The following is a 72089-nucleotide window of genomic DNA, read 5'->3' on the forward strand; positions in this document are numbered from 1 at the left end:
CTTGCATGCCAAGATAAGACAGTGCAGGCATCTCTGGTAGTGAATGGGCTAAACTGGATTCTCCCACTAATTCTTCAAGAGCCATTGTTCTAACCACTTCACTGCTAGTCACTCTTGAACCTCATGGATCCACAGAAGTGCGCTACATTTTTTGCGGAACGTTATCACCATTTTACGTATCATTATCCGTAATGCGTATCCCAAAAGGTCCATGGCGTTACGATGTCCTCGTATTTACCTGAAAAATAACCGATCGATACATCTTAATGGACGTTTGGCTTGCTCATATGGTAATGAGAAGTTTACCCAACAATGGACATCCTCAAACCTCAGTTCAGGATAGCGCATGGGAATAACGCTACAATATTTAAGACCTTCCAAAAGCTGCCGGGTAGGAGATAAGTGTAGAATTGTAACCAGCGAGACGTATTTAAGGGAAAATAAACGTTGGCTTTTATTTAGCCCACGGTTTAAAAGAACAGCTTTATGTCAGCATGTAAAACAAACGAACAAGGGCTAACTCATACTTCCCAGTCCCTATGTGCAGGGCTGGGAGGATAGGCTTCTGACACAAAGTCTAAAGAAGTACCTGTACGCAGGGGCTCTTTACATCAGTGTCTGGGTTGGTGTCCGTGGGGTGCACCTTCTAGCAGGTTCCAGTGACCGCTGTGTCCTGGAGTAGAGGTCCCTGGGATCCCTCTCTGATCAGCACACACCTCCCATGTGCTAGAGAGATCCCCTGCAGTGTAAGCAGGAGGCCTTTCTACCTGGCTGATGAGCCAGTGGAGACTGGTTAATTGTCTGGAGCTGCAATTACCCAGCTCCCTGCTGGACTCATCAGCCAGATACAGGTTTTCTATTGGGAGCCCTTTTAGACGTTGGTGACGTCCGTGGCGTCATTTGATGCTGGGATTCTAATGGAGAAGGAGGGCGGCAGCAAGGAGGTGATCACCACATGTAAGTGCCTTCCCCTCAGGCCCGAGCACGCAAATGTATATGGGGTGGACATTTTTGCCGCCCCAAAATTTTTTAACACGCTGGCCCGGGCCTCATGTGCCTAAGGCTGCGATTATAGTGGGCACAACGGCACGAACAACAGACCTTTTCCATAGTGCGCGCCACCGCGTGAGTGACGCAGAGCAACCGCGCGGCGGATCAGATTTTTTAAAAATTCATTATTTTGTCTTTTCGTGCGATGGCCGCGTCACGTGAGCGGTTCGGCCAATGAGGGCGAATCAGCATACTAATGCGTCCTGCCCCACGCCTCCACATGCCTCCCCAATCGCTGGAAGCTCAGTTCACCCATCACTCGGGCGAGAGGCGCGCAATGCCATGCGCTCTGTCACGCAGCCCAATGGGAAATTCGCCACTCCTGATAGAACATAAGGTCTGAAACATATCAACAGATGCAACTGAAATTTTTTATTTTCATGCAATAAACTATACTATGCTTTTTAATGATTAAAGGGAACGTAGGATGTGTTTGTGTGGTCTTCTATTGTATCTAATATTGCGTGTATTAAGTATGAGTGTACAATAATGATTCCACATATGAGAAAAAGAATGACCAAGAGACAGAAGTTGGCAAAATAAAATGAATTCACACACAGTTACTGTACTTCACTGTGTGTGGGAAAGAAAGGAATTAGTTAACAACACAGTGGCAGAGGAAACCCCTGCTCTCTAGAAAGAACATTGCTGCCCGTCTGAAGTTCGCCAAAGACCACATAGATGATCCACAAGACTTCTGGAACAATGTTCTCTGGACAGACGAATCAAAGGTATAACTTTTGGCCTCAATGAAAAAGAAATGGGGTGATCGTTAAAAGAAGGAACAGTAACAAGATTCTTCAGTGAGCTTTAAGACCACAAGCAGGTTGCCGATGGTGCATCCTAGGAGATAAGTGCTGGTTATAGTGGGTGTTTAGATAACGTTTAAGATGATTAGATGATCAGGTTTTACAGGAACTCTTTCAGATACTGAGACTCTTTAAGTGTTGATTAAACTGTTCTTGTGATTAGTGAGCAGTTATATGGACCTCAAATAGGTAAAGGATCACTTTATACAGATTGATACCTTACAGCAATGTGCAAGGCGTTGCCTATAGAGGTTTCTAATCTTATGAGGGCACACATGTAAGCATGTCACATATGTTATTTAGTTAAGTACTCCTCACCTGTATGTGTTCGTGTACTGCAAATAAGACAGTAATCTTGTTTTGATGTTCAAGGTTGTGTATAAAGTGACATGTTTACACGAGATTGATATATAGTATATTTTATATGTACTGTATTTTCACTTACCAGGTCTCTCTATATCCTCCGTGTCCACCAGTCCAGGAAGTCCCACTACCTGTTAGGTGGCAATCACATTTCTGGATATCCTTGAACCCACTACGGCTGGAGGCGCTGAACACCAAAGAGAAAGAACCAGAGAAAGAACCTAAGCCTGTCCTGATCTCCACTACCATCGAAGATCAGCTCAGCCCTCCTGCTCCAAACAGGTATCACACCCACACACTAGGTATCATAGGCTGTGTAATCTCCCACTGGAGGGGGGGTGGGGGGGGTAACAGTGCTACATATATTATTGTATAGTTATTGTTTTTACTGAGGTTTATTGTGGACATGAGATTAATATATACTGTACCAACCTAACTAACGAAAAGGACGCTATGCAATTTTGTTGAGATTTGGATATGTGTGGCCTCAAATAACTGGAATCAGTTAAAAGTTATTCCTCTTATTAAAGATACGCAGTGGAGATGCCAGCACACTTTATTGTTCTACATCATTTATAATGGCCTGAAATATTTCTTTTATAGCTAGGTTATGTCGAGATGTTCCCACATGTTAATGTGAGTTTGTTTGTGCACCCATTGTTCCTAGAGACAAAAGAACGACAGGATCAAACAAATATACTGAATTATTACATCTTTAAACTGTTCAACACTTCCCATTTTACAGAGTTTTTCAACATTCATTGGCCTAGAGAGTCATCAAACTTCGATAATGAAAACATGCGATATTACAGGCAAAAAAAAGCCTTATTTTCATAGTGCAAGACATCAACTGTAAAAATCTCAGGATCGGCACTAGGGACCGGTGAATGTTTCGGGGTGGATTTGGATCTGCGGCGGATTGGCCGGTTCTTTTGGTCCGCGAATTTTAGCGGAATAATCTGAAAAAGGGCGAGTTCGCGTTTTGCGGATTTTGTATTATTATTATTACCAATCTATTCTGTGGATTGCGCAGCACGTGGAGGGATTCTACAAATCCACCCACGGATTGTATCCAATGACGGTTTTGGACGAATCCGCGCAGATTGAAACCGCCTGAATCCGTTTTTGGGGTGTTACATTAGCGAAACTCCGGGAAACAGATTAGGGCAGATTAAGTGGCATCAAAATGACTAAATACTGAGAATGTTATAATTTTGATGCAAGTTATTAAGTCCCAGTAGATATCGGAACTGGCCTAATGCCCAAAAATACAGCCTTTTTTATCACCTACTGTACTCCAAATTGGTGTTAGCCCTAATTTGTGTATGTATGCAATACCCATTAGGCTGCGCTTATAGTGTCGACGACGAAAACCGTCACTTCAAAACAAATGCATTGTCACCATTGTCGGCGCTTATAGTGCACGCGACGGCGACAAAGCGACGGAGCGACGCTGCTACCAAAAATCTGGTAGTCACTGATATTTGATTTTTTCAGCGATGGTCTCCCCTTGCGGCCAATCAGGAGCTTCTCCGTGCCTCTGCCCTCCCCTTTTGTGACGTCACTGGCCTTGTAGCTAGCGATGGCGTCTAATCTTAAAATATAACTTTTGTGATGGGTGACGTCATCGGTCGCCTCGCCGGCACTATAAGCGCGGCCTTATAATACTCCAATATAGTAAGCCATTACACACATAGGCAAGATAAGCTTAACCAACATGGGATAGGTGGTACAAAATGAACTATAACACATTTAACTACAAATTAACCCCTTGGTAGCACAAGTGGTCAGCTAGTCATGGGTTTCCACTAATAAAATGATGCAACCTCAGTGGCTAGTAATTGCATGCCACACAATGCCTTACTAACCGCTAAGGCAAATAAGGGGTTCACCCCTACCAACACCCCCGGAAAGGGGGGAGGGGGGTCTAATCACCCTGCCTGGGGCAAATGAGCTCTACCAGGTTGGCAAAATCTGTGCTGTCAGAATAAATGGAAGGAATCACATGGTACATCAGCCAATCTGATTGGTTGATGTACATGTGTCCCTATAACATATCTGCTCAGGTGGCACTAGCCACTATAAAAGGCCTGGGCCCTCTCAGAAGACCTGAAGTCGTCAAAGGAGCTACATCCATTGGGGAAGATTAAAGAAGAAGATAGAAGAAAAGAATACTTTTAAGAAGAAAAGAAGACAAGAAATACTTACATGATGAAGATTCTTGAATCAACAGAGGATCGTGTCAAATTGAAGATCCCTTGCACCAGCCGTGAATGGGTATGGATTACAAAGAGGCCACTGGGCCAGGTTTGTTTTTTCATGGAATATCTTTTTTGGAAAAAATAAAAGTAGAATTTGCACTCACCAATATTTTCCTCTCTTGGGTTTCATAGGCACTCTGATCCCGTGCATCCACCGCTAGGCATAAATTAATTAGCAAAAATTAATTAGCAAAAATTAATTAGCACAAAAAACACATGGCTATGCAATATCTTAAGTGTCACATATGAAGAGTCTGTGGAGTTAAATTGAAGTTGAATTGGAGGTGAAGAATACAAGAGGAACTGGAACTGCACTTTGTCAGCAACTCTTCAACTGTGAGAACTTGGCTTTCTAAATACTCAAACAATTTTTACACCTCTATAGAGTAACTTTGTAAGCTGCTGTTTAACCTTCAGCGCTGCACTGCCCTCCCTGGCCTGATTTATACACCCGCTCATTCAACTCCTACTCCTCATCTCCTCCAATACCTGGGAACGCTCTCCTCCTACCTCTCTTCCCCTGCATCTCATTATGCCCTCCCTAATGCTTCTTCTGTTGGCTGTTTCCTCACTCCTTTGTAAACTTTTCTGTTCTCTCCAACATCCCCACCCTCCTTCTATCCACATTTCTTCATCTCTCCTCCCCTCTCCTCCTATCCGCATTTCTTCATCTCTCCTCTCCTCCACCTATGCTTTTGCAACAGACACAGCGCCACTATTTACACACCTCTTTCCCAACAACTTCTACACCCCTCAATAAAAAGCAACTCCACAAATCTCTCTCTCACTCTACTTCTCCTTCTTACTGCTGAGGATATCTCTCCTAATCCTGGATCCAGCCATATACACACCTGCTGTCTCTGTTAGTCTCCCAACATACCACTTAGATTGTAAGCTCTCCGGTGCAGGGATTTATAGAAATGCACATATTCAAAGAATGACTTACCGATTCTTTGACATTTCATGTTAAGCAGTGTTTCTGCTCGTATCTCACAAATTCCTCTCGGGGCAGGCAGAAGCTTATAGGGGGTGCTGATTTGTAACCCACTACCCAGAATCCCTGGCGGCAGTGGGAGCATTGTATGCTTAGAGATATTGGCAAAAGGTCGGTTTGCAGACCGGTCTGAGACATGTGAATGTGCTCACAAGTGGTGTTTCTATTTGCTATACAGAGTATAGTGAGGGATTTCTGTCACTTTTTATCCACCATAACTTATTTAGTGTCTGGTTATAGCCACTTCCAGCTTCACAGTGCAAAGCCAGGAACCATCCACATGCTGATGAGAACCGAAAAGGTTGAAACAGCTGTCATCACTTCTCAGCCTTTTGGCTAAGATCAAGTATCTTGTCTGTTCTCCGTGGCAGGTTATGAAATGGACAGTGGCACTCACTTGGTCCTCTGGTCAGGAGGTTAAAGAAGCTTATGGAGCCCAAGTCCATTTGGTCACCGCAACCAGGTCCACTCTCCCTCGGTTAGAGCCTGTACAGACGCACCAAAGTGGAGTGAGTCGGGGCACCTTCACAAAGCATGCATTGAACCGGCACCAAGCACATTGGGACACAGACTTTGTAAAGCTTTTTTTTTTTTTTAACAGCACAGAGCACCAATCACATCTCCACGGGGAGTGGCGGCATGAGATGGTCAAATGTCCTGGAATGCCAGGGTGCTGAAGACCTCTGAAAGACTGAGACTGACAACGCAGGAGCATTTGGCTGGTCACTGCACGGGAGCACGGTTGTTTTGGCACCGAGCACTGTTCACAGGAGAACTTTGGCAGGCCTTTTGGCCAGGAAGGACTTTAAGAAGGACCTCCGTAAGAAGACCTTCAAGTATGCACAGATGTCAAACACAGTTCACAAGAGCACATACTGTACACTTGGGCCCCAGAAAAAAACAAACTGTCTGCGAGTTGGGCTACTGGCTATGCACTTCTTTAGCCCAGGCTGTGCTTAAAAGTTGGGCAATATGGCAACCATACGCATATGGAGGTCCATGTTAAAGTGTATTCGAAGTAAAAGGTGACACTGTGTGCTCATTTGCATGTCATTATGTCTGGGATACGTGAATGTGCCACAAGTGATCATTTTATTTGCGGCTCTCAGGGTATACAAAAAGTGAAAAAGGGAATATTAGTCAGACAAATAGTTTAGACACATACTTGCATAGCAACGATTTCAGGGCCTGAAGAAAGGGCCATGGGCCTTGAAACGTTGCTATGCAAAAACGTGTGTAAACTATTTGTCTGAGTAATATTCCCTTTTTGTATACCCCGAGAGGAATTTGCATTCAATTAGCACAAACATTGCTTAACATGAAATGTCAAAGACTCAGTAAGTCTTTTTTTGAATATATTTAAGACTATGTGCATTTCTGTAAATGTTTTGTATGCCAATCTAACCTTGTTTTTGTGTTCTTTCTTGTTTGGGCCATCGGGCCTCAGATTGTTTTCGATGGTTTTGGAATTTTTTGTTTTCGGCGCTCATCGGACATTGGATTATTTCTTATGTTTATTATTTTTATGATTGGGCATCGGGCCCTTTTTGGGATTGTTCCTGGTGGGCTAAGAACAGCCTTCATTCAGTTTGTAAGTTACTCAATTTTCTTACAGCTTCACATTGATAACCATATTGGCAATATAGACTCCCATTGAGAGGGCCTAGGTAGCCACAGTGACAATCAATGCGTTTACAGTATGTTTAAAATTCCTTTTCAATGTGTTAAATGTAACTTTTGAACTGGTATTTAAAAAAAAGTACATTCATGTTTTTATTTTTAGTGAGCAGCAGCCCTATTATAAGGACTTGGCTAATAGAACTATTGACCATTACTCAACATGGAGGGGGTGTTGGAAATAGTTGCACCAGGGAGGGTGGTTGGCCACCCTGGGCTGGTGGAAGGGGGTTAACCCCTTGTTTGTATTAGCAATTGGTAAATCTTTACATGACAATGCTTTACTAGCCACATAGATAGCCGAGAGGGCTAGGAAGGTGTAGTTTTAGTATTATTAACCCCTCTCTGCCTGTGGTGTACATTGCTAGCTACAGGCATCAAATGGGTTGATGTAATTTCTACTATAGGGTTGTGTAATTATTTTATATTATATAACCCTACGGTAGAAATATTACCTTACCCTCCGCCATGACCGTGATGCGCTAATTAATGCATAATTATTGGTTGTATTAATTACTGCATTGGGACTAGTCTAAAAATATCACACCCTGGGAAAATATTACCGCAGTATTGATGATTTCGCTCATAAAATTGCAGTAATAGGACACAGTATTTTTTTTCCCCCAGGTGCAAGATTAAGTCCGTTTGATGACTCCTGGCCATTATATACAAGAGAGTTAGATAAGTAGAATGGGATGTGTGCTGATCCGACAACATGAATGATACAAAGCAGCTTGCAATAATTGGTATATACAGTATATTCGCAACATCCTATACAGTACCACTAATGTGTAAGAAAAAAAGAATATTGAAGTCTTCCATCTCCTTTATTATCATCTTTATTGGTAGAAGATTTGGCGCAATGTTTGGAATCAAGTTTATTAATGTTTAAGAGAAACTTTTAATAATTAAAATTAAAAATGACGAAAACTAATACGGTAACTTCAAACATTTCTGAACTTGCCTCACGGCTCATAAAGAACATTTACATTTTTTTCCCAATAGGATTGAAGCAGGGTGTCTCCGGAGCGGAAACCCATTAATTTCAGCTTCGGGGACCCCCTGCTTCTGAAGATACTTACCTCTATAGGAGGTACCAGTAGCCGCTCAGGCTCACTATCTGGGGTTCACATAATGTCCTCTTTTCAAAGGTCCCTTGTCCTCGGGCCAATAGAAAGCTGTGATGTCATCCGGTGCGGCTTCCTATTGGCCCACGTGACGAAGGAGCTTTAAACTTGCAGGAGATATCGGCACCGCCTCCGGATGTATGTATCTCTAGAAGCAGGTGGTCCCCGAAGCTGAAATTAATGGGGTTCAGCTCAAAAGACCCCCTGGTTTAATCCTATGTAAAAAAAAAAAATGACTGCATGATGATGTCCTTATTACAATCATAATCACTCACTGGTCCGGTGACTGTCTAATGACATGAATGCTTGTTATGAAGCATAAGGCGGTAGAACACGTGGATACAGTGATGATATTTTAGGCAGCTGTATGGATGCCTCATTTAGGGTTAAGTGGGCTGTATAGAAATATTGTAAAGAATAGATTCCTAACTGAACATACACCTGCAGCGGCCGTTATTCGAACAAATCACGGCACCAAATTCGTGTGCTCTGCTGTACTCCACGCGGCATGAACGCGGCCAATCGCCCCAGGCCCCCGCGCTTATCGCGATTGCTTTGTTTGAATTTCATGGATTCTGTTTCTTTGGTGGCAATGAAATGAATGAATTGCAATGTGTACAGTGCTGTGCGACTGTGTCAATTTAAGGTGTTTAAAAACCAGAACTCTAGAATGCCATATTCTGCACTCGCCGCACTCGCGTCTTAAGGCGGTAAGGTTGGAAGACATCCCGCGTCATGACATCGGTATTCCGATGTACACAACGCGTGAAGCGGCCGCTGCAGCTGTACAGTAGTACTTTCTCTACCTTTTTTAATATGTATTCATTAGGGTGAAAAAACAATAGGTACACATATTTTGTATCAATTCAATTCAAGTCAGTGGTGTAATGTCATCTTTAGGCATTTCTAAACAAAACTATACTTAATATCTGTGTGACACACGGTATGCTTATAATAACAAACAGAGGGCAACACATATAATATATTAAGGAAATTCAGGGCCATCCCAAGTACACACGTTTTTCTTGGCAAAATCACCATTTTGGTGCACAAACCGGATCTTCTTCAGGATGATTTGATTAGAGGGTCAGCCCTAGGACCAAAGTCTAGTAATCCCAGTGACATGTTTCAGCGGTTATATCTCAGTGATTGATCCTTATTTATTTATTTATTTATTTACCCAAAACTGACGCCTAAAAGTATTGTATTTAAAAAATAAATATTTTTTAAAGCAGCAAGTCCGTCTGCCCCCCCCCCCCCCCCCCCCGTCCTTTTTAAAAAAAAATGTACCTACAACTAGGGGGTTCCCAGAGCGCAACTGTGGTCCCCCAATGTCTGGGGACATGTTTTGGGATCAACTGGCGACCGGCTGTCTAGCGGGTATGCTGGGAGATTCAAAATGGCAGCGGCTTCAGGGCTTGCTCCAGCAGCGACATCATTGGGAGATTGTGACTGGAGAGAATTGGTTGGTCATAAACAGGAGCCGGGGTTCAGGTGAGGAACTGCAAGATAAAGCACAACAAATCAAGGCGAAACAGTGTGCCTGCGACCAGCACGACGTCACAAGTGAAATATTATTATGCTCAGCTGATTTGCAGAGGCAATCGCTGAGCCTAAAATAGGAGGAACAGCCAATCGCGGAAGAGCTGCACAGCAGAAGCCGATACCAGAATCAGTCTCCTGATTCGTTGCTGGGCGGGGGTCTGCACAGCAGGCACTGATGAGAAAGCAGCAGCAAGGTCTGTATCAAACTCTGGATCAGAGCCCGCGCCCGATCCTCACAGAGATGAGCTTTCTCCCCACGGTGCAAATGGCTTTTTTTGGTGCAAAATAACTAGTGTCAGATGCAATTTCATTGGCGCTTGTGTGCGTCTGCTGTACGTACAAAGCTCAAATTTCTCCATCTACTAAAAAAACAATATTTTTGTGTGCTACAAAATCAATTAAAAGTGCGTCATAACTGATGGAATATTTCATTTCCCCCTTTATTTTGTGTTCCCCTCCAAAACGTTCAATAAAATGTGAGTTAAAAAAAAGTGCGTAAAACTGGTCCGCCGAGTTTCACTTGGCATATACCCTAAAAAGACTCTTAATAGTATTAGCTCAGAATCAAGTTACCATGTATTAACCCAAAATGTATTTGACGCAGCACGGATATTTAATTATGTAGGTTAATAAAAGAATCATTTTTACAGTATGGCTTTTATAAACAATATCATACTAATAATTGCTATTTACTAATACTAGTTATAAGAACATAAAACACCCTTCTGTTTTAATTTAAATTGTATCAATTTAGTATTCAACATGGGAGATGCGTCAGAAGTCATTTCAAGCAACAAATTATGCGTCACATGTATGCAGTCTTTATACAACGGACATTCAGTTTTTTGAAAGTTTGTATCACTTTTAGCATGACATTTAAAAAAATAAAATCTTAGTAAGCCCCTTTGTTCTGTAAACTCTTTGAATGTCTTCATACTGCCCTATTTATATAAGGAGGTATGCAAGAGTCTACACACAAAAAGTGTTTCCCAAAGCGAACAGAACAAGTTTTTCTACAGAAGTTCAGCAGGATGAGAAGACAGCTCATTCTAAACCCCGCTCATACGTTGCCTGCATTACGTTTGAGCAATCGCTTCTGCATTGAGTAATATTGGATACATGCCGACGTTAGACTGGAAATGACCTTTGATATGAAGATACAAAAGCCAGAGGAAGTTGAAGCTGTGTCAGAGCTTGTAATGAGAAGAGCTCTATCTGGATTTGAATTACTATAATTATTAGGAATTTTACTGCTATGTAACACAAACGCACAATTACAGTGTTAATCAGAGGAGTACGCAGACTGCATTAATACCGTATCATCATTTCTTTATTCCCAGGAAAAAGACCATTGCAGAGCAATGTGTTGCCTGCCGCACTGGCAGCAAAGTGGTTAATCATTTAGATCAGGGGAGCGCAAAATTTCCCCGCTGTGCCCCCCTGCCTGCCCTCCCTCCTTACCTTGTCTAAGGCGTCAAATGACGCCACAAGGATAACGTGACGTCATGACACCATGACATCACGTGACCCTGCTGCGTCATTTGATGCTGCGTTGCCGAAGACAAGGTAAGGGACGTGGCAGAGGCACCACGCGATCCCCCGGCATTAATTTCAATTACTTGGGGGAAGAGCGCGTTACCTCAGCAACCGCCACGCCCCCCCCACCCTGAAAAATCATGTGCCACCCCAGTTTCAGCACCCCTGATTTAGACTAATTAGTACACTAAATTATAGCTTCGACTCCCAGTCAGGTTGGTCGCCCCTGAAATAGACATACACTTATAGATTTTCAGTATTAGAATCAGATAACACACCCAGTTCCTCCAGGAAAAGATGTTTCTCCGTTACAACAAGATTTGTTTTTTGTTTTTTTTTAATCGTGAGCAAAACCAAATCAGACCCTCTATAGCACACCAGGATATAATGATTGTTTAGAGAAAGACGGTGGGAAAATCAATTAGCAAGAGGGAGATTAAATCCCCCCCATGGGAGAGGAATCTCTATAACTCTTGAGTTAATTTGTGTGCATCTGTCCACCCGACAGCTACACCAGGGTTTAGTAACTTATTACCAACTCATGTGGCCACAAGTTTTCCAAATTCACCTTAACGATAAAGGATTGTGCTAATACGTGCACATTTATGCGTTTTCAAACTGTTGATTATCACTATGACCCTGGTATCAATAGTCTGAATTTTGCTTGATTTTCACGGACGCGTGAAGGTACTATACCCAAACAGGGCGGGGTTACGTGTGTACCATTCATTTATTCAAAAACGGACAATTTAGTCAACGCTCAACCAAGGAGAGGAATACAGTACCACTCCACCAGCAAATCATATCCAGGTGACACCATTAACTTGGCATTTAGATTGGCCTTATGTGAGTTAGTATTTTGTCCTTTTTGTACACTTTACTTTAACTAAGAATTCATTAAAAATTCATTTTTCTCAGCACAGCACCAGAACCAATCACCACGTTTTATCCTATATGGCAATCAGCTGAGCAGAGTTACTAGTCTTCCTTACCCTCCCATCCTCCCCTCCCCCTTTTTCCCACCAGGTGTATCTACATGGGAAAGGGGTCAGCGCAAACTTCCACTTAGCCATGCGAATGTGACCCCAGCCCAAACAGATTGGTAACGCATGCTGTATAGCTTGGGGGTAAAAGCAGTGTGTGCGTTAGTGGCGAGTTGGAGGAGATATATCAGAGTGGTACAAAATCTGACTGTCTGCCACCTAGCAGACAGTGCAGCTGTATAATCATTATAGACCTATAGTCCTAGTTGTGTAGCCGCTATATATGTTGGCTATGATGTGGTGCAGCGTATGACTCATAGATAAATGTCAGCCGAGTTGTGCGGTTCGCAGATTGACGGTATATCTTTGCGTAGTAAGCTGTGCAGTCTCTGGGAGAGTGTCAAGGACCGACCAGTAATGACATAAACTAGCCCTACATACATAGCCCTACAGTAGGAGGACGGTAGAGACAGGGGATAGGTAAAGGTAGCCCTATCAACCATGGCTAATCTTGCCCTAGGTACGGTCGTGACAGAACATGAGTATCAGCTGCTTTTTGTGGGTAGCGGCAACGGGAGCCGGGGGTCTTGCAGTGAGACCTCTAATCAGCTTTACTATCCGTGCAGTCGCGGTATGAGAAGTGCACATCACTAATGCGTGACGTTATTGACGTCTGCTTTCCCCGACATACGTTTCGCATGTGGCTCTCAAAGGGTAAAGTCTCGCCCCTCCTGGCTACGTATCATTTATACAGTCCTCCCTGGCGGTGGAGAGATTATAATTAACTGTTGCTGTGCTGGTCCTTGTATGCTGCCAAAGGGAATAAGATTAATGGAACTGGAAATAGCTACAGTGCCTTAATGTAAGCTGCTATACCATGCCTGCTAGCAGAGCTAAGCACTGCACAGCTTACATTCTATTTAAATGTTTCATTGACATGATGAAAGATGACTATTAGTGACATTTTCATCATAATTATCCTGTTGCAGGCTGTTGGTCCCTTTGGACTCATCCACTGTAGTAAGTTATGCGATATGGCTGGGTAGCTGAAATGGCACTGCAGCTTGTAAAAAATGACTACATGCATAAGTAGATGAGTGCTGTGAATGAGTCCTTAGGTCCACTGGAAGTATAAAGTGTATTCCATGCAACTAGTTGGAGTCACTTGTATATGTGTGCGTGATCGAAGGATAATATCCCACGTGTAAGGGGGAGGGGATTGTGCACCACCACTATTTTCTTCTCGGCTTGATAAAAGCTTTGACCCGAGAAGTCAGTGTTCTGTTTTGTGAAAACATGCTAAGAATAATGCACAGGTGTGAGTACAACTTTACCTTTGTTCACAAGCACTTTGTGATCAAATAAATAGCCCCAATAGTAGGAGAACGGAACAAGAGGCAACATAATCGCGGGTCTCGAAAGCTTCTGTAGCCTAGTGCCCCTGGCTATGGGTTTCCCAGCACATAAGTCCTGGTAAGTGCAGGCAGTGTCAGTGTTAAATTCCTCCTCATGAGCCAGCATGGGAGTCCTGCAGCACACTACTAATTGATATATTATATTGTAGCCCTAACCAGGTTGGAAGCATCATGTCTGGGGGGGTGGTTACAGGTGTCAGCACCGTGGGGTGAAGCCAGGTTCGCCCTCAGACCTGCCCAGTTTTGGGGCAGGGTCACTAACCTCTCCCACCGGGTATATAAGATGATTCCTTCCCTAAATTAGAGATTGTGATTCCAGGATGTAGCCTGCTCCAGAGGTTGTGAGGCGGTTCTGCCTGATCCCATCAGGGGATAAGGGGGGGCGACTAGCCCCATGGGCCTCAAGCCTGTGGGGGGCCTAGTCAGGGACAAAAACTAGCAAGATGAGAGGGAAGGTGGATACCAGAGTGTGACATAGAGTACCTCTCTTGCATGAGAGATGGAATTAACTGGCCTGCCAATAAAAGCTATAAAGTTCCTAGTCTCTGTCTACCTTGCTGAGAAAGGCTTCCTGTGGGGTTATTTTCTGCCAGATCCCCATAGGATGGAGGCGGTGGACCAGCGAGACCAGAAGCCTGTTTCTTGCCAATGCCCATACCAATGCAGAGACTCAGGTCTCCTGAACACAACAGGTGAGCACGCACAGAACTCAGACACACCTGTAGCAGGAGAATCTCCCATAAGGGGGTGGGGAGGTTTACACTTCTATACAACAAGATCTATTAACAACTCTCATTAAAAGATATCACAACCTGATACAAACACGCTTCACTTGCACCAACAAAAATAATATAATATTCTGCATTAGAGAGAAGCTTTTATATATAATCAAATAGCTCCATCTGGTGGCAAAGACTGATGATTGCAACTGAGAAATTCTTTGTAGCGTCTACAGCAGGGGTGAGCAAACTTTTTATGCCGAGCCCCCCTTTTCATCCATGAAATTTCTCGGGCCCCCCCTGCCTGATGTAATCAAAATCACATGACGTCAGCGCACGTGAGCTGGTTCAGCCAATGAGGGCGAACCAGCTTTGTGACGCCCCCGCCACGCGTCTACAATCTCCTGCAGCCAAGTTCACAAATCGCTTGGGCTGCAGGCGTGCGCGCAGGCAGTATACTGGTATTGGATCACTGTTTATTTTATTGTTTGCTGGCATCTGGTAATATGTTTTTTTCTGGTGCACAAAGGCAGTCCATTTGAGGGGGCATTCATCCACCTCTTTGCTACATCCCTTCCCTCTCCCATTTGCTTTCCCCAGTGTCATCCACTCCTACCTACCAGATTTATGTATTATTTATTTATTCCTGTTTTAAACGTTGCCCAGGGATCAGGGAACCCCATAACCAAACTCAAGGGGGGTACTGATGAATCTCCCCTGCTGATCAATACTCCGAAGTGACCCCTCTGACCCAAAGAAGAACCCTCAGCCCCCCAAAACTCATCCTCCCAAGCCCCTCAATTCTGCCATCTCTGCCTGACCTTCATCCCACTGTTTAGCCATTGAGTCTCTCCCTCCCCCCAGTGTCTCTCCCTCACCTTCCCCAGTGTCTCTCTCTCACCTTCCCCCCAGTGTCTCTCTCCCACCTCTCCATCCCCCTCCCCCCAATGTCTCCCACCTCCCCATGTCTCTCTCCCCCTCCCCCAACATGTCTCCCACCTCTCCATATCTCTCCCCCCAATATTTCTCCCACCTCTCCATGTCTCTCTCCCCCTCCCCCCAATATGTCTCCCACCTCTCCATGTCTCTCTCCACCTCCCCCCAATATGTCTCCCATCTCTCCATGACTCTCTCCCCCTCCCCCCAATATGTCTCCCACCTCTCCATGGCTTTCTTTATCCCCCCCCCCAATATGTCTCCCACCTCTCCATGGCTTTCTTTATCTCCCCCCAATATGTCTCCCACCTCTCCATGGCTCTCTTTCTCTCCCCCCAATATGTCTCCCACCTCTCCATGGCTCTCTTTCTCTCTCCCTCCCCCCAATATGTCTCCCACCTCTCCATGGCTTTCTTTATCTCCCCCCAATATGTCTCCCACCTCTCCATTGCTCTCTTTCTCTCTCCCTCCCCCCAATATGTCTCCCACCTCTCCATGGCTTTCTTTATCTCCCCCCAATATTTCTCCCGCTCTCTTTCTCTCTCCCTCCCCCCAATATGTCTCCCACCTCTACACACACACAACACACAACACACAAATACTTACTTTCACTTTTAAGCCTGCTTCAGTCCCCCATGTACGCTGAAAACTGGGACAGGAGGAGGAGGGGCTGTCTGTGTGCAGTGAGAAGCCCCGCCCCCACAGCAAGGCAGACATCACACAGAAGCAGCCTCAGCACGGAGCTTCTGAACGCCCGTGCACAGCTCTGCCTGCCCCCAGGTTTCTCCGCACGCAGCCCGCGCCCCCCCTACATAATCGTGCGCCCCCCCAAGGGGGCGCGCCCCACAGTTTGCGCACCGCTGGTCTACAGCAATACCAACATTGTACTGCTTCCTAACATCTGCAAACCCTAACAATGTCTAACCATACATGTACTAAAACATGTTAAAGGGCACTCTGCTAGACCAGTGATATAAATCAAACTACGTGAGTTGTGATGAGTGAACTAAAATACAAAAACATGATAAACAATATGGTGAGACAGAAACGCAGCTCAAAAACCCTGTATAAAAGTAAAAACAAAAACAGAAAGGCCCAGCGCAACATACAAAGTGGCACAACACATAGTACAATACTTCAGTGCTAATCTGCTCATGTGTTAGGGCCAAAGCGTTATAAGCCTGAAGCCAACATCAAAGCATAACCAATTTGCAGGTCCCAACCCTACCTGGTATAGAAGTGTTCTCCTAGATATAAAGTTGTCTTCGAAGTAGGGGAACGCGAGATCCAAAAACCGGGAAAGTAGACGTAACAAGGAGGGGGATACAGTGGGAAATCTTCCAGATAAAGATGAGGTGCGGTGTAAATGGGATGAATTCCCTCACATTCTTTCCCTAAGGAAACAGCATTTTCACGCCGGTTTGTGGAAGTGAAAGATTTCCTTCTTCCGTTTTGCAGATGACACCTCGGAGATATAGAAGAAATAAAGATCAGCAAATAGTGTAGCGAGTATGGGTTCTTTATCAGTAAAATGCTTAAAAACAATAGAATGTGTACACAGCGTGTATTCAGATAAAACGCACGTAATACCAATGCACCGCGGCCTTCCAAAACGCAGCCCGGAGATCTCGCCACTGCAGGGACCTCGTGAAGTCACGTCCGGTCTGTTGGTGCTTCCGGTACGTGGGTGCCCGAACTGCTGTTCTATGGGACTGCAGGATTTCGTCTGCTCGACACGTTTCACTCTCGGCTTCGTCAGGAGTCCTGATTTTTAACAATTCGGCAACGATTTCTTGATTCTTAAAAATCTGCCCGGATTTGAATGAATCGGCTCTACTTTTTTAGTGCCCAATCAGCAGACGGATTTTGGTGGTGGGGGGCGGATTTGGCCAAAACAATCTGCGGAATTCTGGGAACAGATTTGGATTGTTCCGCCCATCTCTAATTGTGGCTAAATTAGAGAGTTAGATTATGGTACGTGTATGGTTAGTTATCTGCAAAGTAGGGGAGCATGAGATCCAAAAACCGTAAAAATAGCAGAGAGCGAGGAGAGAGATCCTTTCAAATATAGCAGTTTTTCCAGATTATTTATATAGATGTAGCCAGGTACCCTCCGGTCCCCCCGTGTTTCCGGTTTCCCCCCCCCCCCCCCCTCTCCTTACCATCAGAGATGTGCGGCAGGGTGACGGAGTCGCGGGCGGTTCTCTCCGCAGGGCGCCGCCATGTTGGTGTATGCGCGCGCACGTGCAGCGAGGTTGCGCATGAGCAGGGCAACTCCGCAGCGGCCATTTCAGGGGGCGCACGAGTGCAAGATGCAGAGCAGTAGCCATTAGAGGGAGAGCATGAGGCTCCCTATGTAAAGGCTGCAGATAGAACTACAATCCCCATGATGCTCAGGGGCAGTGACACCACCTAACACCAGGGAGCCAGTAGGGCTGCAGGATTCTGCTGAATAGCAGGAAAGACTATTGCATGCTGGAACAGGAAGCAGTCAGTGAAGACCAGGAGCCTGAAGCTGCAGGTTAGATCCAAAGAGCAGTGCTCCAAGGATTAGGCCAGAAATTAATCCCCAGGGCCCAGTTAATTCACTGAGTCACTGTAGAGAAGTAACTGTATTGTGTAGGGAACTGCCTTAAGACAGGGCCTCCTTCACTGTACTACTAGTGAGAAAGAGGTTGCAGGACAGAGCCTGACTGTCAGCACAGTGTGTAGCAGGAAGAGACTCTGATTGCATAACAGAGACTGTTTGCAAAGGGATAATCGGCTGGGAATCCCTCCCCTGTGGAGTCAGCATGTGCCTTCATTTGTGCAGAGAGCAGTGCAGTGCTACGTGGGATCACGTTGCGGTATTGCAGACTCCTCAAGGATTCTCCTGGTTAGGACCATAACCAGGAAGTTATTATATTAAAGTGCACCAACGGGCCCCAACACAGGGAAGCGCTGTCCCTCACACACACACTCCAATCTATCGCTGGTGGACACTAAGAGGTTAAGTGCCCTGGCACATTGGTACACCAAGGACTAGGGTGATATAAAGACTGACACTAAAGTGGTGCAACCATTTACATGTGTGGGGTGATGTGATGATATTCATGCAGGGGAATGTCATGCTGGTTATGTAGGAAACGTTATGCAAAGGTTATTATTATTATGCTAAGTAAATACTGTTTTATCCAACTGCGTGTGGTTACTGTATATGTTGGTTCTGATAAGGGAACACTCCCACCAAGTTGGGATCCCTCATCAGTGGAGGCGCTGCACCCAGTGTAAGTATACCCCAGGCTCCCAGTGGCGGAGGCTCAGGCCTCTTGTTAGCCTCACAGGGGACAGCAGCATCAGTAGTTACCGTACCCCAGGGGCGCAAGGGCTACATATATATATATATACTAGCTGATATACCCGGCGTTGCCCGGGCGTGGAAGGGCAGGGGGCATGGAGTGGAAGGGGGGGGCAAAGGGCAGGGAGGGGGGGGCAAAGGGCAGGGGGGGGCAAAGGGCAGGGGGGGGTGGGGGCAAAGGGCAGGGAGGGGGGGGGCAAAGGGCAGGGAGAGGGGGGGCAAAGGGCAGGGAGGGGGGGGGGCAAAGGGCAGGGAGCAAAAGGCAGGGAGGGGGGGGACTCAATCCCCCCCCCCACACACACACAATCCCACCCCCCACACACAATCCCCCCCCACACACACAATCACACAATCCCCACACTCAATCCCCCCCCCCACACACACACACAAAATCCCCCCCACACACACACACTTCAGTGCACACACACACACACACACACACACACACACACACACACACACACACACACACACACACAATCCCCCCCACCGCCCACACACACACTCAATCCCCCCACACACACACTCAATCACTCCCCCCACCACCACCACCACCAACACACACACACACACTTAATCAGTCCACAATTTCACCTGGGGGGGCGCCATGCTCCGATCCCCCAACCCCCCATGCTGCTGAAAACGGGAAGCAGACAGGAAGAGAAGGAGGGCTTGTCTGTGTGCAGAGAGAAGCCCCGCCCCCTCTGCAAGACACAGACATAGAAGCAGCAGCACGGATCTTCTGGCCCCGCCCCCTCTGCAAGACACAGACATAGAAGCAGCAGCACGGATCTTCTGGCCCCGCCCCCTCTGCAAGACACAGACATAGAAGCAGCAGCAGCACGGATCTTCTGGCCCCGCCCCCTCTGCAAGACACAGACATAGAAGCAGCAGCAGCACGGATCTTCTGGCCCCGCCCCCTCTGCAAGACACAGACATAGAAGCAGCAGCACGGATCTTCTGGCCCCGCCCCCTCTGCAAGACACAGACATAGAAGCAGCAGCACGGAGCGCCCCCAGGTTTCCCTGCAAGGTGCTCGCGCCCCCCCTACATAATCGTGCGCCCCCCCTAGGGGGCGCGCCCCAAGCTAATGTATGTAACACCCCCCCTACCTAGTGTGTGTGTGTGTGTGTGTGGCCCGTCACTCCGCCTCAGGCCAATGAGAGGTGTGCGGGGGCGGGCGGCCCAAGGGACCAATGAGATTTCCCCTAGGGACACCGGACATCCAGACAGGCATACAGTGCTTTCACTAATATAGTATAAGATATAAGATATATCCCCTCAAACGTGTGCAAGCTGGACTTTTTGTGCGGGTGTTTGTGTGCTTTGATGCATTTTTTTTCGTTGCTGAGCTGCTGGGTGCCTTTGTCTCTTTGCCTTTCAGGTATTGTATGATATAGATATAGATATATACACACACACAACAAAACAAAAGAAGACAGTGAGGCTCCCATAGCGTAATATGTAGAGGTAGTTTAATAAAAATACCAAATGACACGTAGATTACGGCCACTCGCTAGATTTAGAACAAAAACAAGCATAAGGGTATGGTACACTCTTGCAAGAAATCACAGTCACTCCATCAGAGACGGACGCCAAAGCAGCATGGAGAGATGCAGGTTCACTTCCACGTGGCGGGTTAGACCTGCATCTGGAGTGCACGTCCACACTAAATCCCTCTGCAGGCACAACTCTCGCGAGACCACTGCTAGACAGTAAAAGTCCTACCGCTATAGATAATACGGCGTACGGCGAAATAATGATAAAGGGGGTAGTTCCAAAGGAGAGATACCACAATCCTTGAGTGCTGAAATGTTGCCCTACGCCTACGCGTTTGGTCGTGGTGTAAATGCGACTTTGTCAGGGGATGGACAACTGGGAATCATATTGTCCTTAAATAGCCGCTCACTTAATGAATTAATTGGACAGAGATTAACCCATGACAAGTAAAAACACTGAGTGTCTGCTAATGGAACTGACAACTAACAACATAGTAAAAACATGATAAAACATAATGAAACATAATAAAACAGTATCACCACTTACTGTAAACATAAACACATGGAGAGAGAACTGATAACTGCAAATGGGTACAATATATAGCTGGCTATTGAAAAATGCAGATAATAAACAAACTCATAAACAAAAAAATATATATAGTTAATAGATAAAATAGATAAAATTGATATCTATTATGACCATAATATTATATAACAACTAATGAAAACCACTAAAACAATATTATGATAGCGTAGAATGTTGAAATATAAAAAATACGTATAATAATACAGCAACATACATATAAATATATATATATATATCGAAATATCCGTTATTTAATAAACTTGGCTGATATAAAAATATTAAAATACAAAAATTGAGATTGATGGGTTCAAAAAGGAGGGAGACAGAGAGAAACAGAGAGACTAAATGAGTGTGCTGGTATCTATGTTTTCATTGAAACCTTTAGGAGCTAATGTGCCTAACGTGTAAATCCAGAAGGTCTCTCGGAGACAGAGCCTTCTGAATCTATCACCTCCTAACACTTGTTCCAATACGTTCCAATCCAAGTATCCTCATTGGGGGCAACAAGAAGAGAATATGAGTTATATAATAAATGTAGGGAGATAATTGATGTTCCCTTTTACCTCATGGACTTTTTTATTGGAAAAAGAGCGAAAGCTATTACTGGCAACCAGATGTTTACATGTGTGACATCGCTAGCGCCCACACGTATGGTTGCCACAGCGTTGATCACATGGAGTAAACTGATCTACAGTGAGATCTCTCAAACGGCTAGGAGCTAAAATATTTTTCATGTTTTTCGCACGTTTATAAGTCACAGGTATCGTAGGTGGCAAAGTGGGTCCAAGAATAGGATCACTTTTATAAATATTCCAATGTTTACCCAGGACACGCTTTATACTAGATGCGGCCTGATTATATTTTGTAATAAACCTTGGGACAGTTGGCTTGTTAAAAAAAAAAAAAAACGTGTGCAAGCTGTGTCCAGAATCAGGCTGTATCTGTGGGGAAACGCCTCTTAGTATTTTGGAAAATAAAACATGACAGTGTACTCCGTCTACTCATTGGCATTTCTATGCCCCACATCTGCAATGTAAACATCTGCAATGCATCTGCAATGTAAAGGTTTTTACTGGGATGTGGGAGTCATGTTGAAAATTGTATCAGTAAAGTATCAGGGAGGGTCCCTGATGAAGAGTTGGCCATAATGAATAAGAGTTTATAAGAAATCTGCTGGAATTACGCTTGAGGAATAGGAAGAAAGCCAGGAAGCTTTCCCCCATTTCAGCGATTCCTATATCTCTAGATCTTGTTATATTGCGGATTTTATGGGGCTTTCTGCAAATGGAGCATTTGAAATGTATGGTACTATAAGCCAGGTTCCCACTTGCATGGCTATGATTTATGCAAATGTAGCCAGGTCCCCCTGCCTGCCAAGCCCCCCCTTCACCTTCCTGGCGATCGCGGGTGCCGCCAAGGCCAATGGCGGTCCCGTCGGCCGATCGGAAGAGTGGGGGCGGTCAGAGTCCTGCTCGGGGGTTGCCGGGGACGCGTGCGGCCGGTTGCCAGGGCCGCGATCGCGTTGTTAGGGCTCCTGGCGCTCCCGAAGCAGGGCGGCGAGGGCGCCGCCATCTTCTAAGTGTTAGCGCATGCGCAGTGCAGATCTTGGTGCGGTGGCCAGCCAGGGACATTGCGCATGCGCAGTGATAGCGCGCGAACCCTAGCCTACCAGGGACAGGCTCTTGGAAGGGACTACAAGTCCCATGAGCCTCAGCCGCGCCCCACGTGATGCCAGGGAGCCAATAGGGCTGAAGTATTGCCCTGCAGGCAAGAAAAGATACATTTCGCGGGCTTGGAGCACGCTAGTGAGTCAGGACCAGGACAAGCTAGGGGAAAGAGGTGAGTGCAGGGGTCAGTGACCCATTGCATTAGGCCAGCAGCCCCTTAGGTCCCAGTTAGGTCCTGAGCCACTGTGTAGCTTGTGGTGCTATAGGGACAGGCCCTAGATAGGGACACTGCCCCATTAGCTATTTGGATAGTCAGGGACACAGCGCTGAAGCTTCAAGTGCACCAACAATCCTACATTATACTCACACGGTACCAGTGGCTGCGCAGTCACACATATCATCTCACCTAAAGAGTGCGGGACATATTGTGTGGGGTTATTGGACACGGGGTGGGATCACCCGGTGTAGGTGGGAGCGTCCTGCGAGACGCAGTAGTTAGTGTCTCCTCCAGAGAGGGACACCTGTTATATATGAATACGTATTGCTACAGTAAAGTCATTGGTTATTTTACATACAGTGTGTGGAGTGATATATATATATATATTTGTCCTGCGAGGAACCACTCCTCCTCTGGCGGGAGCCATCGCAGGTGGAGGCGTTGCACCACGAGATTGTGTTATATGTATGTACCCCAGGCTCCCGGAGCGGAGGCTTAGGCTCCTGAGAGCCACAAAGGTATACACAGCAAGTAGTAGCGTATTACAGGGAATACCCGTTACACAAACATGAATGAGTTTGATACGTACAAATCACACACACAACACCTGCCAACTATCCTTCTCAACGACTTACTGACGCACCATGCATTAAACTATTTACTGTCACAGTCTTGCAATGCATTGTTAATAACTAGTAAACATGCACAAACTCCCACACGGGCACATATCATCACTCAAATCCACATACATGCATGCACATTCTCCTATGCAAACTCACCCAGTGTCCTGAGTGAGGAACAAGCAACAAAATATGCATCGTGGGTGGGACATAACCCATTACATATGGGGTCAGGGATTTCCTCCATGAAGTCCCAGAATTCCCTGCTGTCTGTCTGTTTCTCCTGTGGCTTATCAATCTCTTTTATGGTATCAACTGTGGGTGGGAGTGACATTAACATTGGGGTGGGTTCTCAGGTCCTGGAGAGTTATCCTTAACTGGATATGGAATGGGGAGAGGTTGGGGGGGAGGGGACACTCTTTTCATCTTTGATGGGTTTTGCCTCTACAAATTTCCCACATTCCCTCCGGGGTATAGTATTTTCCTCCATGGGCATTTAAAATGGCTGCTGCATGAGACGGAGCATATGGGAAGGTCCTACTAAGTTGTATACTTTTGAGATAGGTGGACACCACTGAAATAAATGATGATGACGCTGCAGCTTTCTATTGACCCCCGTAACGTGGTAGATTTTACCCGAAATGAATTCAGTTCAGCACCAGGGAGGCCCTGCTATCCATCCATGTAAAATAAAGGGGAGTGGGGAAATCAAGCAGACAGGATAAGTGCTAGAGAAGCTCGCAACGTTTTGCAGAAGAATGTAATACATTCTGACCTAAAACTGCAGGCAGTGTTTCCACTTCCCGGGAAATTTCCCACTTTTCCGGGAAATTCATGCGCTGGTTCCCGGTGATCTTCTTCCGCATAGCGCTGGCGCCAAGCTGCAGAAGTGCACATGGGCACAGCCATTATAGCATCATGTCATCACAACTCGTGATGTAACTTGCGCCGCTGCACGTTGCGTGGCGCCATTTGATAAGGCCTCGTCCAGGGTGATGCTGGGTGGGCGCGCGCGCTTGCGCAGGCCGTGATGAAACATATTGCTGCAATGTGTGTGGCCAGCGTGAGCGAGCGCCTGCGCATGCACGGACAGCGCTTAGCTGCTTGCAGAGGCAAACAAATGTGATTATGCTGCTTGCTGGCGCGTCATGTGCGCTGTTCGCCCAATGATGGCGAACCAGCTCCGTGACGTCGTGGCTGCGCCCCCCGACACGCCCCCATGCTCAACTAGCTGGCCCTAAATCGCCCGGCCCAGCAGAGCATGTGACGTCACCGCGCTCGCTCGCTCGCTCCCTTCCTGGCCACAGCCTAATGCATAGACAGATATTTGTTTGCAAGCAAATGATTGTTGCAGTATGTCTTGTATTGTAATATTTGCAATATACAGTAGCATGTATGTGGGATAGCAAAGCAAGACTTTGCCAGCCTTGGATTTTGTCCCCTCTTCCCAACCGTGAACAAACACATTGACACCATAGTTACCGAATATTAATTATCGCAGCATTTATTAAATACAACATAATAACCAATGTATAACTCAACATTTTATTTCCCCAGGGACCCGTCAGTTTCCCATCAGCAATCACTAAATACTATAAAGACCCCAGGATACACGTGGCTTGGACCCCAAGTCCCTACGACCACTAAGAGCCTGGTGACACTGACCAAAACACATTAGTGGGAGGTCACTCCCATACCAGCCGCATTAGCCTGTGGAGTAGTAACAGTGCAGTGTGGAGTAGTAACAGTGCAGTGTGGAGTAGTAATAGTGCAGTGTAAAGTAGTACGAGTGCTGTGTGGAGTAGTAATAATGTAGTGCAGTATTAAGTAGTAGGGGTGTGGAGTAGTAACAGAGCTGTGCCTTGTTAAGTAGTAGTAGTGCGGTGTGGAATAGTAACAGCACAATCCCATGTGATGTAGTAGTAGCGCAGTGCAGAGTAGTAGCAGTGCAGTACCATGTGGAGTAGTAGTAGTGCAGTTCGGTGTGAAGTAGTAAGAGTGCATTTGCAGAGTAGTAGTAGGGTAGTGCAGTGTAGTAGTGCGGTGCCGTGTGAAGTAGTAGTGCAGTGCGAAGTAATAACAGTGCAGTACAGTGCAGAGTAGTAACAGAGTAGTGCCACGTAGAGCAGTAACAGTACAGTGCAGAGTAGTAGCAGTGCAGAGTAGTAGCAGTACAGTGCAGAGTAGTAGCAGTGCAGTGCCATGTGGAGTAGTACCAGTGAGTGCAGTGTAGTAGTGCTGTGCCGTGTGAAATAGTAACAGTGCAGTGTAGTAGTACAGTGCTGTGTGAAGTAGTAACAGTGAGTGCAGAGTAGTAGTGCAGTGCGGTGTGAAGTAGTAGTAATACAGAGTAGTAGTAGTGCAGTGCAGAGTAGCAGCGCAGTGCTGTGTGAAATAGTAACAGTGCAGTGTAGTAGTACAGTGCAGTGCAGAGTAGTAGTACAGTGCAGTGTAGAGTAGTAGTAGTGCAGAGTAGTAGTGCAGTGCCGTGTGAAGTAGTAACAGTGCAGTGCAGAGTAGCAGTGCAGAGTAGCAGTGCAGAGTAGCAGTGCAGAGTAGCAGTGCAGAGTAGCAGTGCAGAGTAGCAGTGCAGAGTAGCAGTGCAGAGTAGCAGTGCAGAGTAGCAGTGCAGTGCAGTGCAGCAGTGCAGAGCAGCAGTGCAGAGCAGCAGTGCAGAGCAGCAGTGCAGAGTAGCAGTGCAGAGTAGCAGTGCAGAGTAGCAGTGCAGAGTAGCAGTGCAGAGTAGCAGTGTCATGTTCCTAATGGCATTAGTATAATATATTCTAATGAAATATCCTTACACTCCATGCTGAACACGTGAAGCCATGCATGGAGAGGGCCCCCTGCGTGGGTTTTGTGCAACAAGGCTGGGGAATAAACGTGTTGCCGGGATGGGGGTAGATACACGAGCCGTTGGTGCTTTGCTGCTGGTGTATATTTGTGCAATGAAGCGAGATGGAGCTGGCAGTGCAGCTGGTCTCGCGTCCCGAGGGTGAAGGCTGAGCATGCGCACAAGGACCGAAGCACGCAGGCCAATCAGGAGCGAGGTCCATGGGCGGAACCGTTAAGAGTCTTTTTAATCAAATGTATTCTTTAGGTACAAGACACAGACTGGCACACTGACACGCACACACACACACTGACACGCAGGGGCACGCACACTGACACGCAGGGGCACACACACTGACACGCACACACACTGACACACTGGCACACTGACACGCACACACACTGGCACACTGACACACACACACACACTGACACGCACACACACACTGACACACTGACATGCAGGGGCACGCACACTGACACGCACACACACTGACACACTGGCACGCACACACACACTGACATGCACACACACTAACGCACACACACACTGACACGCAGGCGCGTACACACTGACGCACACACACAGACACGCAAGGGCACACACACTGACAAGCACACACACACTGACACGCACACACACTGACATGCAGGGGCACACACACTGACACGCACACACACTGACACACACACACACACACACACATTGACACACAGGGGCACGCACACTGACACGCAGGGGCACACACTGACACACTGGCATGCACACACACACTGACATGCACACACACACTAACGCACACACACACTGACACGCAGGCGATTACACACTGACACGCACACACACTGACACACACACTGACACGCACACACACACTGACACGCAGGGGCACACACCCTGACACGCACACACACTGACACACTGACACGCACACACACTCGCACACTGACACACGCGCACACACTGACACGCACACACACACACTGACACGCAGGGGCACACACACTGACACGCACACACGCACTGACACGCACACACACACTGACACGCACACACACACTGACACTATTCTGAAGCCAGGGTCACGTGTGATGTGTGAATGGCCCCCGATAGCATTAACTCAGCCCCCTTTCCAAATCACTCCAAGTCTTATAATATTTCCTTCACTTTATTGGAAAAGCAGCAGTAAATACAGGCTCTTGTGGATGGTGTGTTGTAGTGATTTGTAGTTAGAAGCAGGGAGAAAGAAATGGCCTTGCCATAGGAGAGTAACAGAGAGGTACTCACTCAGCCAGTGTTGATAGGTGAAAAGGAAGTGCCAGTGTATTCTGGGTAACAAGATAGTCTGGGGACAGACCATCTGTGAGCAAGGCAAAGGAGGAGAGAGCAGACTAGCCCAGCGTTTCCCAAATGGTGGGTCGCGACCCGGCACCGGGCCACGGCACCAAAATTGCCGGGTCGCAGCGAGGCTGACCGCGCGGTGTCTCCTGTCCCCCCTGCTCAATTTTTAAAAAATGGCGGCGATTCCCCCAGCGGTCCCGCGCCCTCTTGCGCAGGGCCCGCTCCCTTCCTTCCCCCCGCTCCCAACGTGGGACGGAGGAGGAAGTACCAGCTCCTCCTGCGGCCCGCTTCCCCCCGCGGCCAGCTTCCCGAGCTCACCTCCCGTGGCACCCCCTCCCGTGCCCCCAAGCCCACCTCCCGTCCCGAGCAGCAGGGGATATCGGGGGCAGCAGGGGAAAGCGTCCGGCGGCAAGGTAAGTTACCCCACCCAGTCACTGCCTCCCACCCAAGTGCCCCTGGGCCCCCTCCCTCCCACCCAAGTGCCCCTGGGCCCCCTCCCAAAGTGCCCCTGGCCCCCTCCCAAAAAGTGCCCCTGGCCCCCTCCCTCCCACCCATGTGCCCTTGGCCCCCTCCCTCCCACCCAAGTGCCCCTGGCCCCCTCCCTCCCACCCAAGTGCCCCTGGCCCCCTCTCTCCCACCCAAGTGCCCCTGGCCCCCTCCCTCCCACCCAAGTGCCCCTGGCCCCCTCCCTCCCTCGTGCCCCTGGCCCCCCCTCTAAAGTGCCCCTGGCCCCTTCTCCAGTCACTCACATCCGTCGTTGCCTGTAATTCACTGTTTGTGTCTGTGTGCGTATAGGGGAGAGCGAGTGTGTGTGTGTGTGTGTGTGTGTATCTGTGTGTATCTGTGTGTATCTGTATCAGTGTGTGTGTGTATCAGTGTGTGTGTGTGTAGCAGTGTCTCTGTGTGGCTGCGTGTGTGTCAGTGGCTGTGTGTGTGTGTATCAGTGGCTGTGTGTGTGTGTGTATCAGTGGCTGTGTGTGTGTCTGTGTGTGTATCAGTGGCTGTGTGTGTCTGTGCAGGCCCTATAGGCCAGTATAGGCGATAAAAATTTTAGTGGGTCAAGAAGGAGAAGTTCAAAAAAAACGGGTCACGGGAAAAAAAGTTTGGGAAACCCTGGACTTGCCCATTCTAAGAAGGATCTCAGAAGTTGCAGTAGCAACTCACTGATTACATGCCCAGAGGCAAGAAATACAACATTGTAACATATCACACAGGCACAGTGTTTGTGTGCAAGCTCCATGCAGCTGAAAATAAGAAACTGACAGGCAGAAGCTGCAAGGAAAGAGGGGGGTGAAACAGAGATGTGGTTCTTGTTCCATGACAGACACGCACACACACACTGACACGCACACACACACTGACGCACACTGACACGCAGGGGCACACACACTGACACGCACACACACACTGACGCACACTGACACGCAGGGGCACACACACTGACACGCACACACACACTGACACGCAGGGGCACACACACTGACACGCACACACACTGACACGCACACACACTGACACTGACATGCACACACACTGACACGCACACACACACACTGACACGCACGCACACACACACTGACACGCACGTGCATACACACTGACATGCACACACACGCGCACACACACTGACACCCACAAACACTGACACGCAGGCGCACACACACTGACACGCACGCCCACACACACTGACACGCAGGCGCACACACACTAACGCACACATTGACACGCAGGCACTGACAAGCACACACACTGACATGCAGGCACACACACTGACATGCAGGCGCACACACACTGACACGCAGGCGCACACACACTGACACGCACACACACTGACATGCACAATGACACGCAGGCGCACACACTGACACGCAGGTGCACACAATGACACGCACGCACACACACTGACACGCGCGCACGCACACACTGACACGCACACACACAAACATACTGACACGCAGGCGCACACACACACACTGACACGCAGGCGCACACACATTGATACGCACACACACTGACACGCACACACACACTGACACGCAGGCGCGCACACACACCGACACGCGCACGCACACAGACACGCACACACACACACACACTGACACGCACACACACACTGACATGCAGGCGCACACACACTGACACGCAGGCGCACACACACTGACATGCACGCGCACATACACACACACATACACACACACTGACACGCAGGCGCACACACTGACATGCACACACAGACATGCACACGCACACACACACACACACTGACAGACACGCAGGCACACACACTGACACACAGGCGCACACACTGACACCGACACGCAGGCGCACACACACTGACACGCAGGTGCACACACACTGACACGTACGCACCCACACTGACAGGCATGCACACGCACACACACAGACACGCACGCACATACATTAACAGGCATGCACACGCACTGACGCTTGCACATACACTGACAGGCATGCACATACACTGACAGACATGCACACGCACTGACAGGCATGCGCATGCACATGCACACACGCACACACTGACATGCACGCACACACTGACACGCACACACACACTGACACGCACACACATACTGACACGCACACACTGACAGGCATGGACATGCACGCACACACAGGCACACACACGCAAACTAACACTCACGCACACACTGACACGCGCACACACACTGACACACAAGCACGCCCACGCACACACTAAAACACACAGGCACGCATGCACACACACACTGACACACACACATACACAGGCAGGCATGCGCACGCAGGCAATTAAACACTGTACTATAGGGTTGGAGGATGAGAACAGTAAAACAGAATAACAAAGGTAAACTTTCATTATTACAGTAGGCCGGGCCGCCAACAGAAATCTTGGAGCCCAGGACAAATGCAAGGAGCAGGCTCCCCCTCTCCCCCCATAGCGCACCCCACATTCCCCCCCTCTCCTCCCCCCCCCCCTCCTCCACAGCACACCTACCATGATTTTTTTTTTAGGGCGCAACTTTTACGTAAATGGCAGTGTTGTGAGCCCTATTTCACACCTCATGAGCCCCCCCCCATTTTACACCTCGTGAGCCCCCTATTTCCCTCCCTTTTCCCCATGTATTTCTCTCCCCTCCATCTCACCTCTCACTCCCCTCCATCAATTACCCCACTCTCTCTCAATACCTGCCCCCCGCCTCACATGTATTTCTCTCCCCTACTCCCTCTTTTCCTCACTCCCTCTCCCCCCTACGCCCTCTCCCTTAATCCCTCTCCTCTCCCCCTTCTGTCAATTACACCACTCTCACTCAATTCCCTCCCCCCTCACATAATTCACCCTACAAAATATATACCAAAAAAACCCACCCCAATGCAAAAAACTTCCCACCCCCAAATACATACAAAACAATCCACAATCCCCAAATATATACAACCCCCCACCTCCCCAAATATATACAAACCCCTCCAAATACATACAAAAAAAACCACCTGCCCAATACATATAAAAAAGACTGCCAATATATATTTTAAAAAAACAATACATAGATAAAAAACTCAATGCATATATAAAAAACCGAATGCATATAAAACCCCTCCAATGCATATATAAAAGCCCCAAGACATATAAAGAAGCCCTCACTCCCTCCCAATACATATAAAAGACCCCCTAATACATATAAAAAAGACCCCCACTCAGCCCAATACATATAAAAAGAGGAGGGGAAAGGATCCTTGCATGGACTGAGGGGTGGGGAAGGATGCAGGGTGGGAGGGCTTGGCTGGGGGAGCCGAGGGGATGCCGGTAGGGGCCTGGGGACGGTGGGGGGGCTGAGGAGCGTAGCTGGGGACTCGGTGGGGGCACGGGTTAGAGCCCGGCCGCCCGGGCCCCTACAGCAGGCAGAGCGGCCATTTTGCCAACCCCGGCAGACCCACCCTGTTGGCGGCCCGACAGTAGGACAAAATGTGTAACACAGACACAGTGAGTGGCACACTGACGGCAGCGGGTTGTGTAACTGCAGAACACACACACAATGTGTAACACACGCACACAATGTGTAACACACACACGCACACAATGTGTAACACACACACACAATATGTAACACACACACAATGTGTAACACAGACACACAATGTGTAACACAGACACACAATGTGTAACACAGACACACAATATGTAACACACACACAATGTGTAACACACACACACAATGTGTAACACACACGCACACAATGTGTAACACACACGCACACAATGTGTAACACACACGCACACAATGTGTAACACACACACACACAATGTGTAACACACACACAGTGAGTGGCACACTGACGGCAGCGGGTTGTGTAACTGCAGAACACACACACAATGTGTAGCACACGCACACAATGTGTAACACACACACGCACACAATGTATAACACACACAATATGTAACACAAGCACACACAATGTGTAGCACACACACAGTGAGTGGCACACTGACTGCGGCTGGTTAATTAACTGCAAAACATCAGACAGAAGGAAATCACACAGAGAAGCGTCTCTTGTCCTCATTGTAGCTGAAACTGTTGTTACATCTACTTACTGTATCTTTTACATTTGTTTTTGGTCAGGCATTTTTGACCAGGAAATCTGATCTCTTAATAAAGAAAAAAAGCAAATGTTGTGTTTGGACCCAAAAAAATAGAATTGTGAAAGTGGAAACTGGTTAGAGGGCTTACATAATCTCCCGTGTAAGACACCTTAATTTGTTATTTTAACCCCAAGTTAAAGATAATTGTACAGACAGGTTTTGACTTTGCCTCTTGTAATAATTCGATGCAGTTTTGCCAATTGGCACCTTTCATCCCAAATCAACATACAGTATATACAGTTATTTTCTTGAAGTCTGTTTTCTGATAATTTATGGGAGCTGCGTGTATTATACTGTGGAGAAGGAACCGAGCCAGGATACAATTACCTCTCATTAACAGATTCCACATCAGCTTCCCTGTCACGATCTCGTCTGATATATTACTTCCTTTATAGAACATACTGTACACACATATAGTGTAAGGTGGGAAAGGAGCGCGTGTTGCTGGGACTCAGGTTTCTACACGCAGACACAAAGACATCCTAAGGTTAAGACATACGCACAAATAATATTGCACAATATTTCATAGCAAGACCAAAACAATTCACCAACATCTTCCAGATGGGCTCATCTGATGGCACTCTCTTGGGTTAGAGCGCCCACCCCTCCGAGACCTCTTAATTACTAAAACGTCTCATTTGTACCGCTGTAGAGCAGCAATTTCCAACCCGGCACAAATGAGATGGTTTTTATTTAGATCTTTGGGAAACCGGAACTTTAATGGTTCCACCAGGACATCTGCTCACCTTGCATTTAACATGTAGTGCTATTAAAAACAATGGTTAATAGCTATAGAAAAAAAATATTACAGAGCACACTCAAATGTCCAACAAATCACTGGTATTTAAAAAAAGTGTGTACAGTTGAATAATACAATAAGTGTGTCTATATGGAACTGACCGTACAGCACATAAATACATTTACAAACCAGATGAATTAGTGCAGCGCTTACAATCTAATTTGATGCCTGAGCCTCAGTATGATAATATCACAAGAGTCCGACAATGGGATCAAAACACAAACTCCCTCTTCAGTGTTTGTGGACTAACTGGGCGTAGACCAAGGTGCTTGTGGGCATACTGTATAAGGCAGGGCAGGTAACATTCCCAAAAGGGAGGGATGACTCCAGGGTAAGGTGACTGGTGCTTAAAATCATTCTCCTTTAGGAAAGGTTACGAGTTGTGTGTTTATTTTTTTTTTGCTAGACCTCAGGCTCACTTGCTTTATCTGCACATCTAGCAGACATGCAATCACAGATCTGGGTTTGAGCATCGCAATTAAAGGCACTGTGTGAAACTATGGGAGAAATAAAACATTCAGGACAGATTGGAAGATATTGGAATGTAGTGATTGAGCATGAAGGTTGATCTAAATTACAGGCGTACTGTTCTGAGACCTCATCTATGTTGGGTGGCAGTTCCAATGAAAAATCTCCTCAAACCATTAGATATCGTGCAGGTTTGTAGTCATTTTACATCTGAATGGCTTTCTAAAGTTGGTGAAAATGTTCACCTTGTTTAGTAGTTATTGAGATCCAAGTGAACCAAAACAAATGTCAAAATTGCATTAGACCGACCATCTTTCGAAATGTTGTGAGCAAAAAGGATTTACCAGGAATTGGCAGCAACACAGACTCTTCCATAAGGTCATCTTAATGTAGAATTCTCTTGCCCCGTTGTACACACACGCAACGAGCTTAATTTTAACCTCCCGGGCACTTAATACTGTATTTCAAACGCTTGGACTGCTGTGTTAATCCTTATCATCCTAATGTATGGGTGGAGAGGAAAATAAAATGTGTTCAAATAAGAATAAAACAATGATCATGTAACATGCAAAAAAAAGAGTTTTAAACTATATTTACTATAAACCATTTAATATAAAATAGGAATGAACCCCCAGAGATAAATAAACTGATAGCAATGACATAGAAAATAATGCATATGCATTTACCCCCTTACCCATATACCCTATAATATTTACACTTCCATGTATTCCGTCTGTCTGTCTGTCTTCCAACACATTGTAATCTAATCAGGGCATGATCTCCTCTCCCCAGCTGTGTCACACACCCATCATTACTTTCCCTGTATTATGTTTTGTGTGTTATTTCAGTAAAGCTGCGTAAGTTGTTAGTGCTAAATACAGTAGAAATAAAACTACAGTACAACACCACACAGGGACAAATAAAATATGCCATGTAGTGATCTTAGTGAGGAAGGGATAAAAGAGCACACATGCATCAAAAAAGGATGCTGTGAGTGTGTACGTATATAATACAGACACATATTACAGGGTATGAGCAAAACGTTCATCCAAGTTCGTACATGTGACAAACTTCCCCATGAACATAACAGGTAACATTCTTGCCTGAAATCAGAACAAGTCACTGGAAAAGAAAGCAAATTTATCATAGGAAATTCTGTTTTCCAAAATTGCCCGTTTTCACTGCAACCTTGGCTAGTTTCACAAAATTCATAGCAAAAACCCTGCATTTCTATCATTTGAAAAACACTTTTTGTTGGTGCATCTGAGGGGAAATAAAAGAATGTTTGGCAATTTTGCACTCAATTAACCACACACACCTTTTTGGATGAATTTATAATAATGAAGCAATAAAATTCAGCACTCATAAAAAATTGAATATAGAATTCTGCAATGTAATTTTCAAGTCATTTTAATAAACCCCACCCAACAAATTTACTGCTCCATTTCTCAGCCATGCACAGACTGCGAATGATATAGTGAGTAGCCTTAGGGCTATGATGTGTAGATAATGCGCTCCCACTATTCATACTGTATCTGTGAGTATTTAAACAGGAGCATTGATCTGTATGTGATACTGGGAAGAAAATCTGAGAACGAACGACTGCTTCTCACCAGTGTTATCGCCTGAAGAATCTTCTCACCCTGTAAGTGCATCAGATAGAAATGTCTTGTTGAATTTGTATTTAAAATAAGAGATTAATGTAACCAAGTATAGTCCTTTTCTCTAGCATCTAGAATATTAGCACCGTGGCCCATTTGGTGGCTGTACTGTGTGTATGTACAGTGTGTGTGTGTGTGTGTGTGTGTGTGTATATATCTACAGAGTGTGTGTGTGTGAGTGTGTGAGTGTGTGAGTGTGTGAGTGTGTGAGTGTGTGAGTGTATATATATATAGTGCAGAATAAATGAGTTCTTCAGTATTAGGTGATACCTTTTTTATTTGGACTAACAATTTATGTCATAGGACAAGCTTTCAAGAGTTTTCCTCTCTTCATTATGTCAGCAATACGATGAAAAAGAGAGGAAAGCTCCCAAAAGCATGAGCGATTTCATGCACATGCAGGCGAGCCAGCGTCCGCGATCGGGGGGAGGTGGGGCAATGACGTCGCTGGGCCAATCGCCCGCGACGCACCAACGTCAACGTCACGGCGACATTGATGCTGCTTCGCGCTGATTGGATGTTTTCAGCCGACAGCGCGCTGAAAAACAATTTTGGCTGTCGGCTGAAAAATCATTCTCCTGAGCACGCCTGCGGACGCTCGCGTGAGCCCCCTTCTAAAGACATCCTCATTGAGGATGCCGGGGCTCAGCGTGGAGCGTCCATGCAGCTCAGAGCTGCTTGTCCTTCTATGGACGCAGCCTTAGGTTGGGTCCTGGGAGGAACTGTAGCCAAAGGGGGAACTGCTGCAAGAGAGACATGCTGAAAACCTGTCCTGTTACGTTGTGTCTGCTTGTGTGCAATAAAAGCAAGCATCCTGTTTAAAAGTTCTTGGCGCCCTGTTCTACTTATTATACATCTACTCCTCACTACAGCCTGGATCCACTGGACAAGCCGTGAGACCAAAGGTAAAACTGACTGAGCTATACTATGCTGGTAGAAATCCTGTCAGCAGAGTAGAAAGAGACTGAATACGTGTACACCCTATCTCCTGCACCCGGGAGGGGGATAGGGGTGTTACACGTGTAGCCAGGTCACCTTTTTCTCCCTGGAGACCCCCCTTCCCTGGCGCAGCTCGATCGCGGGTACTGAAAAACCCGACTGCTGCTTCCAAGGGTGGGGGCTGGAGCAGGGAGCAGAGCGGTTTCTCCTGCCTGCGGCCGGTTGCCGGGGACGCGATTGGGCCGTTGCTAAGGCCGCGATCGCATCTCTAAGGTCCCGGCGGCCGCAGAGCAGGGTGCCGCCATTACTCCACCACTCGCGCATGCGCAGTGATCGCGAGAGTGTAGGAACTAGCCAGGAGAGTCGCGCGAGAGGTAGGGAGAGATTGCGGCGGCCATTAGGAGCTAGTGCAGGCATAGGAAAGGCGCGCACGCGGTCCCTATGTGCTGTTGGGCTCCATGGGACTACAACTCCCATGGGGCATAGCGAGGCAGGCACCAGGTGCCTGATAGGAGCCAATAGGGCTGTAGGACTGCCCTGGAGGGATATAGATACATTTCGCGGGCTTGGAGTACGGCAGTCAGAGTCAGGAGCCCAAGGAAGGAAGGAGGTAGGGTGCAGGAGCCGGAGACTCCCTGCACTAAGGCCCTAGCTAACCCTGTATTACCCCAGGTTAGTGAGTGTTGCCAGGGATAGTCTCAGAGAGGGACCCTGTCACTCATGGTAGTCAGAGCTGGGGAATAGCCAGGGATAAGGGGGCTGAGGTTAGTCTGCAGAGCGTTGCGGCAGGCGTTTAGGTGAATTAGTGGCACGAGACAGCTGGGGGGTTCATAGCGGTAACCAGTCCGGGGAGCCATAGCCCAGGGTCCGTGTTGCGAGTGGCGAGGCCACTGGGGGGGGTTCATAGCGGTAACCAATCCGGGCAGCCATTGCCCAGGGCGGCGTTGCGCATAGTACGAGGCAACTGGGGGGGGGTTCATAGCGGTAACCAGTCCGGGGATCCATGGCCCAGGGCCCGTATTATGAGTAGGGTGGGTACAAGACCTACCTATATAGGATAGGCAACCCCGAATGCCCTAGGAGATTGACCCTTAAGCCACCATAGGTTGCTGTATTTATAGGGACGGCCTATAGTGCAGCACGTGTCCCTTATGTAGGTAGGGACACAGAGAAATATCGTTGTTCCCGTGAAGCTTTGGGGTCCACGTTGGGGTCCACAGAGACTGTTCCGGAGTGGGACCGCTCGAGCGGTCCACGTACAAGGAGTGCAGTGGAGGATCAGAAGGAGGCATCGCTCGACTGATCCTTTTAGAAGCTTGTTGCTGACCCGAGCACCGGAGTGCTCGGCAGGTATTATGTCATCACATGTGCACCAACAGGCCTAGAGGTTTTAGTGACTGCGCAGTCACCCAGTGACTATCTCTGTAGGAGTACGGGACATTGGGTGGGGTTCTTGGGACACTGGGTGGGATCACCTGGTGTCGGGGAATCGTCCTGCGAGACGTCACTGTCAGTGTCCCCTCGTGAGAGGGACACAGGTTATTATTATTCTTTGTAGTAAAGTCATTAGTTATAATATAAATCACTGTGTGTGTGGTTTCTGATTGGGTTCCTATGTAGGGTCATTCTACACTTCCCTAGAATCCTACATAGGTGGAGGCGCTGAACCAAGAAACGTTCCAGAGGATTCACCCCAGGCTCTCATTAGCGGAGGCTCAGACCTCCTGTGAGCCTGCAGGTATACGCACCACACCGGTAACACTACATGTTCTACTCACCCACACTATATATGAGATTGGGTGGGGTGGAATACCCGTTACACACGTATACATATATCAAATGGAAATATTACTGTGTGCTCATTTGCATGTCTTAGACAGGTCTGTAACCCTGCTTTCACCATTATCACCCAGCATACGGTGCTTCCACTGCAGCAAGGGATTCTGGGAAATGACATGCAAATGAGCACACAGTGCCACCTTTTGCTTCAAATCCATTTCAACATGGACCTCTATAAGCTTATGCTTGCTGCATTACACAGCTTTTCAGGACAGCCTGAGTTAAGATGCATAGCCAGTAAACCTACTCACAGACAGCTGTTTCGACCTTTTGGGTCTCATCAGTGTGAGGCTGGTTATATTGGCTTTGCTATTTGAAGCTTGGATAGGATATATATGACTCTGGCCATAAAAAGAATGATCTGAAGGTGGCCATACTCAAAGGTAATCTTAGAACACCGAAAGAGAGACGGTTGCATGAATACAAATGTATTAAACTGTTCGGGACACTGACCAGTGGTCTAAACTGAGACAGCAGTTTCATGAGCCACTACACAATAGAACTCTTCCCATGAGTGCTAAATCCCATGTCTATGAATACTGCGCTATATGAATGTACACACAGCTGTCTCTTACACATACAAATGTACAATTTAATTCTATCCCTATATACCAATAGGGACTACATAGTATCCACACACATTTATAGTAATGCAACACCCTCTTACATTTCAACACCATTGGTATAAACTCCCCCTCCACACACACATTGTAAAGCGCTGTATACACTGTGGGCGCTTTTTAAATTTATATATACACACATACACATACACACACACTCTTACAACACAAACATTCAGGGACAATTTAACACCTAAAGTCATAAATCATACTGCACAGGGGGAGGGATAGTTTCACCCACAGATAACATTCCAGCCTGTTTTAAAGTAAAACTTCTCTTGCTTTATCCATTATAACACCGCCCGAAGAGGAGATCAGTGTATCTCGAAATCTCGCACAAATAAAAGCATTTCGTTAGCCACAGAACGGTATAGAGTATTTATTTTTTATTTTATATATATATATATATATATATATATATATAACACAATGGCGCATACAAATAATCACTTAAATTAAACAAATAATATACTAAACTATCCCTATCTTAATGCAGCCAAAAATCCAAGAGCCCCACACTGCATCCCTGCAGTAGAAATGTTCAAAAAAGGACCCAAGCGAAAAAAGAAAAAGAGAGAAAAATGAAACAACAACGTGTGAGGTTCTTATTGTGCGTTAAATTAGGTGTAATATTAATAAACAAAAGACAGAGAAGCCCAATGCTACATCCAATATGACAAAAATACACAGTGAAATACTTATATATTCTCTTGAAAAGGGTCATTTAGTTAAGCCCTTTGGCCAAAGCATTACAAGCCTGCAAGCCACATCCAGGCATGACCAGTGAGCAGGTCCTAACACTACCTGATGACAATTCTACTTTTTCCTCTATTTGGAGGGAGAATGACCACATTGGGCCTGTCCAAACACTGGAACATGAAAAAGACCTGCTAACTTAGAAAGTGGGGAGGGGCGAGCTTGAACCCTGGGGGGGGGGGGGGGGTCACTAACCTCCAAACAACTGATAACAGCTAAAAAAATAAGGTTAATAAACAAACAAATTCCCAGCAAGCTCAAGAAACCCCAAAACCCACCACATTGTATATAGGTCATGTTTGCATAATGGGTGATTTTAGATATCCAGACACAGACTGGGGCAATTAGATTAGCATTACAGCAAAAGGAAACAGGTTTTTGGGGGTGTTTAAAGATAATTATATGACCCAAATTATTGAGGAACCAACCAGGAGAGGGGCAATACTGGATTTGGTCATATCAAACAATGTAAAAGTAATACCCAAATGTTCCAGGACTTGAATATTTGCTAACAATGATCATAACATGGTCTCATTTGAAATAAATGATCAAAAAACAGATTACTTGGGTTCAACAAAATCCTTAAACTTTTAAAAAGGCAGTTTTTATTAAACTGAGGACTAATCTACAAGTAATACATTGGGATGATGCTTTTGCAGGGAAAATGTAGAAGATAAATGGGCAGTCTTTAAAACATTGTTAGAAAAGCCCACTCATCGGTGTATACCCTTGGAAATCAGTCAAAACCAATGTGGCTAAATAATCAGGTAGGGGAGGAAATGGAAAAGAAGAGGCAGGCGTTTAGATTCTTTAAGTCAGAAGGGACGGAGACATCGTATCAGAATTCTAAGGAATGTAACAAAAATTTCAAAAGGGCAATCAAATTAGCAAAAATGGATAATGAAAAAAGGATTGCAATAGAAAGTAAGAACCACCCTAAAACGTTCTTTAAGTACCTTAACAAAAAAATAAGAAAAGAAAATATAGGACCCTTTCAGTGTGAGATGGGCAGGCAGATTTTTAGAAATAAGGGGAAAGCAGAAATATTAACTAAATTCTTTATCTCTGTGCTTACCAGGGAAGGACCAATTTCAATTGTAGTGCCGCAGGAGGAAGCCACAACCTCCATATTAATGAACAATTGGTTAACTGAGGAAGACGTTCATAGACAGCTTGAAAAAATTAAAGTAAATAAGGCACCTGGCCCCGATGGCATACATCCAAGAGTTCTCAAGGAGTCAAGTTCAGTAATAGCCAAATCATTACATTTAATATTCAAGGACTCGATTTCCACAGGCTCAGAACCACAAGATTGGCGTAAAGCAGATGTGGTGCCTATATTTAAAAAGGGAGCTAGATCACAACCGGAGAATTACAGACCTTTAAGCCTGACTTCAATAGTGGGGAACCAATTGAAGGTTTAATTCGGGATAATATTCAGGAATACCTAATGGAAAACAAAATTATAAGTAACAATCAGCATGGATTTATGAAGTGTATATATAGATCATGCCAAACTAACCTTATTTGTTTCATTGAGGAGGTAAGTAGGAATTTAGACCAGGGTAATGCAGTTGATGTGGTCTACTTAGATTTTGCAAAGGCTTTTAATATGGTTTCACACAAGAGGTTGGTGTACAAAATAAAGCAAATTGGACTCAGTAAAAATATAGGCAAAATACAAAAAAACAGTGCACAACGCTCATAGTATAGTAAATTTTAGTAAAACATATGCAACCAAAAAAAGGGGGGGGGATAAGTAATCTGCATACATCAATTCAAAAGGTAGGACCTTCCAAGTTCTATCCAGCCCATTCTAAAGGCCACTATATTGACACCTTTTTTACTATGGTTAATAATGAGTTCAGTCAATTAGTGAAATCATTTAAGACTGGGGATAGGAAACACAATTTCAGTAAGACAGAAAACCTGGCTTTGAAGTTTCTGAAGGATAATAAAAACCTCATTATAAGACAAGCAGACAAAGGAGGGGGGGTGGTCCTACAAGATCATAGGGACTATGAAAAGGGGGCGCATCGGCTTATGTACGATGAAACCTTTTATAAAAAAAATTGAAATTACCCGACTAATGAGTATAAAATTATTTTGAAAGAACTACTTGACGAGGCACTGGTAAAAACAGTTATCTCAAAACCTGAATTTGCTTTTCTTTTTGTAGTGTTTCCGAAAATTCCGATTTTTTTATTATCTACCGAAAACGCTTAAGTCTGTCTCAAACCTGCCAGGAAGACCAATTATTTCCGGCATCCGGGCCCTTACCTCAAACTTTCATTCTTACAGATTTATGTGGGAGTGCTCCCCTCCTACATAAAGGATTCCACTGCTGATCCAAATTTGTTTTCCAATTTTGAGTGGAAAAAAACATATAGATGGATTACTTGTGATGTCCAGGCCCTATATACCCACATTCCACATGATAAGTGACTGGACTTCCTTTCTGGAAGGAGACCCTAAGCTACATGAATTGAACAGGGAATTCATCCTTGACTCGATAGGATTCATATTGAAGCACAATTATTTCCTCTTTCTCGCTGTTTTTCCTTCAGGTTTGCGGAACTGCTATGGGGACACAATTTGCCCCCAGTTTCACAAACCTGTATATGGGAAAGTGGGAAATGCAGACAATCTGGTCCAATAACCCATTCAGCAGTAATATCATTGCTTGGTGTCGCTATATAGACGATATCTTATGCGTATGGGAAGGTGATCTCGAGTCAGTGAATTAATTCCTTGTTTATCTAATAATTATGATAATAATTTGATCTTCATCCATTTATCTGACTCACAAGTGGTTGATTTTTTGGATCTTAGACTAACTGCATCTGAGGATGGTAAAGTAAGTACAAAAACCTTTTTCAAAGATGTAGATTCAAATAATCTGTTACTAGCAACAAGCAATCGCAAACGTTCCTGGATTAGTAACATCCCGGTGAGCCAGTTCATAAGGATTAGAAGAAATAATAGCAAGGATGAGGATTTTGAGGCACAGGCTAATAAACTATATGAAAGGTTTATTCAAAGAGGTTAGCCAATCATAACATTGAATGAAGATTTGACCAGAGTTAAAGACATGGATAGGAGCTTGATGCTTACACCAAAAGTTAAGAAACCCGACAATATCTCTAATAATAAAGTAGATGTAGCTTTTATTACTTATTTCAACTCTGTAAACAAGAAAATAGAAGCCATTTTGGGAGACATTGGGGCATACTCTGCAAATGACCCTGTCTTGAGCAATTATATTGCAAAGTCTCCCAAGTTTATTTACAGGAAAGCACAGAATTTGAATAACACATTAGCCCCCAGTGATATAGGGATCAATCCAGAATCAGTGGTTAACAATATATGGTTAAATAAGAAACCTTCGGGATTTTTTTCCTGCAGTAGATGTTCTGTCTAAGTTTCTACATCCAGAGAAAAAAATGTTCACCACTAAGTCTACTAATGAGTCTTTTGAGATTAGCGACGTTATTTTCTGCAATTCAACAAATATAGTGTATCTCTTGGAATGCCCTTGTGGCTTCCAATATGTGGGTGGCACGAAAAGACATCTCAAAATTTGTGTGCAAGAACACATTAGGAACATTAAATTTGGCTATGTTAAACATAGCGTGTTGCGGCATTATTTGTCGCATCACAATAAAGATCCTTCATCGTTAACGTTTAAGGGTTTCCAATGTGTCCCCCGTAGCAGAAGGGGGGGAGATAGAGTTAAAGACCTTTCGGCTAAAGAATCCTTTTGGATCCACAAATTGGATACCTTAACCCCTAAAGGATTGAATGAGGAGATAGATGACTGGTCTTTGTACTGATCTCACTATCTCAATGTAATTGGATACATTTAGTACCTATTATCTGTTCTCCCCCGCACTTTGCATTTTTCACCAGTATTCTCTGCTTTGAGTCTCATGTGCTTTGTTTTTCTGTAATATGTTAGACCTCTGTTACATGTAGGATAATTTTTGTCAGTTACATATATCTCTTTTAGTATGCTGTTTTAATGTATGTTTGTTCTTCTATTTCAGCACTTTTTTTGCGTCATTGTGCGTCGTTATATATTTTTATTTATTATTAAACTGTCTATGTTGTTAAATATATGTTTAATATGTGCTACTTCATCGTGGCTGTAATTATAGTTGCAGCTGTGATGTCACCTTCAGCTTCCACCCGATTGGATTGATACATTTTTGTGTCCGTCCAATCTGTGAGGTGGAGTGGGTATTTAACTCACCAGAGCACTCTGCAATAATTTGCCCTGATGTAGTGTTTTTTAACTACGAAACGCGTAGGATTTTATTGTTGCTATTTTTGATTGATCTATTGACATCCAGTTCAGCCGTGCAGTCAGTATCACGGACTTTTGGCTCTCTTTCACAAACGAGTGCCTCTATGCAATCTTTGTCATGTGACGTCATCTCTTGTTGACGAGACTTGCCGGTTGCTTCCGACTGAAGTTTCAGTGTACCTTGACTGTACGCGCCTCACCGGGACCACCACTTCCAGCAGGTTGGACTTATCTGCTCTACATGCGCAAGATCGGGTCACGCTGGTAGTGACACCGTATGGTGAAGTGCTGTTGTATATCCGGTGGCATTACAACGCTTGCAGCCCTTGAGAGGATTGACTCCCTGCATTACGGGGCTGCCTATGTGGATTGGGACACCTTGGAGACACGTGTACTGAGGAGGATTTCTTGTGCCCATTTGTGTGGGGTTACCTACCTCGAAGACAGGAGTTGTCTTATAAAGATCCACATCGGGTGATCGGAAGCTGTGAATTTCCTGACTGAGCGGATTCCTGTGTTGGCAACGCATGTCTTGACACATGAAATGCCTAATACCTTTTGAATTGATGTACGCAAATTACTTAGAAAAGACATTCTTAGAAAAGACACTCCTTAGAAAAGACATTCTGGAACTAGAGAGAGTGCAGAGAAGAGCCACCACATTAATAAAGGGGGTGGACAATCTAATTTACGAGGAGAGGCTAGCTAAATTAGGGTTATTGCTTTAGAAAAGAGGCGTTTAAGATGGGATATGATAACTATATACAAATATATTTGGGGACAGTACAGAGAGCGTTCAAAAGAACTATTCATCCCAAGGGCAGTACAAAGGACTTAGGGGCATCCCTTTAGGTTGGAGGAAAGAAGATTTCACCAGCAACAAAGGAAAGGGTTCTTACAGTAAGGGCAGTTAAAATGTGGAATTCATTACCCATGGAGACTGTGATGGCAGATACAATGGATTTGTTCAAAAAAAGGTGGTACATCTTTTTACAAGGGAAAGTATACACGGATATACCAAATAAGTCAACATGTTGATCCAGGGAGTAATCAGACTGCCAATTCTTGGAGTCAGGAAGGAATTTATTTTTCCCCTTATGAGATATCATTGGATGATATAACACTGGGTTTTTTTGTTTGCCTTCCTCTGGATCAAAAAGTATAGATATTGGATAAAGTATATGTTGTCTAAATTTAGTATAGGTTGAACTTGATGGACGTACGTCTTTTTTTAACCTCATTTACTATGTAGCTGAACTATTGTTAGAAATGTAAGAAAATATTTGAAATATTTTGAAATACTTTGGACACCCCCACCTGGGCAACGCCGGGTGATTCACTAGTATTTACTAAGCGGTGCTGTTGCATAAGGCGCCCTTTGGCAACGAATGTTGAGTAGGTTAAAAAAGGTGTTATCCGGCATTAGACAGCGTCCTTTGTCATAGCACTGCTTAGTGAAGATGATCCAAAATATAATTAAATAGTGGCTAAAGAGTAAAGTACAAGCCTGGTCTCTACAGGGTCCTGTGTAAAATGATTGAGAGCCCCGGTATAGCAAGAGATTGTTAGAACTACATTGTATAAAAATAACTCAATGATTCCGGCATGGACTTACAACGCTGGGGTTCTGGCTAGGCAGTGTGCGCTAGTAAATTCAATCCCTGGCCCCATCTCATTCACCTTTATTTCTAGTCCCCATATTTCTTATCCCAGAACTAAACAATTCAGAACTGTGTTCTCCACCTCCATAACTCCCTTTAATGTATTTGCCCTCCGTTAAAGAAGCCCCATCTCTATCTCAGTACATTTCCTCCAACCCTATCAAATGTGTTTTTTTTCTTTCTTTTCAGCATCACAAACATGGTTGGGATCGTCCCAAAGAAACAAGCCCCTGGGGTGGATTTTTGTGGCGTTGACAAATATTACTACATCATACGATCTGACCTCAACTGCTACATGCGAGCAGCAAACTTCAACACTGGTGAAGACCTGAATGTCTATAGTCTGCATCCCTCCTGTAGAGATGGGGATCATTATCTGGCTTACCAGGATGACCTCTTCTACATCATTAAAGGCAATTCTTACCGCCGCGTGACCAACATGAATACAGATGAAGGTTCTGTAGTGTACTCTCTACATCCCAATTGCCAGGGAGGTGATCACTATCTGTCTGCCTTTGGCAATTTCTACATCATCTTCCAGAACCGTGGTGTCTACCGTCGCACAACAAACATGAACGAGGATGCAGAGAGCAAGGAATTCTCTCTCCATGGAAGCTGCAAAAATGGACTATATTATTTTGGCACAAGAAATTACTACTACTTTGTGAAGCCTCATGATGAGTGGGGGGTTCAGTACTATAGATGCACCAACTTCAACACTAATGAGGATGCCCAAATATACTCTTTCCATCCCAGTGTCCTCAACTTTCTCCCTGGTGGGTTAGCCCTTACTCAAGGGCCATCTTACGGTGCCTGGGAGTGCATAAAGACCATCTCCAATGATTCAGACACACCAGTTGCCTGGACAAAGAAGATTACTAAGAAGGTTGGGTGCGAGAAGGAGAAGATGTCCAGCATAGAGAATAACTGGAAGGTGTCAGCCACAGTATCCGCCGAGACTGGAGCTTTGGCTGCCACCATTGCCAAGACCCAGTTCTCGGTAACCACCGAATTCGGGGGATGCAGTGTCAACACAGAGAGAGAGAATTGGACCCAGGCCACTGAAGTTGAGGAATCCTTTACCCTGACCCTGCAGCCCAACAAGAAGATGCACATCTGGCAGTACCAGCTTGGCATGGGTAAAGAACCAGTGCTGTACTGCCGTGATATGAAATTTGATGATGATCCTAAACCCCCCACCGAAAACCCACTGCCCCCTGCTGGAAAATAGTTTCCAATGTCTCAGCCCTAACACTGCAGACACAATGTATCAGAGTAATGGGATTTGTTTTCAGAGTTATAGTTAGGATTAACTAGAGGCCAAGGGCTACATTTACTTTATAGCAATCATGATAAATTCTATGTGCATATCAGCGCTTGGTTAGATGTATGTATTGTAGGGCAGGGCTCGGCTTATAAGGTCATTTAAGGAAGGGGATGCAATGTACTGCCCTCATCTGGGAGTGGGGTTAACAATATAGTAGATGCGATGTGTTCCCTATATGTAATAGAAAAGGTTCTAGTTTCGGGAAAATCTCTTACAAACCCTGAATGCCGGTGATTAAAACACTGCAATGTATTTGTTTTGCATTTCTGTACGCTAGGTGGAGTATACATAGGTGTCAGAATGAAATAAAATGGTTACTTCTGATTTTAATAAATAATTTTACTTTGAATCTTGTGTTTTCATTGTCCTTCTCACCTCAGCGGCTTTCTTTCTAGTGTTGCCCTCCTTACCTGGTCACATCAGAATAGTTCTGTACAATGGCAATGCTCAGTGTCTCAGGCATTTACAGGGTGCTGGGTAGGTGCAGGCTGAGCGTGGATGAAAGTATGGAGAGAAAGATGTGTGCCGGGAACTTTTATTTGTTACTAAGTTGTGTGTGTGTGTGGTGTGAAGGTGTGTCACTGAGGTCCCCGAGTGGGACACAGAGGTGTTTGGTGAAGGTGTCACTGTGTGTGTGGGGTGTGTGTGTCCCTGAGGTGTGTCTGGTTAAGGTATGTTACTGAGTTGTATGTGTGGTGAAAGTATATGTCACGGAGTTGTGTGTGTATGTGTGATAAAGGTATATGTCACTGAGGTGGGTGTGTATGTGTGGTGATTGTGAAGGTACTGTATATGTCACTGAGATGTGTGTGTATGTGTGATGAAGGTATATGTCACGGAGGTTCCTGTATATAATGCAGTCCCCAGTGAACTGTACATTTATTTATAGAAGCACTCCCTGCCACGGGAGACCAGGTACTTTTAACACCATTTATATATTACCGGGATCATACATAAGGCAAAACAAGGTAGTAAAAACAAATTGCGTTTATTTTGGTAAACCCACGTACAACAAGAAGAATGACACAAGAAACGGTTAGCACACTTACTGGGGATCTGGGGAGAAATCTAGGCTTTCCTAGTTGCAGGGCGCCCGCTTGGATGAGCTTACCCTGACCGCGATATACACCCGGTTCTCCTGGTCCTCGTTTCGGCTTCAGTTCCCAGCCACGACCGCTACGTTCAATTCTCAGGAGGCAGACTTCCCTAGCTTCAAAACAAAGCCGGTTGATCTGTCATTCGCAACAGAGCAACTTTGAAAAGCCCGCCTTAGCTTCATCGAGACAAGACACTGGATGGTCTGGTTCTCTGCCTCGGCCATCTCATTACATACACTCCGCTAAGCTATCCTTAGTATTGAGGTAGGAGGAGCGACCAATCAGTGTGGGAACCCTATCCCACTAGCCAATAGAAACAGAGGCCCATCTCTTGGCTGACGTTGGAGGAGGGGGCATGTCAAGCAGGCTCGGGATGCCCCATGGGTGGGATATATGAATCGACAAATAGGAAACGTGCCGACATTCTGCTGCTTTCCATGGTCAACCCATTGCCACCTACTGGGCAGGCTCCACTAAGTCTGGCAGAGGGTCCTCCCCGCAAGGGATCTTTGTTCTCCAGACTCAGTACTCCACCCTTCCCCACCCACTTAGCACCCCAACATCTCTCAATATCCCGTCTCCTCTTTGAACTATGGACTCTATGCAGACTTGCTGGCACCTTAAGCAGATACCCTGGCTGACTGCATAGAGCCTTATAATAAATGTATAAAGTACACAAAACATATTTTACATGGGGGACCTTGAGGAGACTAATGACTGTAAGTGATATAGGACTGAGATATCGGGGCTCGAAAACCAGGAGTCTGGGGGACACGGGGCAGCCCCGGTGTAATTCCACTCGTGTACCGGCAAATCATGCCTGCTCACCGGGTAGAATTCAAGTACTACTGGTAGCTCCAGTCCCCGAACTCTTGCAAAAATTTTTTTATTGCAATCTCACCCAAATATCCCAATGGAGAAGAATACTGGCGCACAGCAAAAGAGTGGGTCACCAAGAGGCAAGCTGAAAAATATCCTTTATTGATAAATAAAACAAATAGAAAATCTCCAACGCGTTTCGTGTATGAAAATTCACTTTATCAACGCGTAGGAGGTTTTCTATTTGTTTTATGGATCAATAAAGGATATTTTTCAGCTTACCTCTTGGTGACACACTCTTTTGCTGTGCGCCCGTATTCTTCTCCATTTGCATCAGTTATCCCACTGGGCTGCACGCGATTTGGAACATGTGTGATGCGGACACCATATGAACATTATGTGAGTATTTTGGAATTTTCGTTTACTCATCTACATTGTGAGTCCAGGGTCCATCCCTTTGAAGATAAAATAGGGGCTTCATCAATAGCCCCATCTTCAGGAATTTATTGGCCCCCATTGAGGACTTTACATCTTTATTATCTACAAGTCCCAATCCTTCATGTTCATATTATTGTTTATGTCAATGGATCCAGCACTGGAGAGCATTAATCACTTATTATTTACCCAAATATCCCACCTAAAACTTACACACAGGAAGTTTCATGAGTCGGGGGTAAAGTGAACACGGAAAGAGGAATGGCAGGGGTCACTTTAACTTAGCATGTAATGATACCTGGCACCTGGTTTATAGTGCTAGGTAGCTGCCAGGGACCCACGGGACCCAAGAACAACCAGAGGGCTTAACCTTTATTGTATAGCCGGGTTACCCTTGCCCGTCACACTCCCCTCCCTTTACACAACTGCGCACGCATGCGTCTCTGGTGGCGTCTTCTGCGCATGCGCGATCTCGTGCACCAGCCCTACTTCCGCTATGCATTTAAGTAACCATGAACCTTTTTTTTCCCCCATCAACATTTTTCAAAGGTGCCAGCAAAGAAGTTTCACTTCAAAATTCACATGCATTGGCATACTTTGTAACTTGGGAAATAATAACACACGAGACGTCATCCCCTGGTAGTTTCACATCCTATCAAGGGGAGGTGCAAGACTTAGTTACACATTGAAAAGGATGGAGTGAAATCAGCTTGCAGGAAGGCTAGGATGCAATGAGTACCTGTCGGATGGGCCGGTTGAATGTGAATGCAGGATGCCGTATTGGCAACCCTATGAGAACAGTGGCAGCCAGGCTGCGGATGGAGCAACCCTATGTAGCATAGTCTCCGGCCGCAACTTCTTTTCATCGGCCCGACCAGTGTAAGACCTGTTAGGTGCAGGCAGTGGGTGGGATAATTCCTTCTTAAAGGCTCTGTGTGCTTTTGCAGCCTTGGATTCATTATGTGTATCCAAGGGCAGGCCTTAGCAACAGCCAGAAAGTGCCAGCCTGAGGGGTGGGTACTGATTGGACCACATGCTGGATGTGAGGGCCTATCAGTATCCAGATCTGGTTTGATATGAGTCAGAGTTAGTCACACCCCAGGCTATAAATACTGGCACTTTCCTAAAGTGCGGGTCTCTCTCTCTCTCTTTCATCCCCCTGTGGAGTGAGCACCATCTACCTTCCATCTCACTAGGGGATGTGAGGGAGTCCAGAAGGCCTGGTCTGGGCCTCAAGCCTTAACCAGAGTGCCTTCAATAGGGGAAGCTGGGAGAAGAATGCACCTGCTTTGTACATCTGCTCTGATCCAGAGGATCCATGCTGACTGGAGGCGCTGCACCAAAGAACTAAGGTAACCTGTAAACCTGTCGTGTTCTCCCCACAACACCGCGGAGCACTCAGCCCTCCTGTTGCCAAACAGGTACAGCAAATCACCTAAATGGAGCAGCAGAGAAACAGATGACACCAATCTCACTTAGGGGGGTGGGGGGGGGAGTACAAGGGCTACACCTATGAGACCAGGACCACTTGCATCTCTCTCCCACAAACGTACATTTCCTGTTCCTTTAACAGGTGCTAGCTTAGGACATGCTACTACCTGGAAAACAATAAAGGAAGTCAGGACGCATTTTAACACATATTCCTAATCACACAAATCTATGTACAAGAATCACAATGAGAACCCCAGTCAAAACTCTAAAGAACTTGCTTTTAGAACATACAGTATGTGGTGGCTGTATATAATCTTACAATGACATCACACATCACATTACATGATGGGTATGGGATGGGAGTAACATGAGGGAGCGCACTCAGTTAACACCTAAGGCAATATATCCTCTTATAGAAACTAGTAGTCCTCCAGGAGGGGGCTACACACTCCTTATCAAACTTAAATTCTAAGTACACAGAATAATACACACAGCCGCATGCATTTACCTCTTCACATAATACAACTACAATATCGGACATGATATTATGCCAATAACATATTTACATAATCTAAACTTTATGCAGCTTCAATGGTTCACGACCATACAATGACAGTTGATAGAATCTAGGTAAATCTGGTAGGCCTCTTCCTCTTTAGGAGGAGTTAATGGATGGAACCCACCAGCGAACCACCTTACCCCTCACAAACGCAGTCACTCCTGACGAAGCTAGACCGCGACTAGCGAAACGCGTTGAGTGAATAAGGAGGAAGAAGCCGACAGAACTGGAAACTAGTGACGTCAGAGAAGTGGTGAGCAGAGCGTCACTCCCAGCGGCCACTTTCGGGGGGACACAAGGTGAACCCATTCAGCAAAGACTCACACCGGTATTCAGTGCCGGAGAAAGAGAGACTGTCAAGTAAAGATACCTCTATGTGTCTGTAGGGTACAAACAAATGTGAGTGCCCTTCCAAGGGCATTTTTATTATTGTGTGCAATGTGTATTAAAAAAAAACTTTCTAAGCATAATGCACCATCAGTCCTCGATTCCTCTTTCCTGCTAAAGACTCTACTTCACCTACCACTATCAGCAACGTTCCATTCACTAGCATAGTAATCATTGATTACAAAAAGTACTGTTAACCCATAGTGGTTTGCTGTTATCAACCAACTCCCTCATCTGTTTTGTATGTGTAACCTACGAGGATTGTGGCTGTTCCTTTTTAGAGGCTGAGTGATTATAACAGTTCATATTTGGATATTTGATTATATTCTTGATACTTCTTTCTTCTGTTTCACTGTTTTCACTGCGATATATTATCCCACCTCCAGGTGGTGCTACCATACTGATTTATTTATTTTGTGTTTGGGGAGCGCCAATTAGTCCAGTATTTAGCAACAGGTGCAGTTCGCTTGGACTACGGTGGGGGTGGTTCCAGGTCACTTCTGGCAATCGAGATGTGGCATCCACCACACTAGAAATCTCGCTGCCCAACGCAGAAGGTGTATCGGGGATATCCTTCAGCTCTCGAAGTCTCGAGCTATGGAGATAGTGCATGCCGCTCTCATCACATCCTGCATCGCTGGACAAGTCTCCACCTGAGCCCTGGCAGAACACAGCCTGAAAGTATTCCTTGCCTTGGACTGTTATCACATAAAACCACCTTGCATCTCTGTCCCACAAATGTAGTTTTCCTGTTTCTTTAATACGCGCTAGCTTAGAAAGGGCACATTACTAACTGGACAACAATATAAGATGACAGGACACATATTCCTAAACACACAAACCAATGTACAGGACTCACAGTGAGGACCCCAGTGAAAACTCTGAAGAAAAAAACTCTCTGGGTCTACAAATTAAAAAATTTAGATCCAGAGGGACTCAATATTGACATTAATATTATTTTTTTTTTAAAGATTAATTCCCTTATTTCCATCCCTTGATTTTTGTGCCGTACATAACACCTCCAAATTTAAACTGTGACAACGGAGTGCCGTCTACGTGCACCCATAAAGACCCCATCTTTTTATGTCTAACACACAGATACTGCTGAACCGCCCTCACTGGACACTTCAAACTCCTTAAATTAATCCACACCTCCTTTCCCTTCTGATCAGTTTTAGATCTCCATACAAATATCCTCACTAAATCCCTCCGCCCCCCCCCACCACTATATCCCACCATTGCAAACCACCTTCCACATACCCAGCCCTGCTCACCAGTTCACAAACCCGAAATGCATGAAAATAGGCGAAAGAAAGAACCCTGCCTCAAAATCCGAAAAAACACAGCACCCTTGCTGCCCTTATGATGTACCCTAATAATTCCACTGAAACTGGCTGCCTTGTGTCCTTCACAGAACCTTTACTCCAGCCGGTCAACATTATCCTTATTAAAAAAAACTCCCAGTAACATCCTCCCTTGCATTTCATTTCATGAAATTCCCACTAACTTTCTCCCCATGGTTGCCGCTGAGTTCCCCTCATCCTGCTTGTGCAACAGGAAGGATACCAGTGCATCCCTTGCAGATCCCGTAAAAAACCTCAGTGTTTCTCCTTCCGCAAAAAAAGCCCTCCATTCCTCTCATGCCCGTAAATACGCTCTCCACGTACCCAGTGCTAACGAGTTTCTCACAACATCCGCCACTCTTGCAGTGCCAGCCTCCACAAGAACCTTGGACATAACAGGTCTACCAACACTGCTCCCGGAGCCAGTCTGCTGAACGCTGTGAACTTAAAACGAGATCAAGCATTGGCAGCCGTATTCTGAATCCCTGGAACATGCTTAGCCCTAAAATAAATGTTTCTCCTTAAACATTGCAACAACAAAAAAAAACGGATCGATCGGCAACTTAGCTAGTTACTTATCATTGTGTGGATTGCATTGATGCGCATATTAAAGGGATTTTTTTATTTTTTAAACGGCAGCTTGGACTGCTGCTTTAAATGCCGACGTTGGCCTTTTATTGCATAGTTAAAAAAATAATTGGATGATCAGAATATATTATTGCATAACTCCTGCTGTCTAACAGATGGTACATACCTGTTCAAACATGAGAGCAAATTCAACGTCCTCCTTATTAAACGCTTTGTACGTCCAAGAAGTTTGAAATACACATTCCACTGACACGCTTCTTCCTCTTCATCCCCTGTGCCAGCAAGTCCAAGAAACAAGCCAACAGGTCAAATCAGTGGCATGTCAGAGGACTGAGCAGAGGAAACACAGTGCAAGACAAGGAGAGAGAAATATAAAACAACACAGGAAAGTAAGACAGAGAGAATTAAAAGGGAACATCAAAAAGAAAGGAAAGAGAGGGCTGTAGTGGTATTGTTCCAGGAAAAATGTGTTGTAGGTTGTGATACCTTTTAAAGACAAAGATATCAAGTAGCAGAACGACAGGAACATGCACACACTTGGATACCATTCCTGTCGTGCTGCTACTTGATATCTTTATCTTGTGTAGCCATGTCTGGTTTTGGCTACTAATCTGCCCTGCCTAGCATGTAACTCCTGTTATCAGTGCAGGCAGTGTTAGGCCTAATCCGGGGTTTCCCCTGCAGTGAGCAGGTCCCTTCAGTGACTTGGGGGGGGGGGGGGAGACAAGTCTGTTGTATCTCCCCTAAGAGAGACTGTCCCATGGTAGAGTGCGCGCAGGGCTCTGGCCACCTTCCATCCCCTCCCTTAGGGGAGTGGGAGTGAAGACTATACATCCTACTCTATCAGGGATTAGGAGAATAGTTAGGAATGACCCTTGGGGCACATGCCTGGAGGTTTGAGTCCAGAGACCATCTGTAGGCTGGAGGCCAAGTGTATGCTGACTGTATGCTTTGAGTTGAAGAATAAAGTTGTTCCAATTTATAAAATATGCCCCTACCTCTGAGTACAATCTATCAGGGGGGTATCACCGTGGAACACAAGTGGACTCATTGGCTAACACATTCCTTCTCGGTCTTGCTAGACCTGTCCATGTATCTGAATATACCCCCCCGCAAATAACAATAGCTTCCAATGAACCCTTCTCCTGTTCTTCCCCCTCACTATCCGTCAATCTCCCACTTAATATTTCACATGCTTACACCAGTGTGGACTGCTGCGTTAACTCTTATCCTAATGTATGGGTGGAGCAGAAAGTAAAATTATGTGTACAAATAGGAATAAAACAATGATCATGTAACATGCAAAAAAAGAGTTAAAATTATATTTACTATTAACCATTTATTATAAAATAATAATGAAGCCCCAGATATAATTAAAGTGATAGCAATGACATAAAAAAGGGATCCTGAACCTTAAAGAAATGGGTTATATAATATATTTATGAGGAAATATTGAATGATAATGTATTATAGGGGACAGGCAGGGGCGGGGGCAGATATTTCTTGGCACTGGGGGCCATTCTCTTGTTTCTCCCCTCACTACTTGTCAGTCTCCCTCTGTCTCCATCTTCAAGATCCACCTGAAAAATCATTGTTACAATTAAGCATTTAAACCACCGTAATGTGACCTCATAACCCCTGCATATGAACTTACCCCCTTACCCATGCCCTATAATATTTACTTATCTATGTATTCCTTCTGTCTCTGTCTGTCTTCCAACACATTGTAAGCTCATCAGGTCAGGATCTCCTATCCCCAGCTGTGTCACACACCCATCTCTATTACTTTCCCTGTATTATGTTTTGTGTATGTAGCCCTGTTTCTGACACTCTAAAGAGACTACGGGTAACTGCACGCACCTGTGGCTCCAGGAGATCTGAGCCTCTGCTAGCTGGGAGCCTGGGGTAACACTTATTAGCGCAGCGCCTCCACTTACCCAGGATCCCCGTGATGTGAGATTCCCCTGGGAAAGAAACATATACACACACATATGCTTGTAACTGATTTTACTGTAACGCAATAATAACCTTAGCACTCTATATGGCACCAACACATAACATATACCTTATACTATACACTTATCACTTATCATTAACTCAGCTAACTGGTAATGTCCTTATAATGTGAGTGGCTCAGCCACGCTATTAATGAGTATTGTCCTCTACAGTAGTGGCTCGGCTACGATCTTAATGAGAATGTCTCTGTCCCGTCACCGCGTGCCCCACACACCGTGTCCTTGTACTGGTAGAAAGATTGCTCTGTGTATTTAGGCCTCTGGCCACTCACTAGTGTCCCCAAAGAGTTACGCCTAAGGCGGATCTGCGCCTGTTGACCGGTGTTGGTGCACTTGCTATAAATACCTTCCAGTCACGGCGGTGACCGGTAACAATTTGAAAAGGATCAGCCGAATCCTTGCTTGTCTTTGATGTCCGCAGTGCAGCTGTCTGGTCCCAAACAGCTCACTACCCAAACTTGCTCCGCACACTTGTCCCTAACTGTCTACACAGTAAGGTGACTGATCGCTACCACTATGGGCGTCCCTGCAGCACAGCAGCCTACTGTGACTCAGGGATTCTCCTAAGGGCCTGCGGGGTAAAGCTGTCCTATGCAGGCGGGTCACGGACCCCCTGCACGCACACACCCTCCTCCTTTACCTTCCGGATCCCCTCTGCCTAGCATGGTCTCTCCCCCACGCTTCCCTTTCCTCCTCCTGTAATCCCAGCCTTCTGATTGGCTCCTGACATCAGCTGACTGTCCCAGAGCTCATGGGAGTTGTAGTTTGCTAACAGAGCCTTTTCCCTATTGGTCCGTCGTTCGCGCACTTACACCGCACATGCGCGACCTCTCCGCTCTGTCAGTGCCCTCTGAAAGGTTGCGCAATAACATGGCGGCGCCCTATACTATCGGGCCGCCGCGGTACCTGCACCACTCTCTCCGAGCCCTCACTGCAACCACCTGAGGTAATTAAAACATCCCTACATTCTCCCCCTTGCAGAATCCAACGACCCCACTTGGGTCAACTTACATAACTATACACAAAACGTTATATAATAAAAATGATACAATATACATGATCTTACTTATTTCTTCTAGATCAAATTGGACATTTCATTGAACATTACAGCAACAGAATGCACTCTGCTGCGAGCCCACTGCTGAGCCTCATAATGGGGTGCCCCGAATCTATTATAAGCCATCCTCATTGGAGGTTGACCAGTTCTTTGGCTTCGGCGAAATTGCTCTTCAGCTACCTCCTCGGGAGAGTAGTAAATCTCGTTTGGCATTTCCAATTCTGCCCTTGAGGGGCTTGATAGGTCTACAAAGTCTTTTTGGGGCACAAAGCATGGGCTCTGCGGGTCTAGTGGCTGGCTCACGGGAGTCAGCGTATCTGTCGGTGGACCAAGGGGCTCTTTACCCGTAGCTCCTTCGGGAGATGCCCCCGTGGCCGGAAGGCCCCTTTGAGAGGTTCCCTCCATAGGATTCTCAGAGGTGGCATTTATTACAGTCTCTGGGCCATCCTCTGTACTATCAGCTTCTCCATCGAGTGAAACAGTGGGCACTTCCAATTCGTTGTCCCCTACTTGAGGTATGGGGAGCAGATGATTCCTATGCCATACCTTTACCCGGCCTTCGGAGTCCCTGACGCGGTATACCGGGAGGCCAGGCATCTGTGATTCCACCTCATACACCCCATCTCTCCACCGATCAGCCAGCTTGTGCTTTCCGGGAATGCCCAAGTTACGAAGGAGAACAGCATCCCCCGGGCGGATCTCTTTATGTCGTATCTTGTGATCGGAGCGCCTTTTGTTACTCGCATTTAATTGCGCCGCCGCCTTTTCAGACAATTTATAGGCCTGCTGCAGACTGTCCTGTAACCTTTGTACATATCGAAAGTGCGTTCTGTTGGATACTCCATCGGTAGATATCCGCAGTCGCACATCCACGGGCAGCCTAGCTTCTCTCCCAAACATCAAAAATACGGAGTATACCCTGTAGAGTCGTGTCGAGTACAGTTATAGGCATGCACCAGCGCCTCCACATGCTTGCTCCACTCAGTCTTCTGAGAGCCTTTTAAAGGTCCCCAGCATTTAAGGTCCCCGTTCAGGCATAGCATCCCCTTTGGAGTGGTACGGGGTAGTTCGTGACTTAGCTATATTTAACAACTTCAGCAGTTCTCTAATGAGAGTACTCTCGAAATCCCTGCCTTGATCCGAGTGTAGTCGGTTCGGTAATCCATAATGAATGAAGTATTTCTCCCACAATACTCCAGCCACGGTCACCGCCCGTTGATCTTTGGTGGGGAACGCTTGGGCGTATCTTGTATAGTGGTCTGTAATCACTAGTACGTTACCGATGCCCCGGGTGTCTGGCTCGATACACAAGAAATCCATGCACACCAAATCTATAGGACCAGAGCTTTTCAGCTGGCCCATGGGGTCCGCCCGAGTGGGGAGTGTTTTCCTCTGTATACAGCGGGTACACTGTCAGCAATGCGTTTCCACCGATTCTCTCATTTTTGGCCAATAGAACCGGTCCCGGAGTAACCCGAACGTTTTGTCAATGCCCAGATGGCCATGATCATTGTGTAGGAGGACCATATTTCTCAGACTTTGAGGCAAGAATAGTTGTCGCCGGTCGGGATGATTATGGTATGGAATGACCCGATACAATAGGCAATTGTCCAGTTCGAACTTCCCAAACTCATTCAACAATAGTTTCACCAGTTCTCTAGGGGCTTGCTTAAGAATAGAGGGGTTCTCTTGCTGCAGAGCTTGGCAAGCTAGTTCCCCCGCTGGGTCTTGAATCTGGTGTTGCACCAATTTTTTCCTGGAAATTATTTTATCTTCTGTAATGTTCATTCATTCCCGACATCGGTAGGCCCGGGGAATGGCTCGGGATTGACACCCTAATGAGTCAGCTACTCTTAGCTCCGAGAACGCCACCTGGTCGTTGACCACTGCTGCCAGTGAACATAGAGCACGTATGCCAGGGCCCGGAATTTCCTCCCATACCTCCTCATCCATGGTAGGTTGAAGCCCCGGTCCCCGCAACAAAGCATCGGCCCCTATGTTAGTGGGCCCTGGTTTATACTTAAGGTTGAACCGATAGTTGGCCAGCGCCGCCAACCACCGGTGACCCGTCGCATCCAATTTGGCGGATGTGTTAATGTAAGTCATTGGGTTGTTATCTGTCCTGACTTCAAACTGTACCCCATACAAGTAATCGTGTAGCTTGTCCACTACAGACCGTTTGAGGGCTAGGAACTCTAACTTGTGGACGGGATAGTTCTCTTCGCTTGGAGTCAAGTCAAGGCGGAGCCCTGTGTCATGTTTCTGGTGCAACACTGCTCCCAGGCCACTGAAGCTGGCCTCCACGTGTAGAACATATTCTCGGTCGGGGTCGGCATAGGCCAGCACTGGAGCCTGCGTTAGGCTGGTTTTCAATTTCAAGAACGATTGCTCACAAGCAGAGGTCCATTTCTCTCCAAATGGCGTTTGTGCTGTGGTGGTTTTCCTGCCGGTGTCCTCAGGATAGATTTTTAAGAGATTATTCAGGAGTTTAGCTTTGATTGAGTAGCCCTCCACGAATCGCCGGTAGTAGCCGCAGAACCCCAGGAAGGATCGAAGTTCTTGGACGTTGTTGGGCCGGGGCCAATTCACCACTGCCCCTATCTTCCCTGGGTCGGTGGATATCCCTTCAGCTGATACAATGTGACCCACGTATGTCACGGACGTGCGGCAGAATTTGCACTTATCCAGGGACAGTTTAAGCCCCTCATTTTGAAGTCGATCCAATACCTTCATCAGCCGCTCCTCATGCTCCTCTAGCGTCTTCCCGAACACTATAATGTCGTCCAGGTACACCAAGCATTCTTGCGGGTTCAGGTCTCCCAGTGTCTTTTCCATTAACCTCTGAAAGGTGGCAGGAGCCCCGCATATCCCTTGCGGCATATGGGTGAACTGGTAGAACCCTAGCGGGCAGATGAAGGCCGTTCTCTCCTGATCTTCCAGATCCATGGGTACTTGATAATACCACGACCTCAAATCTAGTACGCTGAACCATTTACTTCCCATCAAGGCGTTCAAGAGGTCCTCGATGCGTGGGGTGTACTGATCAGGTACCGTACGATTGTTCAATGTCCTATAGTCTACGCAGAGATGTACGGTCCCATTCTTTTTGCAAACCACCACGATGGGTGAGGCATAGGGACTGCGTGATCCTTGAACGATACCAGCTTCTTCCATTTCGGCTAGTAGTCTCCTCACCTCTTCCACGTCTCGGGGTGCAATGCGGCGAGAACATTCCCGGAACGGTGCAGTGTCGCTCAATCGAATGGTGTGACAGGCGCTGCGACTGCACCCCACATCCATATCACTTATGGAGAACACCCCCCGTCGTTCTTCCAGTTTGGTCTGCAGTCTTCCTCTCTAGCCCTCCATCAAGGGCGAGTCTCCGAAGTCAAATGCCAACCTTGGGGTCACGGCATGGGCGGTGGCCACCGGACGCTCACCTGCAGCCTTCTCCTCCGGGGTTACTGGATAGATTCGACCCAATTATTGCCGGCGGTCAATGCACATGGTGTAGGGAGAAAGGTTTCGCACGTAAACCTGGGTTCGAGCCAGAATTTTCCCCGACCACTTCTTTATCGAGGCCAATACTTCGTAGCCGAGCCACTGGTCATCGTGGGTCGAGCTTTCCAAGGAGAACATTTGATCCTCCGGACGTCTGGCCGGATAATGACAGGCGGCGACCATCATTCTTCCTTTCCCGGGTGGAATCTCGGTTAGCCCACGCTCTTGACTATACAGCATCCCATGCTCCTTTTCGGTTGCAATTGTACCGCAAACTTCTTATAATACCGGGCAAGCAGCTAGAGCTAGCAACGGTGATTCACCCTCTTCCTGCAGATACATGCGGAGCACAGCTTGTACAATGTCTGTGTTGGTCCCCATGATTATCGGGGCGCTGGGATGATCCTGGGGTTCTGGACATACTAAGGCCTCCACCTCCATGGGATGATGCTTGCCTGTGTTCAACTGGGGAATGTCCAGGTGTACCTTCACCACTCCGTCAATAGGGTAGTCTTCATGGCTCAGCCCTCTCAATCGCAAGGAGTCAGCAGATAGAAGCGGCAGCCAGTGCGAGTGTTGATCGTAGAAGGGCCGATACACGATGGTCACCTGGGACCCAGTATCCATCAGCGCCGAGGCGTAGATGCCTTCAATCACCACCTTGACGATGGCCGCTGGCCCGATTTGACTACTCATCGAGGACGGGGCCGCTGCTTCGCCGGCCTGCGGGGTACACAGCATAGACTTGGCCGGTCGGGACACCGTTTTCCGTAGGGAGGGGCAGTGCGCTCGAATGTGCCCCATTTTCCCACAAGCATAGCACTGGAGGTGACTGCGGTAGGCGTTGTCTCGGAAGGTCGGCGATGCTCGCCCCGACGCGGAGCGCTCCCTGGTGGCTGCAGACGCTTCAAGGTCCTCCTTTTCCGGGTTCGTTTCCCGAGCGCCTCAGCTTTAGCTTCCGACTTTTTGGTGTCTTTAGCCGCAACCACCGTCTTCTTTCCCGGGGTCAAGTCATGCCCCAGTAGCACAGTCTCGTGTGCCTGGACCCGATCCATCAGGTCGTCGAACGCCAATGCTTGCCCCGGCATGAGAAAGCCGCTGACGCGTATGGACACCGGATGCAATGGGAGGAGTCCCCTCAGTAGCTGGGTGGTGCGTAGTCCGTCGGCATCCACATTCTGCACCACCCCCTTTCTCACCAAGGTCACAAACATGGCGGAACGGGAAAAAAAATTGATCACAGTAAAAAAATCTTGGGCACCCCAGGTCTGAGCATCTCAGCAGCGCCTCCAAATGTAGCCCTTTTTCTGACACACTAAAGAGACTACGGGTAACTGCACGGACCTGTGGCTCGAGGAGATGTGAGCCTCCGCTAGCTGGGAGCCTGGGGTAACACTTATTAGTGCAGTGCCTCCACTTACCCAGGATCCCCGTGATGTGAGATTCCCCTGGGCAAGAAACATATACACACACATATGCTTGTAACTGATTTTACTGTAACGCAATAATAGCCTTAGCACTCTATATGGCATCAACACATAACATATACCTTATACTATACACTTATCACTTATCATTAACTCAGCTAACTGGTAATGTCCTTATAATGTGAGTGGCTCAGCCACGCTCTTAATGAGTATTGTCCTGTACAGTAGTGGCTCGGCCACGCTCTTAATGAGTATGTCTCTGTCCCGTCACCACGTGCCCCACACACCGTGTCCTTGTACTGATAGAAAGATTGCTCTGTGTATTTAGGCCTCTGGCCACTCCCTAGTGTCCCCAAAGAGTTACGCCTAAGGCGGGATCTGCGCCTGTTGACCGGTGTTGGTGCACTTGCTGTAAATACCTTCCGGTCACGGCGGTGACCGGTAACACTTCGAAAAGGATCAGATGAATCCTCTGCTTGCCTTTGATGTCTGCAGTGCAGCTGCCTGGTCCCAAGCAGCCCACCAGCAAACCTGCTCCACACGCTTGTCCCTAACTGTCTACACAGTAAGGTGATTGATCGCTACCACTATGGGCGTCCCTGCAGCACAGCAGCCTACTGTGACTCAGGGATTCTCCTAAGGGCCTGCGGGGTAACGCTGTCCTATGCAGCCAGGTCATGGACCCCCTGCACGCACACACCCTCCTCCTTTACCTTCCGGATCCCCTCTGCCTAGCATGGTCTCTCCCCCACGCTTCCTTTTCCTCCTCCTATAATCCCAGCATTCTGATTGGCTCCTGACATCAGCTGACTGTCCCAGAGCTCATGGGAGTTGTAGTTTGCTAATGGAGCCTTTTCCCTATTGGTCCGTCGTTCGCGCGCTTACACCGCGCATGCGCGACCTCTCCGCTCTGTCAGTGCCCTCTGAAAGGTTGCGCAATAACATGGCGGCGCCCTATACTGTCGGGCCGCCGCGGAACCTGCACCAATCTCTACAAGCCCTCACTGCAACCACCTGAGGTAATTAAAACATCCCTACGTGTAGCGCACCACGGACCAGAGTGGTATTAAATCACAGCAGAGCGAGAATAGAACGCTGCTGTTTATTCCAATTGTAGCCGGAACCCTGTGGATGTCTGTGAGACTTTACGTTCCAAATGGTGTTTAATGTAGCAGCTTGAGGAACACTGTATGCGCAATGCTGGTAAACAGTGATATCTGCTTAATGACGGTATGCTACAAGTAGTGCGGGGCAAGGGTGAGTTGCTGTTGTATATTCTTTTGTTGTTACAGTGCTCTTTGGATATCCCTGAAGTTCTACGTGAGTTCACGTGACCGCTCTAAGCACCGATCGGCGTCAGGTGCCGGGCATACCCCCTGTGACAGGGTGAAGTCAACCCCTATCAGTTATGCCTGGGAAACATATGTCTGAGTGCTTCATCCAGCACTCAGAAGGTTAACTCAGGAGGAAACTAGGTAATCAGGAGGTAAGCTGACACCTGATAGCCAGCAAGGTATAAAAGGATGTTGTTACTGGTAGTAGCTGGCTGCCTTAGACGAGAGCACATGGCTATATGTGCTGCTAGCCAGACGGATACATCAAGCTAACTACTGCAATCAAAGTAAGACTTTTTCATATGTTTTTCCTGACTGCTTAAAAGACACTTACGGTTTGGTTATGGTTTAGACAGCCAGCCTGCTAGATAGGCCTGGTGTGTTAGTCAGTACTCCCAATGTGGAGCAGGATTTGTTTTGTTTAAAGGGACAGTGTACCCGCATGTTATGTATGCTGTGGAGAAATAAAGCCACTGAACGTTTTCGTTATCCTGAAACTATACGTGTGGACTGTTCCCTGACCTCGGCTACAGGCCGTCCTGCCACAGGTGGTGTCAGAAGTGGGATGTTGGACGGCCCCTGTGTCTGAAGGGCCACACACAAAAAAAAAATGGAGACAATTTTTTCTCAGTTCCTTGAGCAACAGCTCCAGCTAGCAGAAAAACAAGCTGAGCGAGAAGCCCAGCAAGATGAGCAACAGGCCCGGTGAGAGAAAAAGCTACTCTAACTGCTGGCCGAAGGCCCAGCCCCAGGCAGACCAACGATTCCAAATAACCCACCGGTGATGCTGCCTAAAATGAAGCCAACCGAAGACACAGAGGCATTTCTCCTCACTTTTGAAAGGGTAGCCACGGCCCACGGCTGGACAGTTGATCGCTGGGTAACGACTCTGGCTCCACTCCTCATAGGAGAATCTCAGGCAGCCTACCAGGCTCTTCCAGCAGACGAGGCCATGGACTATCAGCAGCTAAAGGCTGCTATTCTGGATCGCCTAGGCCTCACTCCAGAGACCTACCGACAGCGGTTCCGGACAGTCAAATATGCAAACAGAGACCGACCCGGGTCGTAGCCCACCGCTTAGTATACTTATGTACCAGGTGGATACAACCGGAAAAGCATACCAAGGCAGAGATCCTTGAACAGTTTGTGCTCGAGCAGTTCATACAGATACTGCCCCCCTCCTCCCACTCCTGGGTAAAAAGACACGCTGCATTTTCCCTGGATTCAGCGGTCCGCTTGGTGGAAAACTTCCTTGGCGACGACACCCAACAGGATAGCTGGGAACGGTCCGTGCAAACACCAGTTGCTTCCGGTGATGCCAGTGGCAGGAGAGCAGACAATCGAGGGGTCTACAACCCGCCAGCTCGGGAGATCCTGTCAACCCGATCGGAAGACCCTTTCCCATCTCAAAGGGTTCCTGGTACAAACTCCCGCAGGGACGCCTGTCCCGGGTCCGAGGTCATTGGATCACTCAAGGGAGGCCGCCACCCATAGTATTCCCCGAGAACCTGGACTCCCGTCACCCATCCGGTGGAGAGGATATCACCAACAACCAGAAGGGAGGATCCCATCCAACAGAGGAGAGGTCCAAACACCGAACCCCGTCGAGAGCTCCTGCTGACGACTGAGTTTGCGGACTCCGGAGATGATGAGATGGACTGTTCATATGGCAGAACCACTGCCACAGCTTCTCTCCGAGGGGACCACAATCCGTGGTTAGTCCCAGCATCTCTGGAGGGGAAAATAGTCACAGCCATGTTGGACTCGGGATCTGGAAAAACCCTGATCCTAGAAGGCCTAATTCCAAGCAACAGACTATCCTATGACTCTCCATGGAATATCGAGTGTATCCATGGGGATACAAACAGATACCCGACGGTGAACATTTTACTGCGTATTAAGGATCAAGAGGCTAGCCTGCTAGTGGGAGTTGCTACCTGGCTACCTGCTCCTGTTCTACTTGGCCGAGACTGGCCCTACTTCAAAACATTGTTGGCCCCAACTCCTTACGGAGCCTACTTCTCTGGTACCGGAGAAGCCCGGAGACTTGTTTCCTTTTTCCCCAGAGATTTTTCCCCCTAGACACCACGTCCCAAAGACACGTAAACAGAGACGCGCGGAAAAAGAGGACTGGTTAAGAAAGGCTGGGACTCTTGGTAACATTAGTCAGCCCAAAGGACTGCAGGTCATGGACTGCAGGTCATGGACCAGGGTGGGGAACCGATAGATACGGGAATGTTGCCAGACCTGGATCTTCCTGACTTCCGTCAGAGGCAGAGGGAAGACCCAGCTCTGGCTAGACAATATGAGAAGGTGGTACAGGTCAACAACAAGATAATAGATGAACAAGGTGTAAGAGTGTTTCCACATTTTGAACTATTGAATGACATCCTATATCGTGTGAATAAGGTTACACAAACAGGGGAGGTCATTCGACAGATGCTAGTCACTAAAGGGTTGATTAAAACAGTGTTCACACTAGCCCATACTCTCCCATGGGGTGGTCATTTGGGCAGGGATAAGACCACGGACCGCATCTCGTCCCGGTTTTACTGGCCAGGCATACATGGTGACATCATGAAACTATGTGAGACATGTCCTGAATGCCAGTTAACTAGTCAAAAAGGACAGAAGCCGGCTCCCTTGGTCCCTCTGCCCTTGGTAGCCATCCCATTCGAGAGAATTGGGGTAGATCTGGTCGGACCTTTAGAACCCTCTGCGAAGGGACATAAATTTATACTCATTGTTGTAGATTATGCCACCAGATATTCTGAGGCCTTCCCGCTGAGATCAGCCACTGCTAAACAGGTTGCTCACAAGCTGTTAGAACTGTTCTCTAGGGTAGGACTTCCCCAAGTAATGTTAACTGACCAGGGAACAAATTTCATGGCAAAGTTAATGCAGGATGTCCTGAAGTTATTGGAGGTAAAATCCGTCCGGACCTCAGTCTACCATCCTCAGACTGATGGATTGGTAGAGAGGTTTAACCGTACTTTAAAAACCATGCTTAGGAAGTTTGTGGAGACTGAAAAGCGAGCTTGGGATGAACTTCTCCCTTTCCTATTGTTTGCGGTACGAGAAGTTCCCCAATCATCCACAGGCTTCTCCCCGTTTGAGCTCCTATATGGACGCCAACCTCGGGGTATTCTCGACCTACTGAAGGAATTCTGGGAGGAGGAGCCCTCCCCCTCCAAGAATACCCTTCAGTATGTCATAGATCTTAGAAACCGACTAGACATGATAGGTCGGTTTGCTAAGGAAAACCTCAAATCTGCTCAAGAACGTCAAGAGAGGCAGTACAACCAAAATGCCCGCTTGAGGGTCTTCCAACCTGGGGACCAAGTAATGCTATTACTACCGACATCAGAGAGTAAACTCCTTGCAAAGTGGCAGGGTCCTTTCCAAGTTCTCCGCCGCACCGGGGAGGTGAACTATGAGATCTCTCAACTAGGGTCCAGGAAGGGTAAACAAATCTACCACGTAAACCTTCTGAAACCCTGGAAAACGATGAGATCGCTGTTCATCAACCCTCGGGAAGGAGAGACGGATTTTGGTCCACAGCCTCCAAAGGGTAGTACGTACAATGACCATCAGGTTCCCATGGGAGGGCAGTTAACAACGTAACAAAGGTCAGACCTACTAGAATTATGTGACCAGTTCCCAGATGTTTTTTCTGAGCTGCCAGGGCAGACTGATTTAGTGTCCCAAAGGATTGAGACAGAACCTGGCGTAAAAGTACGGTCCCGTCCCTATAGATTGCCAGAGGGCCGAAAAGACCTGGTAGAGAGGGAGATAATAGACATGTTGGAATTGGGCGTGATCAAGGAGTCTCACAGCGAATGGTGTAGTCCTATAGTGTTGGTCCCTAAACCAGATGGGAAGGTGAGGTTTTGTGTGGATCTGCGAAAGGTAAATGCTGTATCAAGATTCGATGCATACCCAATGCCTAGGGTGGATGAATTGCTTGACTCTCTTGGAAAAGCAGAGTATATCTCCACTCTAGATCTCACGAGAGGATATTGGCAGATACCTCTAGCGAAAGAATCCAAATGCAAAACTGCCTTCGCCACCCCTCTTGGTCTATACCAATTCGTCACTATGCCATTTGGGTTACATGGGGGTCCAGCCACGTTCCAAAGGTTAATGGACAAGGTACTACGACCCCATAGGACATATGCCGCGGCCTACTTGGATGACATTGTCATCTATAGCAGACACTGGCAGTTTCATATAAAAAGGTTAAGGGCAGTCCTAACGTCCTTAAAAGAAGCAGGGCTCATGGCAAATCCCAAAAAATGTGCCCTGGGTAAATCCACTACAAAATACTTGGGCTATGCCGTTGGGGGAGGGATAGTAAGGCCACTAGCTAGCAAGGTGGCCGCCATAAAGGAAGTCCCCACCCCACAGACAAAGACACAGGTCCGCTCCCTTTTGGGGTTAGCAGGGTATTACAGGCGGTTTATCCCCAATTTTTCAGAAATTTCTGCACCCCTAACAGATCTGACAAAAAAGAGTGCCCGACCCAAGTTAAATGGTCTTGGGAGTGCCAAGACGCCTTTGACATGCTAAAAAAGTGCCTGTCAGAGGGCCCCGCTCTTCGGAGCCCAGATTTTAAAGAGCCCTTCATCATCCAGACGGATGCCTCAGAGGTAGGACTGGGAGCAGTGCTGTCCCAGCAATTTGATGGTGTTGAACACCCCATACTGTTCATCAGCCGGAAGCTGTTCCCAAGGGAAGTGAGGTATTCCGTCATTGAGAAGGAGTGCCTCGCTGTAAAATGGGCAATTGAGGCCTTGAGACATTATGTCGCCGGAGTACACTTCACCCTGGTCACTGACCATGCGCCCTTGAAATGGTTAAACACCATGAAGGACACAAACTCAAGGTTGACCAGGTGGTATATGGCCCTCCAACCCTTCTCTTTTGATATACAGCATAGACCTGGAAAAGACCATGGAAATGCTGATTTTTTTTGTCAAGAGAAGGAGTGGAGGGTCGGGCTTCAGCCGTGTGTTACCCTAGCCACACACAAACAGGGGAGGTATGTGACAGGGTGAAGTCAACCCCTATCAGTTATGCCTGGGAAACATATGTCTGAGTGCTTCATCCAGCACTCAGAAGGTTAACTCAGGAGGAAACTAGGTAATCAGGAGGTAAGCTGACACCTGATAGCCAGCAAGGTATAAAAGGATGTTGCTACTGGTAGTAGCTGGCTGCCTTAGACCAGAGCACACGGCTATATGTGCTGCTAGCCAGACGGATACATCAAGCTAACTACTGCAATCAAAGTAAGACTTTTTCATATGTTTTTCCTGACTGCTTAAAAGACACTTACGGTTTGGTTATGGTTTAGCCAGCCAGCCTGCTAGATAGGCCTGGTGTGTTAGTCAGTCCTCCCAATGTGGAGCAGGATTTGTTTTGTTTAAAGGGACAGTGTACCCGCACGTTATGTATGCTGTGGAGAAATAAAGCCACTGAACGTTTTCGTTATCCAGAAACTATACATGTGGACTGTTCCCTGACCTCGGCTACAGGCCGTCCTGCCACACACCCCCAGTCAACCCCTGCACCGGATGACCAGCAAGGTAAGTAAGAGCAGTAGTGTAGTGTTATTATGATATGCTGTGCACTGCGGGCAATACAAAATAAGGGGATTGCTATAGGGTATAACTGTTTTAGCTGGTGCCCTTAGGATGCCGGTAGAGCTCACGCCGAGTCACGTGGTCACTCTGTGTATCGATCGGTCACGGCCGTCGAATACATCTCCCCACGGCTCTCCACACTACCGGATACTAAACAGAGTCCACTAGCGACCTCTGGTTGCTACATTAAACACCATTTGGAACGTAAAGTCACACAGACATCCACAGGGTTCCGGCTACAATTGGAATAAACCGCAGCATTCTATTCTCGCTCTGCGGTGACCTCAGCACACTATCATCCGGTATCTACTACCACATAAACAGTGTTCCCCAAACCGCCTTACTATTCACCACACTGATTGCGCAGTCGCATATATATCCTAAGAGTCAACAGTAATAAAGAGAAACGATTCTGCTCTGCATCAACAGATAGCCAATACCTATGTCATCACCCTTAGAAGGTTTTACTAGCGTACCATAGGTATTCACATGATATTTTGGCAATCTATAAGTGACACGTAATCTATACTGCTACCCAGCAGAGTCATCCTACATACTAACACAAGTCTCAGAGTGAACTCACAGAATCACCATAGCAGACTAGGCACTATGGAGTCTACTTACCACATTAATGGTGAGAATTTCTCCCTAAGCTGAATACCCACACGGATGCAGCAGCTTACCAAAAGATTCCTTTATTATACCACAGCCATCTACAAGAGCAGCTGGGTATTTATCTATGGTACCTGTGAGAAGTGCAGTGAACTCACACTTCACTTCATACCACCTTATATGTTATAGTAGTTTGATACAGTTTTGTCCTATGTATCTGTACCCACTATATAGGTGATCCATATGGTACAGCACCTCCACAAGGTCACTACTTATGCACATCATCACAGGTACACGATATAGGTAGTACCTACATTCATACACCTTCTATTCATGAATATCATCAGTTCTGTACATGTGTTCATTTAAGGTATACTTTAATACTAACTTACCTTATAGACCTAGCAGTCATCTATGAGCATACTTCCTATAGATATCTGATCAATTATCAGATCCATGTATGGTGGAACATCTCCTCTTACACACTCTGGGCAAATAAATTGATATATTAATATCTCTCCCCCCACGATCTCTACAAGAGGATTGTGTTCTAGTTCTGGATTTACCAGATAAGTACCACACAATTGCATATACATTGATGCTTTTCACCTAGGTCCCATTGGTCCCATACACTCTCCAGATAGAGGCTTGTTTCTCTCTAATTTTAGAGATTCAGGAATATTCACGGTTTTATCCATTTATTTGTAATAAAGTTATTTTAAATGTTTGTTTAGTCGCACATTCTGGACCAAGATTTAATACCACTCTGGTCTGCGGTGCGCTATTATTTGGGATCTTTTGTGTACTCTGTACACTCTTTTTTGGAATATTCTACTTACTCCCAGGCAGCACGCGACCATTATCTGGGGGCTTGAGCGAGGTAACACATATCTCGCCATATATATATCCCTACATGTATATGTATATATCAGAATATAAGAAAGAATACAGACAAATATTATAGGGTACTAGCTGATATACCCGGCGTTGCCCGGGCGTGGAAGGGCAGGGGGATGGAGTGGAAGGGCGGGGGGGGAGGGGCGTGGAAGGGTGGGGGGGCAAGGGGCGGGGAGGGGCGGGGGGGCAAAGGGCAGGGAGGGGCAAAGGGCAGGGAAGGGCGGGGGGGCAAAGGGCAGGGAGGGGCTGGGGGGGCAAAGGGCAGGGAGGGGCAAAGGGCAGGGGGAGTCAGGGACGCGTAAAATAACCCATCGTTTCCTCACCTTGCACACGGCCGCACTCCTCTTCCTCCGGGTCCCGGCCGCCCTCCTCCTCCACCTCGGGCTCCTCCGCGGCGAGCCTGAGACGCTCCGGTGAGGAGGTGCTGTGCCTCTCGCGGGGAAAGGTGGAGACAGCCGGAGGAGCGGCCTGTGTGAGGGAGAGCCGCGTGCTCTGTGTGTGTGGCAAGGGGGGACGGGGAGAGGCCTGTGTGAGGGAGAGCCGCGTGCTCTGTGTGTGTGTGTGGGGGGGGACGGGGAGCGGGCTGTGTGAGGGGAGAGCCACGTGCTCTGTGTGTGTGGCGGGTGGGGATGGGGAGCGGGCTGTGTGAGGGAGAGCCGCATGCTCTGTGTGTGTGGCGGGGGGGGACGGGGAGAGGCCTGTGTGAGGGAGAGCCGCGTGCTCTGTGTGTGTGTGGGGGGACGGGGAGCGGGCTGTGTGAGGGAGAGCCGCGTGCTCTGTGTGTGTGTGTGGGGGGACGGGGAGCGGGCTGTGTGAGGGAGAGCCGCGTGCTCTATGTGTGTGTGTGTGTGGGGGGACGGGGAGAGGCCTGTGTGAGGGGAGAGCCGCGTGCTCAGTGTGTGTGTGTGGGGGGGGACGGGGAGCGGGCTGTGTGAGGGGAGAGCCACGTGCTCTGTGTGTGTGGCGGGTGGGGATGGGGAGCGGGCTGTGTGAGGGAGAGCCGCATGCTCTGTGTGTGTGGCGGGGGGGGACGGGGAGAGGCCTGTGTGAGGGAGAGCCGCGTGCTCTGTGTGTGTGTGGGGGGACGGGGAGCGGGCTGTGTGAGGGAGAGCCGCGTGCTCTGTGTGTGTGTGTGGGGGGACGGGGAGCGGGCTGTGTGAGGGAGAGCCGCGTGCTCTATGTGTGTGTGTGTGTGGGGGGACGGGGAGAGGCCTGTGTGAGGGGAGAGCCGCGTGCTCAGTGTGTGTGGCGGGGGGGGACGGGGAGCGGGCTGTGTGAGGGAGAGCCGCGTGCTCTGTGTGTGTGTGTGGGGGGACGGGGAGCGGGCTGTGTGAGGGAGAGCCGCGTGCTCTATGTGTGTGTGTGTGTGGGGGGACGGGGAGAGGCCTGTGTGAGGGGAGAGCCGCGTGCTCAGTGTGTGTGGCGGGGGGGGACGGGGAGAGGCCTGTGTGAGGGAGAGCCGCGTGCTCTGTGTGTGTGTGTGTGTGGGGGGACGGGGAGCGGGCTGTGTGAGGGAGAGCCGCGTGCTCTGTGTGTGTGTGTGGGGGGACGGGGAGCGGGCTGTGTGAGGGAGAGCCGCGTGCTCTATGTGTGTGTGTGTGTGGGGGGACGGGGAGAGGCCTGTGTGAGGGGAGAGCCGCGTGCTCAGTGTGTGTGGCGGGGGGGACGGGGAGAGGCCTGTGTGAGGGGAGAGCCGCGTGCTCAGTGTGTGTGGCGGGGGGGGACGGGAAGAGGCCTGTGTGAGGGAGAGCCGCGTGCTCTGTGTGTGTGTGTGTGGGGGGACGGGGAGCGGGCTGTGTGAGGGACAGCCGCGTGCTCTGTGTGTGTGTGTGGGGGGACGGGGAGCGGGCTGTGTGAGGGAGAGCCGCGTGCTCTATGTGTGTGTGTGTGTGGGGGGACGGGGAGAGGCCTGTGTGAGGGGAGAGCCGCGTGCTCAGTGTGTGTGGCAAGGGGGGGCGGGGAGAGGCCTGTGTGAGGGAGAGCCGCGTGCTCTGTGTGTGTGGCGGGGGGGTGAGGGAGAGCGCCGGGTGAGGGAGAGCGCTGGGTGAGGGAGTGGCCTATGGGTGGTGAGGTGAGAGTCCCCCGCTGTGTCCCGGGCGCAGGCTCCGCTCCCTTGCTGACTGTAGCGGCGCCGGGAGGGGGGGGGGGGTCTGGGGGAGGAGGAAAAAGCGTGGGAAAGCGGGAGACCCGGAGAGGAGGTGCGCGCGGGTCCCGATGAGAACCGCGCAGTGTGTGTGTGTGTGTGTGTGTATGTGTGTGTGTGTGTGTTTTTTGGACCTTCGGCCCATCACTCCGCCTCAGGCCAATGAGAGGTGTGGGGGGCGGGCCAAGGGGGTGGTGTGAGTGTGTGAGGCCAATGAGAGGTGTGCGGGGGCGGGCGGGCCAAAGGACCAATGAGATTGCCGCTAGGGACAGGGAACA

At 47.2% G+C, this 72089-nt stretch overlaps 1 protein-coding gene and 1 long non-coding RNA gene across 2 annotated transcripts; one reads left to right on the top strand and one right to left on the bottom strand.

Annotated features, from left to right (window-relative positions):
- Positions 1–2303: 2303 nt before the first annotated feature.
- On the bottom strand, positions 2304–56067 carry LOC142499730 (uncharacterized). The gene is made up of 5 exons (XR_012802726.1): positions 53350–56067; positions 52920–53039; positions 9576–9783; positions 4588–4640; positions 2304–2409 (listed from the first exon to the last, which is right to left on the bottom strand). It is a non-coding gene; the product is annotated as an uncharacterized LOC142499730 (long non-coding RNA).
- On the top strand, positions 34915–46873 carry LOC142499729 (uncharacterized). Its single transcript, XM_075609544.1, has 2 exons — positions 34915–35060; positions 45387–46873. The coding sequence occupies exon 2, from the start codon at positions 45397–45399 to the stop codon at positions 46426–46428; it is 1032 nt and encodes a 343-aa protein (XP_075465659.1). The 5' UTR covers positions 34915–35060; positions 45387–45396; the 3' UTR covers positions 46429–46873.
- Positions 56068–72089: the final 16022 nt, after the last annotated feature.

The sequence above is a fragment of the Ascaphus truei genome, chromosome 7, assembly GCF_040206685.1.
Source record: "Ascaphus truei isolate aAscTru1 chromosome 7, aAscTru1.hap1, whole genome shotgun sequence".
In the NCBI taxonomy this organism is placed as follows: Eukaryota; Metazoa; Chordata; class Amphibia; order Anura; family Ascaphidae; genus Ascaphus; species Ascaphus truei.

Bases quoted from the DNA above. Each gene is read 5' to 3' on its own strand.
- LOC142499729 (XM_075609544.1), top strand. From the start codon at position 45,397: ATGGTTGGGATCGTCCCAAAGAAACAAGCCCCTGGGGTGGATTTTTGT.